The 54,036-nt window shown below is 42.5% G+C and overlaps 1 protein-coding gene across 3 annotated transcripts; it reads left to right on the top strand.

The window, feature by feature from the left end:
- The first annotated feature begins 13,727 nt into the window (after positions 1–13,727).
- On the top strand, positions 13,728–52,931 carry DSP (desmoplakin). Of its 3 annotated transcripts, none has more exons than XM_066545326.1 (24): positions 13,728–13,933; positions 22,834–22,936; positions 24,621–24,769; positions 25,117–25,291; positions 27,920–28,048; positions 29,196–29,246; positions 30,304–30,465; positions 31,460–31,564; positions 32,746–32,841; positions 33,071–33,196; positions 33,957–34,109; positions 35,146–35,300; positions 35,699–35,825; positions 36,362–36,566; positions 37,076–37,293; positions 38,035–38,201; positions 38,557–38,695; positions 40,692–40,885; positions 41,747–41,909; positions 42,516–42,599; positions 43,501–43,608; positions 44,247–44,345; positions 45,170–45,667; positions 49,047–52,931. In XM_066545326.1, the coding sequence occupies exons 1-24, from the start codon at positions 13,728–13,730 to the stop codon at positions 52,239–52,241; spliced, it is 6,807 nt and encodes a 2,268-aa protein (XP_066401423.1). In that variant the 3' UTR covers positions 52,242–52,931. The 3 variants fall into 3 exon arrangements, with proteins under 3 accessions (XP_066401423.1, XP_066401413.1, XP_066401407.1); XM_066545316.1 differs by having other exon boundaries at positions 45,170–46,135; XM_066545310.1 differs by having other exon boundaries at positions 45,170–47,461.
- Positions 52,932–54,036: the final 1,105 nt, after the last annotated feature.

The raw sequence follows: 54,036 nt of genomic DNA, 5'->3' as shown, positions 1-54,036 counted from the left end.
GCTGGATGAATTTCCCCGCTCTCTTGTGCTGGAGGAAAAAGCTGCATTTTTGCAGGCTGTGGGAGCCAGGGATCCTGGGTCTCTGTAAACCTGCTGGCTTTCAAGCAGCAATAAAGTCCACTTTAAGCCCTGTGCCTACCATGCCTGCATTGTTCCTGAATCTCCACGTTGCCTTACAAGGTTTTGCTGCCAAGGCTCACTCTGTACCACAATTTTACTGAAGTAAATCCTTAATTCAGGGCCAAGCTGCCCTCTGCTAAAAAATTATAACATTCATAGAAAACATGTACATTGTATGCAAAAATATGTTGTGTTGCTCTTTTCTGCAAGAAGTGACCAGCCTTCCTCTTGGAGTATTAAAGAAAAAGATAACGTCAGTACATCTGGAGAGGTAAGACCTGCAATTCATACACAGAAATTTTTTCTCGAATCCCTTAAAAAATGACAAAATGTATTCTTTCAACAGAAATCATTGGTATTTGAAACTTGCTGGAAAAAACAAAAATTGTATTTTTGTAAGTCCTTGCTTCACATAATGGATTTTCCTAAGTGCATCTATTGCTGAAGTTAACCTTCCTTCCTGCCACGCTGCCCCCTCACACCTCCTCTCTCCAGGTTTTCCTGTCTCTCTGCACTGAGTTTGGAGCCTCTTGCTTTCCCAAGCGATGCCCTTCCTGACCCCTGTCTCTGTATCTGCTCACACATTCCTCCCTTATCTTGCTCTCAGGCTGCTCCAGATTCCCTCCAGACTATAGCCCATACTCAACCACATGTGTTTACAGAGCCCAGCTTGGTGCCTTCTGACAGAACTGGCTTTCATCCTGACACTGAGTCATATGACCTTCCTCTCTTTTTTCCAAAACCTTCTGTATATGCATGAACGCTTTAAACGGCGGCATCCGAAATGTTTCTCCATCCACCTCCACATTTGTAAGTCTGCATATATGATCAATGTTTATATTAGGTAGCTGTTATGCTATTCTGAGCCTGTTCTAGCTGTATTTTACTTAGACTTTGGTGACCTCCAGGCAAAGGCTCTGCTGTATGAATGCTGGAACATTCTGTTTATAAATCATTAAATACGCCATTGATGCTCAAAAAATAAGAACATTATTCATCTTTGAAAGGACTTTGAAATTAATTTTATGTTTGAAGCAGCTTAAGAAAAATCTGTGGGGTGAGAATTTAATCAATGAAGTCAATGGGAATTCTGCCACAGGGTGTTTTTGAGTACACAATAATTGTTGTCCTTTTGCAGGTTTAGGATATTAGTTTGCTTTGACTTTATTTTTATATAGATAAATATAGTCTACATTAAGCTCCCTTTCTCTCTTAAATGTCACAGATTCAAATGTCTTCTGGCTTTGTAAATTTGTAAAGTTGACTACATTTTGCTTGTTAAAATAATGTGACTTCAGTGAAGCATATTTTTTTTCCCCAAATGGGTCACATGGGGTAACACCTCCTCTTTTAGGGCAATACCCAGCTCCAGCGAGAGAAGATTCTAAAATACACCAAATACATGTTGTTATAACATGCCTGTGCCTAAATACGTGGTGCTGTTACAAACTTCAGCCCTGTAGAAACCTTATTGTTTATCATTGTGAGAGGCTCCACCCCAAATAGCAATTAGAGCGAAGCTGCTGTCATAAATCCGCTGGCATTCCAAGTGAAGCCGGTGTTCTCTGGAAACAAAGGTTATCTCCTCCTTTTGCTGCTGGTCCTTTGAACTTCCTGTGGTCAGGGAATCCTCCTGGTTTCAGCTAGAATAGCAATTATGAAACTATCCCTGCTCTCCTGGATGGTGTTCATGTCTAATTAACTTTAACAGGAGTCACAATTTTAAGAGCGATTTCTCAAAAGCATTATAACTCAAGACAATTAAGGCTTGAGAGAGAGCGCGCGAGACAGGGAAGGGAGGAAAACAGAGGCACTCCTTGGGGCAGGGCACTTCATGCGTATTAAAGAGATGTGACTCATTCCTGCCTCTAGTCCCAGCACAAGTAATACCTTCTGAATAAGTTCTGCGTGCTAGATAAAAACTTGTTTGCTGGTGCAAAAATCGTATCACGCGTGTCAGAACAAGCACCCCAATGGGCTATTCCCATCAAAAACAAGGGCACACAGCAGTGGATTTTTCAGTGCGTTGGTGTAAATTTTGCAGTGTTTTCAGCTGTGGAAACTCATCGAAGTCTGCAGAAAAAAGGGATTAAGGGGAAGGAAATGCAGACCAATGAATGAATGAATTAATTAATGATTGCAGTCGATCTTCTGGAGCAGGATGCTTTTGTTTTTATTCTTGTTATGCATGACATATGTGGTAGTGTATATAGAATATACCCATCAGTCAATTTGATAGGCAAAACCTGATTTTCTTGAGGACATGTAAAGCTAGAAGGGAGATGATAGCAATGTAGAACATGAAAATCCTTGGAAAGCCCTAGGTCTGACTTTTTGTGTGTTTATTTAAAAGTAGCTCTGCATGCAATACTGTATATATAATAGGTATTATCTTAAGCCAGAGCACCCCACAGACCTCTCATAGACATGGCAGGACAACATCTCCATGCATGAAGGATCCAGCCTTCAGCAAACATACAGGAAATCAGGTTTTGTGACAGAAATCTGAAATGCTTGTTTGAAATCTGAAATGGTTTTAAGGAAAACTCCTGCTGCTACTACAGGGGTGATTCCTCTCATTACTAGTAGCATGAGGATTCTAGAGGAAACAGGGTGTTTTTTTAATCACAAAATTGGCTCCAGAGCAAGTTTAACTGAACAGAGCCAGCGCCAGCATACACAAAATCCTAACTGATGTTACTGGGGATCTGTTGCTAAACCCACAGTGGACTATTTCACTGAAGGACTGTATCCACAGTTTGCCCTGGAGCAGCCTTCCAGTAGCCTTGCAGAAAGCTGCTCATCTGCTCCAGATGAAGCAAAAGAGCAAAATGAGTGTGTCAGTATGACAAGAGACTATGAGTGAGCCTACACCACCTGTGGTCTGCTAGGGAAACAGACCCTGACCGCGTTGGGAAGAAAAGTCTGACCTGGGCAGTGGAGCATCTTGTGTCCTTGGAGCTGGGATCTGTGAATTTTGTGCCCTCTGGGAGGGAGAAAATTGATTTTCTCAGTGTAGAAGCCTGGGGGCAAACCAGCATATAAGTGGTATGGACAATCAGAGGCCCAGGAGTGAAGGAGGGAGTAAACCGCAATGACAGTGTGGATGTGTCCTAAGGACGATGTCTAATGGTTTTACAATATATTGTTCTAAGCAATGAACATTAATCTTCAACTGCAAATCAGCTTGTTTGCCATTTACTCATAAGAATTTTGCATTGTTTTCTGCTTGTTACATTTCTAATGTTAGCGTAGCTGTTATGTTGTCTCATCTCATTAGTTTTTTGGCTCATTTGGCATCTCTCAAAGATGCCAAAATACAGGGGAGATTTTTGGAAAGTATTTCTTCACTATTGTTACTGGCAAAATTATGACCAGCTTTAATGTTTTAGCATGCTTGAATGTGAATATCACTAACACTTGGACACATCTATGTCCTTTATTCTACCATTATAACAACAATGCTGACAACTCCATCTTCTCCTAATTGCTATCATCCAGCAACAAGAAATAAATTTAAAAAAACATGCCCTAGGAAAAGCCTTGTCTTTGTCCACCCAAAAGGCAGAAGTATCAGGGTCTCTACTGAATTTGTCAGAATTTGTGTGTATGCTACTGAATAATAAAGAAGGTGATTTATGTCTTTTGGAACGAGGACATTCCAGGGTAGGTGTGGTGGGATCATGCTGCTAGTAAACCTTTTTGAGGGACAGTGGTAAATGCAAAAGCTTTGTTATGTGAATGAGAAGGTGTTGATTGGGAATAGTCAACATGGATTTACCAAGGCTGGATCATCAGATCACACAGGCTTTGCAGGACCTCTAGAGGTCTCTCATCCCACCCCTCCACAAAGCAATTCCAGTTAGAGCAGGTTGCTCAGGGTCTTGCCCAGCTGGATTTCAAGTATCTCCAGGGTGGAGACTCCCCAGCCTCCCTGGGCACCTGCTCCAGTGTTTACCCTCATGGTAAACTTATTTTCCCTAATACTGACTGGGAATTTCCCCTGCTTGACAAAACTGATTGCTCTGTGTGATAAGGGAAGAAGAGTGGCTGTTATCTGCTCTGAGTTTAACTTAGTTAGGCATGATTTCCTAGAGCACCTTTCTATCTAGGCTGGAACATTCTGGTCTGAACAGGTGGATTAGTAGGTGGGTGAAAAACTGCCTTACTTTTTGAGCTTAAAGGGTTCATATTCTACCTGGAGGCTTTTATAAGCAGAATTCCTCTGGGATCCATTCAGGCAATTTAATATCTTTGTCAGTGATGTGAAAGTGGAGACAGTGTGCACCCTCATCAAGCCTGCAGCTGCCACCAAACTCACCAGAGGAGAGTGACTGACACGTGCCAGGGCAGAGCTGCCAGAGCAGCTGGAGGAAGGGACCAACAGGGCTAAACCCCATGACATTTGACAGGGACAAATGTGAGGTCCTGCAACTGGGGTGAAGCAGCTCCTTGCAGCAGCACAGGACACTGCGGAGCTCTGCAGGCAAAACTCCACTGCCAGATATGTCCAATACACCATGAGAACCCCTTCCTCCTCCTGCCCAGCACCTCTGCATAGGAGCTCTCCTTGGGCACAGTGTCTCTCTCATTTCCTGTGTGCCACTTCCCGTGTGCCCTTTGCCCAGCTCACAGAAAAGATGGAGCAAGCCCCAAGTGCTCCCACCTCTCCCAGAAGAGCCAGGTTGTGCTTCCTCTTGTTCTTGTCTGCATCAACAAGGTGCATTAGCTACAAAAGCACAAGAAAGCGCAGTGCTCTACACAGCAGTCCAGTTCATAATCATTATTTTATTGTTTTCTTGCAGACAAGACTTTTTTCAAGGATGTGGCTAGAGTCTGTCTTGGAGGTGAGGCCATTCCAGTCATGCAACAAGCAGGACTGGACTTGTTCTTAATTTAAACTCATACTACATTTAGCACAGTGGCATGGGCAAGTGAAATTTCTGCTTATATTGAAGGAAATAATGTATACAGTGTGTTACATATGTACATACATACAACTTTCATATTTAGTGGTTTTACAGTGTCTGTTCACAGGTGTTTTAAACCCTACTTGAGCACACTTAGGTCACTCAAAGCTATGCACAAGGCATAGGAGGCGTTTGTACAGTGAACTGATCTGGATTCCTACAATGCCATTTGGAGGTAATTTTCTAGGAATCCATGCAGAAAAAATAAAACTGTTGACCCTTCAGTGCCAGCACGGGAGCTCAGAGCTATGCTAAGAAAGTTAACACAAAGTAATAATTTTTCTTCCTTGCTTCCCATCAAAGTCATTTTGTATGTAGAGAGTTGACTCTGGCTGGATGCCAGGCACCCACCAAAGCCGTTCTATCACTCCCCTCCACAAGTGGACAGGGGAGAGAAAACAGAATAAAGGGTTCGTGAGTTGACATAAGGACCAGGAGAGAGATGACTCATCAAATACAATCACAGGCAAAACAGACTCAATTTGGGGATATTAATTTAATTTATTACCAATAAAATCAAAGTAGATGATGAGAAGTAAAATAAATCTTTAAAACACATTCCCAGCATCTCTCCCTCCTTCCCATTTCTGCCTCCTCTGCTGTGGTGGCACAGGGAGACACAGAATGTGGGTTATGGTCAGGCCATCACAGGATGTTCCTGCTGCTGCTCAGAGCTTGGGGTCCCTCCTACAGGAAACAGTTCTCCATTAACTTCTCCAGTGTGACTCCATCCCATGGTAACAGTTCTCCACAAAGTGTTCCAACTTGGGTCACCTTTCCACAGGGTGCAGTCCTTCAGGCACAGCCTGCTCCAGCAAGGGTCCCTTACAGGGTCACAAGTCCTGCCAGGAGACCTGCTCTGGTGTGGGCTCCTCTTTCCACTGGCCTACAGGTGGAAAGAGGAATCTGCTCCAGTGGGCTTCCCACAGATTCACAGACATCCACCTGCTCTGGCGTGGGTCTCCTCCATGGGCTGCAGGAATACTGCTGCCTCCCTATGGTCTTCACCCCAGGCTCCAGAGGAATTTCAGCTCCTGGAACACCTCCTCCTGCTCCTTCTCCACTGACCTTGGTGTCTTTCAGGCTGTTCCTCTCACATATTCTAACTCTGCTCTTCTCTGGCTGCAAATTATTTCTGCAATAACCTTTTTTTCCTTCTTAAATATGTTATCACAGAAGTGGTACTATCACTCCTGATTAACTCAGCCTTGGCCAGTTATGGGTCTGTCCTGGAGCTGTCTGGCATTGGTTCTGGGGAAACTTCTGGCAGCTTCTCACAGGAGCCACCCCTACAGCCCCTCTGTTACCTCAGACCATGCAAACTCAACATTCATGCCAGCCTTGCTGGTTGTCATGCTGCTAACCATGCAAAAAATTAGCATTTTTATGGAAACAGCTGATGTTTCATAAAGGGAGCTAAATCACCCTTGCAGAAAAATGGATCTAAACAGAAAAAGAAGAAATAAAACAATAACTTTATTTCCTACATATCTTACTCAGACCTACTTACATAGAGAAGATATCGTAGATACCCACACATCCAAATCAGACGGAGAGCTGGGAAGAAAACATTGATGCAAAGTAGCTTCTTTAGCATCTCATCATATTAGGACTTTAATTCTCTGGTCTCTTTATCAGACTTTTATAATTACACAGAGCAGAGAATGAGAAGGCAGGAAACTAAATGCAATTGATTCTGCTATTTGAACTACAAGGCTTGTGTAGGTGTTTGGGGGCAAGAAGCAAAGCATTCAGGAGCTCCTGAATGCTGAGCAGCAGAACTACAGCAATAAGTGAGGAGGAGGAGAAGGAGGCGAATATTGCAAGTCTGAGAAAAACTTAGGCAGCACTGGAATTTGGTCTAGACTGGAGAACACTTCCACATTTACATTGCCACATCTTGAAAGCTGTGGAAATCACAGATGTTTCATGATCCCCAGTGGCTGCCTTGCAGTATTCTGGTCCCTCTGATGAGAACTGCTCAAGGTTTAAATGAGTTCTAGTAATGGTTGTGCTGTTATAATGGAGGAAAATACAGCTTGAATAAAAGAGCTCCCATTTCTGATCAACATGACTCAGCTGGAGGGAGGAGAGAGGTTGACTTCAACTTCTCACTTCTGAATTTATCATTAGAGAGTTAAGGGGGGTGTGTGAGAGAGAAGGCTGCCTCTTTTTCCTTTCTTTTCTCATTGTACTGCAAACTTGATAGTAACAAAATCCCCTGTTGAATGATGAGAATAACAAGGACTCTTAGGAAACTTTCTGAAGTCAATTTCAGAAGTTATTTATTTGAAAAGGCTTTTTTGCACCCATCAATTCTTAAAGCTGCCTTTGCCAAATAGCACAAGGTCCCTTTGGTGTGGTGAGCTCTTGCTGGCTGGGTGTACAAGCATGCACAGCTGGAGCACACAACACTCTGATAACATCTGGAATTTGTACAGAAGGTATCTTGGTAAGGAGGTTTCCAATTCTACCAGAACATAAATTGCCCTCTGTAGCCTCAGGGCTTTGGAGAACAAAATATTCCTTTAAGGATGACACCTCCACTCCTCAGCTGTGAGAAGCAGAGCTTCTGGCACAGTAAAGAAATGAATCTTTACTTTCCCTGGTTGTTATCAAAGTAGTTGTGGTATGACCCACAAATTCAACATGAAATGACAGGTCTGCTTGCAAAAACTAGTGCAAAGTGAGTTAATTTGAATTCCTTTACATATATTAGATCCAATTCTCCATTATCCTCCACAGTCTTGTATATATCATAAAAGTTCAGCATAGAGGAGATGTGCATGAAAATCTTTTTATAAACTTCTACCCTTCCCTTCTCCATTAAGTTGGTAAAGATGCTTGGAACATTTATAACTGCTCTGATCTGGCATTCTCTCTTACAAAGTATTTTAAATTATGGTGGTAACATTTTAATAAGGCTATCAGTGCCTCAGGACAGTGCCATAAACCCAGTTATTTGAGATGTTGGGATGACAAACATCTGTTACGATGTGCAACCTTGCTGATGGAAGATTTGCTCTAATGAGGGGGAACCCTGGGTGTCTACAAGGCAACTGTAGAGGCTCCCATTTGATCCTTCACTTTCATTTCAAAGAATGCACAAGCAGAAGAAAGGGATGGGTGTCAAGAAAATCATGGTGCTCCTTATCCCCTTGGGCTTGGAGACACCTGAGTGTTAATTAGAGCAGCCCCAGAGTGAAGCAAGTGTAAAGATCCCTTGAGAGCTTGAGAAATGTCCTACTTCTCACCTTGTGCTGTGTGGTTGAACAAATCTGTAGTATCTAACACCAATTATCAAACTGTATGAATAATGAGGGGCAGATGCACCTTGCCAAAAGTTCATATTTTATTAAAATAATTCATAAATGAATGCATTTTGCATGCAAGGGGTGTGGCTTGATCCAGGATTTTTATCCAACTACTAAAGAATAATTAGTCAGAAATAGGCTTGTACTGCTCTCAGCACTTTTAAGTATCTTGAGATATGTTAACTTTTCAAGCTCTAGCAAACATCACCAGGTGTTGGTGAAAGAAACAGAATGGTGAAGTGAGACTTTAAAGGAACCATAATCATGTAACATAAAATATTTTGCCTTGTACAGTCTCTGTTTGAATGCTCTACTTGCAGCAACATGAAATGAGGAGCTGTGTATAAATACTGCCTGCATGCTCTGTGGGTCACGGTAGGACCATGCTGGCAAAACAATGTCCCATGCTGGTCTCCTCCACCTGAAGCTGAAGAGGGAGGCATCCTGAAACTTTTTGTCTGAGTAGTCAGTCAGGTTTGACAGGGCTGACACATCCCTTACCACACCCTCCACTTTTGCATGGTATAGAAGGAATTGTGCAGTCCTAAGCTTCATTCCTCTTGATGAATTCAAAGGCATTTTTTTTAACCCTGCCAGAGACTGAGGTGGTAATATTCCAGAGATTGTTTGAAAGGAGCACAGTGGCTGTTGAGGAACCTGGAAATGACAGCTCTTGGCAGGCAGTCCTGGACTGGACTGGACACAGGCTCACAGCGAGCACCTTGTATCAATCATACCCTGCCCTCCAAAAACTCTCCAAACATTCACTGGGGCATATCTACATTTTAAAGTGCATTTTGCTGCAGGGCCCGGTAAATCTGCCCATAATTAGACACCATCTGAGTGCATTTAAGATATATCTTCCCCATGACAGGGATACAGCTGAATAAGTTGTCTGAGCCCTCTCAGTTTGTTATAAATGACATTTTGGACCATGCCTGCTGTTGCTCAGAGGCCTTCCTAGTGGCGCCAGCCTCTCTTCATGTGCATAGAACAGCTCAGACTGTGGAGTGTTAACTGTGAGTTTTCTGGGGAGAATTCTGCCTGAGCAAAGGGAGGAAGTGGAAATGCCCAGGACTGACTCTCACATCATCACAAACATGGACTTAGTGGATGCTGCCACTCAGCCCAAGCTGCCTCTTCCTGGGCAGCCCCTGCACAGCAGGGGTGGTGCATATTGAGCGCCTGACAAAGGCACATCACCAGATTAGTGGCTTGCACGTGCAAACTTGTCCTTACGGCCCAAAACTGTAGGAGTTAGGAACACAAGCGTCACATACTGGTTTACCTGGATGATTTAATGTGTTTGGAAGGCCAGAGCTGGTTTTTTTGCAAGCTACCATAATAGAAATCAGTTACCAAGTCAAATTCAGATTTGTACTTTGAATGTCAGATGTCACTGGTTATCAATGTGTTTCAGCTACTTTAAATTTATTTGGTTTCTGTCCAGGCAAGAAGGGCATTAAAGAGAGGATGCCATTAAATAAGCTCAGAAGAAGCCACGTGAAATAGGAGGGGCTGGCAACTACTGCCAACAGCAATGAATTAACAAGCCATTGAGGGGAATTTCAGTGTGCCCCTGGGAATTCAGTTCTTAAGATAAAATACAAAGGTTTCCCTGGTATAGACAGGGACCAATGCAGCATGTTAAGTTCAGTTCAGGTAGTGTCCTGAGTAAAGACCCATTATCAGCAGCCTAAGCCTAAAATAGGGCTTTTGGGTCTGCCATTTGGAGTTGGAAAGGAGCTTTTTATTAAAACTAAAGAGATAGGACTAGAACTAATATTATGTATAAAGGAGACTCCCTCTGTTTACTGAAGCAGTCATCAGCTGCTGACATTTTGCCTCTTTGGGACTGCTGTCTCCTGATATCCTCACGGTGTCTGCAATTCTAAGGGAGGCACATTAGGAAACAGGGCTGCAGCATGGACTCTAGCTCTAGCTTGGGTTCAGGTGCCTGTGGGGAATATTGTACCTCCTTTAGACTAACTTGCTAAAAGAGGGGCTCCTAAGATCTGCACAATTTTAACAGATCCTTACCTTAGGAGACAGAACTCTGCTAAAGGAGATGAAATATAAACTCCAAATTACTGCATTTTATCCACTCCTGCATGTAGTTTTCCTTGGAGGGAAAATCATACAGTCATGGTTTGGTTTGAGTGGGAAGGGACTCTAAAGGTCAGCTACTTCCAATCCCACTGCCATGGGGAGGGACACCATGAGGGAGGGAAAACATGAGACTGCAGTTTGCAGTTTAATGGCCATTTGCACTCAAAAACTCTCTGATACCAAAGAAAGTCAAGGAACTTAGGATGTGGCCTTAGGTATGTCAGGACTGGGCCTTTCCAGGAGTAGTGCAGCAAGATTTGAGTGGGATCATCCAACTATTACACTGATATTTTCATGCATTTAGATGAATTCCAAGCAATATCTATGTGACTTGATCCTGCCTCAAGATAACTGAGTCCATCTAGGGTAAGCACCCAAGAAACATTGACTACTGCAGCAAATTTAATTATTTGTATTTATTTATTTCATTTCTCTCTCTATTAAAACATCTAAGATAGGACAACTGTGCTGCTCACAGTATCATCTCAGTCTTATCCTCTCGTTCTCATTTCAGTGGGGCTAATTGTGCAAGTAGGACCACCAGAACCCAGTCATTATTTATGTATTTAAGGATTTTTGTGCGTGTCCAGGTAGCAGTGACTCATCCAGGCCTCTGGGTGTATCACACACACGCTGTCTCCATCACAGATAATGGCGTGTCTCACTGAGTTGGCAACCAGTCCAAGCTGAAGGGTGGGGCTGATTGGAGGTGGTGCTAAAACTCAGCAAGAACCTCAAATCAGTGTAATACTTTTGCATCTCTAAATGTGCATAAATATAAATGGACAGCTTTCAAAGGGACTTGCTGGGAAAAAAAAAAAAGCTTCATGTTTGTATGTCTGAATACAAATGCCTGGCTTGATACACCACCATGCAAAAATTTGACTTTTATGTGTATTGGTAGTACTAATTCAGAGATCTGTATTTACGTTTCAAAAAGTTTGGACTGGAGTGTCAAAGCACAAAGTTCAAGTTACCCTCATTTGGCATTTCCTGCCTATTTTACATCTGTTTTCTACTTTTTTCCTTCCTTCTTTACAGCATTAAGCCTGTATATTTGTTTTTCTTACTCATCCTTGTTTTGTATTCTGCTCCCTTACAGCTTTGAAATGTAATGTCAAACCATCCAATCGTGCAGATGTAATCTGTATTCAAAACAGCATCCCAAATCCACATATATATAGCCAAATATATATGTATGTCTGTATACATATATATATATATATATTCACTCATATGCAATGATTCACGTTACATATAATACAGCATATATATTACAATATAAAAGTCCCTGCATGACTTCACATATAATAAGCCACCTTGCATTCTGCCCCTTCGTAGCGCTCTTTACAGCTCTGGGCGGTGCCACCAGGATGCTCCTCAGGACCAAGCAACCCCACGTTTGCTTAGAGGAGCTCTTATGGCTCCTCTACACCACACTTTGCCCATCACCTCCAGCAGCAGGGGGGGTTCTCATGTGCCCTGTGCCATGGTGCTCCCACAGAGCTCCAGCAGTTTCAGTGGCACTCGGGAAAACTGCACAAGTTCAGTTTTCTCTTGAATAGTTTCGGAAATCTTGTCCTTTGATATGTTTATCTAGTTCTTACTCACTGTCCCATGACCTATCACTTGGGTTTAAAATACTAGGAAAATGAGGAGTGCAGAAAAGACAGAAACAGGTTCAAGAATTTATGCATGGTGTGGGCTGCTGGTAATCTCACACAAATTTAAAAACCTTCCAGCAGGTGTGTTGTCACAGAGCATCAGGTGGCTGACATGGCTGGCTCATGTACTGCACACGGGATGAAAGCCCCAGGAGTATTTCAGAAAAGCCTGGCACGGTTATTCACGAGTGACTGCTGCTTCTTAAAAACTGACCATCTTCGTTTTCCAACACCATGGACAAGTGGCCAGGCCAGCTGAGGCAGTGCCACTGAAACTGGCTAAGAATTGGTGCTCAGTTGACACTTGAGACTAATCCGATGGTCACTGGCTGGCAACAAAGGACCCTCTGGGCATCTGACAGTAAATGCCTTTGCCAACATCCTGTACAGGCATGGATGTGTTAAAATGACTTTGTCTCTTAACATACGGCCTATTTGAAAGTTAAACACAACTTTCACAGCACCAGAAGGCAGGAATCAAGAAAATCTGAGGAGAAAAGACAAGTTTAAAGTCCTGTTTCTGCATATCTTCTTTCTCAGGCACAAATGCAGTCAGAGCATGGCACCAGTCCAACATTTCATGCACCAGGGCACAAATTTCAGCCCATTTTCAGAAATGCACTGGGCTTGGAGCACCCAAAGCCCTCCTGAATGTGGCACCCTGTGTATTTTGGAATTGATGAAACACACACATCATTTTCCCGACGTGTATCAACACCCTGTGATGCGCAGGGCAGAGGGCAGCTGCCAGTGGAACAGACCCATCCTCGACGGAATGGTGCCGATTTACCCAGTGCTGCCTTGCTCAGGCGCCGGGTTCTTTCCGGAGAGGCACGGAGGTGTTTGGCGTCGAGGGCACCGTGGCCCGGTCCATCCTCCCCGCCGCGCTCCCAGCGCTCGGACGAGCCGCTCCGTGCTCCGCGGCTTCGGAGCGCTTGCCCGCAGACACGGGCATCACAGGGCAGACACCGGTCGGGAGGGAGTTTCCAGTGGACTCCAACCTCCGCTGGCGACTCCTGAGGGCAGCACACGCACCGGGAAAGGTGCTGCAAACACCGGTGCGACGGTGACAGAGGCCGTGCCGTGCCCGGGCGGCCACCGGGGAGCGACAGCGCGGCGGGGCGGGAGCCGGGGCCGCGGAGGAACCCGGGGCGGCCGCCGAGGAGGCGCGGAGCACGCAGGCGAGGCGCGGCTCCACGCCCAGGAGCGCCGCTTAAAACCACCACGGAAAGGTGTGGCCTCGCCTTTCCTCTGCCGGCGGGGAGGGGACGGGACGGGACCTCTGCTCTTGCCGCCGCCGCCGCCGCCACCGCCACCAGCAGCCCTCGCCGCCCGCCCGGCTCCGCTCCGCGCTCCTGCCCTGCCTCACCTGCGGGCCGCCCCACCGCCGGCTCCCGGCCCTTCCCCGGCCCCCGGCGCACTGCGAGGGAGCGGCGGCACGGCGGCGGGCGCTGCCGGCCGTGAATGCTTTTCCTGCCGTCGGCTCCGGCTCGGTGTCCCCGTCGCTTTGCCGCTCGCCCCGCGCGGCCCCGGGCGGCTCCCCCGCTGCCATGAGCATCAACGGCGGGTCCCACCCGCGCATCAACACCCTGGGCCGCATGGCCAGGGCAGAGTCGGGCACCGACCTGCGCTACGAGATGAGCTCCCATGTCGGGGGCGGCGGCGGCGGCGGCGGCGGCACCCACACGCACACCTCCCACAAGACCTACTACTACCAGAAGACCTACGGGGGGGACTACGCCTCCGATGGATACGGGTAGGTGCGGGTCCAGCCGGCCCCCGGCCCCGCTCCCTCGGGGCCGCCTTGGACAGCTGCCGTGAGCCCGCTCGCGGTGGGATTCCCTAGATGTGCGAGCTTGCAAGTTTCCTTTTGCTGTTCCTCCCTGAGGCGTCTTAACTTCTCTAAAAGGCTTTTAAATGCAAGCGAAGAACTTACTTGTAAAAAACCACTTTTAGTGGTGACTCTCCTCGAAGAGAGGAGCAGGACTAAAAGCGATGTCTCCCGTTTGCGCTGAGGGCTGTAAATGGGTCGGTGCTGGCTCTATTGACCCAACAGTTCTGTGCTGATAAACCTCTGCTTTGCTCAGTGACGCAAAACAAGCTGAACTGAAGTGAATTGCTTTATACCCCATACACCCAGGCTCTGCCTTCCCCAACTAGTTGCATAACTAGGGCTATAAAACCATTTTAAGTAGTGGGAAATGTCCTCTTGTTAATTTTTGAGTTTGTTTCTAGCTTGTGTGAGGCCTGGGAGTTTAAGTCATGGTCTTTTATAGAGTCATCCCTAACATTTGGTGTCAGGAGGGCAGAGATACATGAGAAGTAACATCCTCACCTCTTACCATTTTAACCTTCTGCTTGCCCTGGTGCTGTGAGCACAGTCAAGATCTTGTAGGCAGGGTGCCAGCTGTGAATCCTGGCTTGGGGAATGCCTCTTCTCATGGATGCAGCAATCTGAGCACATCAAGTCTGACAAGGACTTTCTGCAGAGTGCAGTTATCATGAAGATTTCTCCATTTGTCTCCTTGTCTGGGAGTTCACAGGACTGAAAAGCAGGCAGCAGTTAGAGTCACTGGAGGAAGCAGTGCTGATGTATGGTACAGCATCATCACAGCTGGTGATGACTGGTCTCTGTGTGTGGAATGGCTGTATTAAGTCTGCTGATCTCATTATGGATGCCAGTGACTTAGGAATTGATGCAGAAGCCCTGTCATGTATGTTGTATTAGAATTTAAGCCCTAATTTTTTTGGATAGTATATAATTAAATTGCAGAAGGGTGGGAATTAAACATGCATAGTAAATAAACAGCAGATGAGAAAAGGCAGGCTTTTTAAAATCAACCAGATCTATAAGTGGCCATAGAGAATTAGGGTTATTCTAGAAAGCACAGAGTGTTCTGCTACATAAGTCAAACCAGTTGCTAGAGGACCATGGAATGAATGAAATACTTGCATTCAATGGATTTTTTGTTTATTACTTTGCCCAGTTCTTAGTTTTAGTTCTTTGTTTGACTTTCGGTTTGTTGTGTGCATAGGTAAGTTAGTTACAACGAGTTGCAGCTAGAACGCATCCACTTACCAATACAGTAGTATGATAATATCTATTTATTGCTATAGAATAAGAAAAATTCAGTACTGTAGCATTGGTGAGTGCACACACTAGGACTCCAAAATGCCATTGCTGCATTGCCTGTGCGAGGATTTGTTTTGCTGGTCATGCTTCATTGCAAATACCTTTACAAGATTTACCTTTACTTACCTTTACCTATTAACAAGAGACAGCCATGAAAAATGAATGGCAGCGCATGTTACATCCCAGCAGTTCTCTTTTCCCTCACTTTTCACTGGTGCAACTCTATTTGGATTCAGCAGGTTGATTTCCATATCACTCCCAACTTTCACTAGAGGAGAAGTGCTTTCCTTTAATTTAGCATTCTTTGGCTACAGTTACATATTTTAAGCCAGTCTGTAGTTAGGCTCTTCTTTCTGTAGCATTCAGTGGTGGTGTAGCAAGGGTGGAAAGGACAGACCTTATTGAGAGGTTAACAACCTTGTATCAGCATTCTTTCATTTGCTTTTTATAACATAATATTCATATATTCATATCTCCTTTCTGGGAAGGTATGTCTGGCAAGGGGGTTGCAATGAAAGTTCCTGTTCGCTTTATTGTGAGATTTCTGAGTGGAACTAAAACCAGTTATTATTGAGATGACAAAAAAAAAAAAAGCATTTATGTATTGTTTTATGTGCAAAAATCTGACCATCCCAAATACTTTAAATATTTTTTGCAACAGAGTATGTGTGTTTGCCACCTTACTGAGTTGCATAGGTTTATTTTTAAGCAGTGCTGATACACGTTCAAATGTGTCTCAAAACAAGTGGTTTATTGTCAGTTAATGAAAAAAGCAGTTTTGCCAGATTTTGTATGTGTTTATGTGCAGAAAATCCACTGAATGCTCTGCATATTGTGCTATTGGGACCAGGGCCATCATTTATGGAACTGGTTTTATTAACTACATTTAGCCTGACATATTCAGTGTCAAAGTTTAGTGGCATCTACTGAACTCAGAAAATGAAGGCTTCTTTTTTCCATGGGGAAGATTACTCTACCCTAATTTTTAAATGCAGCAGGATTCAAGTTAGGGTCTAGTCTTGTAAGTTTTGGGGCGTATTCTGCCAAACAAGTCTGTGCTGAGCATTACATTACTCACAGAGCAATATGGGACGCTCCCTAGCCTTAGGGCTCAGCAAGGTGATTTTACAACATTCCCTGTTTCTTCTGGCTTGGGAACTCAGGATGAGCTTGGCCCGGAGTACAGATACTCAGCTTGACAGTGACTCACACGCTGCTAAACTGCCAATTCATCAGTCAAATATTTATCAATGTCTTTGCTATGGAGATAGAAAATCTGATAAACCATGAGAGAAAAGAAAAAAATGCAAAGTTGTGCAGTTTTCTTTGTCATTGCTGGGATTAGGGGAAAAAATAGCCTAGGATTCAAGGTCACTGAGTGACATGAAAATAAATTAATTTACACAGTTCTACTTAAGGATTAATGTAACTTCTGTGCTTAGAAAAAGAGTTCGGCAATTACCTGCCCTGCCCTGGCGTTACTTTGAGGAGCCAAGAAACAAAGTAAACGTGGAGAAAACCGAGTCAAAGCCACACTTTTGCCTTTCCCATAAGTCTCGCAAGGATCTGTAGAGTCCTGGCTAAGCTGAGTGGTGGTAGATCTGGCGTGGTAACTTCCCCTCCGAGCTGCTCATACGGCGCGGGAGGGAGGGAGGGAGGAATGTGTCTGAATATTGCTGTGGAATACCTGCCCTGCCGGCGGAGCCTGCGCCGCGCTCTGGCTGGCAGGGAAATGCTGCCACGCCGTGAGAAGAGACTCAGGCTGAGCCTTTCCAGGTCTCTGTTCCGTAGGGACGTGCAGGTGTGAGAGCCTCTCGTCAGGAGAAGGGGGTTTGCTGCCTTTGGAGCGGCTGCTCTGCAGCAGAGGTGTACTTCCATGGTCCGGGCTGGAGCCGGCGTTTGGCACCTCCCTCTCCCAGAGGCGGAGGTGGGAGAGGCAGCGTGTGAGCAGCCTGCTCCATTGGGCAGGTACGGCCCTTGGGAACCGTTCTGTCGCTCCTGGTGATTCATACCGCTGGGAAAAAGCAGGAGGACTTTCTGTGAACAGGTGTGGCACGATCCCTTGTGAAACCCTGCATGCTGTGAAGGCACTAAGCCTCGGGGGTCCTAACAATTCAATAATTCACTAGTGACTACTAGATTTTTGCACATTTTAAATGGTATTTAGAGCCTGATTGTGCCAGATGCAGAGGTCTTTTGAGGTTTCCACTCATCATGGAAGCCCTAGTCTATGTGCATACTTGGCAGATGAGACTAGTTTGGTGAGGCTGTGGTGTGCCAAAACTGGTTCTAGTTAGAGCAGAGACATATGGGGAGAACTCTTGATGATTTGACAGTTTGTATTCACCTCCTTTGAGGCAGGAGGGGGAAAGCTGGACTGTGGCATTTCAACTCCTGGTTATTTTCTTATGGATGTCGTGATTCACCACCTTTATGCCGTTGCATTTTCCAGCATGCACACACCCAGCTGGCAGGTGGTGGCGGATGGGCGGTGGTATGCGCAGGCTCTGTGCTGGGAATGCAGATTCCAGGTCAGGTTTTTCTTCTGACTTGCCTACCCTGGGCATACCAGGTAATCCCTTTATGAATCTTTTGCTTGTTCAAACAGGTTTGTGTGGAGGGGGATGGGAAGTGTGAAGAAAAAGAAGCGCTATTTTTTTGCTCTTCTTGAATTATGGGAATCATTCAGTATTCTGGATGTGCTAGAAGACTTTCTCTTGAGGCTTCCTCCGTTTTTTGGATGAATAAAAAAAATAAAAAGCTTTGAATTTTTGAAAGGCTGGAAGTTTTGTGGAGGGCTTGGAAAATTTAACAAAGAGTATTCTAATTAATTTTAAATAGTGTCTTTGGGACAAGAGTAGTCTCTTTGTACAACCTCCCAAAGCTTAGCAAGTTGTGAAGCTGTGGGAAGGCTCCTCAGAATTGCTGGATGTGTTTCTGTGTCTCCTTTGCCATGCCTCTCTGGGCACTGATCACACTCTGCATAGCCCAGCAGCCTCTGGATATGCAGTAGCCAAGGCAGACACTGGAGCAGCCCCCACGGTGGAGGTGTTTGTGCTGGGGTGTGCAGGTCTTGCAGCAGCAGGAGGCAAGTGAGAAAGCAGAAGGTAGCTGGCTTCCTTGCCCCTTGGGTTCTGCAGCAATATCAGCTCCCACAGAGGGCTGTGAGGGTGCAATCAGAGTGTTTAGAGAAGGTATTTGGGGTATTCAAAACACATCCTTTAGGATAATTTTTTGACTGCTTGAATAAATTGGTGTCAGCAGTACCCAGCCCTGCTGTGTTCTGGGGAGGTGGGCACTGCTAACACGGCTGTCTCTGTGCTCATAACTCATCATATGGCCTTGAACATGTTTCTCAGTCCCTTTTAAAGGAAAAGCAGGAGTAGTTCTTTCTTGTTTCAGTAGAGCTGGGGGTCTTGTAAGGATCACGGGTACTGCTCATCAGTTAAACACAATTCCTAGTTCAGACACTGGGGATTCAACAGTAATGGGTGGATTTAGCTCAGTTGGGATATATTCCAGAAGGGAGGTTGCCTGAACTGCTATCCTGCCCAAATCCCAGTGGCAGCAGGGGTTGGGCTGTCCTCTAATTTCTCAGGGAGAGCAGGAGGGTAGAACAGCAAGGGAGCAATGTGTTCTGCCTTGACATGCACTGAAAAGGGTGGATCCTGTACAGAATGATGACAGGGAGATGCTATGCCTTTCCTAGGGCTCTCCTGACAGTGGAGAGCAACAGGCCATTTCAACATCCCAAGTAAAAGCAATTCATCTGTGTTTTGAAGTGTTTTCATAATTTTAAAACAAAGGCACTATCCCCTTTTCTTTTCCTTTGTTCCTTTAATAGTTAATGACTATTAAAATTATTTTAATGAAGAACTCTGCTTAATAGGACCTTTTTGAAATTCATGAATTGCCTTCCAAATAAGTGCCATGGTCTAAAATGAGTTGTAGGGACAAATACGTAGCTAAGGTCAGAAGCAGTCCAGTCTGTTTCCCTCAGCACTGTTCTGCAGGGTTTACAAAACCAAAGAGCACAGCAAATAGTCAGGCTATTGCAAATGTATATATTTATTAGTGATAGACCCTGCACTCTTTTGTTATGAGTCCTTCTAAAAGACCAGCTTCCAGTTCTTGCCAGTTCTGCTGGAATGGTTGATAACATATGCTGCATTTGCAGGGGTGCAGTAAAATAAATGAAAAATCTGCCCATATTTTCACTGCATGGTGTGCCCACAGTGTTGGATACAACAGGATCCTATTCATAGGTGCAAGGTTTAGATGCTGCCAGAGTTAAATCAAATTGTCATAGCAGCAGTAGGTGTTAAAATGGCCAAACATTACTCTAAACTCGTTCAGTTTCATGTAAACAAAATCAGACAAAACAAGAGAGACATTGACAAAATCCTATGTAATGTAACCCACTTAATCTGTGGGTTTCTGAGGATTGTTGGTATCCTACATTTTTCTAAGGGACATAAATATATTTTTATGTAACATGTAGGTTACATGTTTTTACTTAAAAAATCCAGCTTTGTTCTTGCCTGTCCAGCATGTTCTGGGCTTGCCTCAGTTTCTTTGGTCCAGTATTTTCTGTGTTGGGTATGGTTTTACTTTGGCTGTCTGTTTCCTACTGCCTCAAGGTTGGTTGTATTATTACTCTGAACTGGAGCTTCTGCTTTGATCTGTTCATCCCCATTAAAGGCCTGTTGGTTTCATTAAGAGGTAGATTACACTGAAGGACTTTGAAACTGCTAATGGAGTACCTTCCAGTCACAAGGGTGAAAAGTATTGAAGATGTGTCCCTGTGAGACTGTGCTAGTGCTATCTGATGTATCAACATCAGTATATGTCTGTTAAGGTGTTGTCTCACCAAGTATTTTTATTTTTAAAGTTCAGAGATTGATTTATGCCCTTGGGCATGTTTGTACAGCTAAATCCCCTTCAGATTTGAAATTCTTGATTTCTGTTGGTTTGGTGGAGCTATGGCATCAAACATCAGCTTCTATGCTTCTGATTACCCCATGTAGCTCTGGTCTTCTGACAGATTTAAAAGCAAGTGCCTCTAACAGGCCATGACCTTTTTATCGTTATCATGGGATTTACCTCTGTTTTTTCACTGGCAAAACTGGTTAGATTTTTAACAACAAGAAAGCATTAATAAAATAGTGTGCTCTTTTCTGTTTTCAATTTGTATGGCTCCAGCTTCTGCCATTATTTTGGTTATATCTTTATCTGCTGGATTGGAGAGCCTTAAATATGTACTGCTTTCTTCTTGTGAAGGTCCCTATGAACTGTAAACAAGTAACTTGTTGTTACTCTATTTGAAGACCTAGATAGGGTGTACTTAAGCCTCTCATTTCAAGGCTTCTGCTCCTGCCTTTGTAACAGTTTTGTGCATTTATATTTAGCTATCTTCAGGTTTTCAATTTTTTTAATTATTTGGGCAATAATTACGGATGTGGCATTCAAACATCATTAGAATGAACACAAAATGTATTTCTACTTCTTTGTATTTTAATTTAATAGTTTGATTTATTTGAAAATAGCTTTTCTTCACAATTTCTTACCATGTTAACTATAATAGCTATTGTTTAGACCTCTTGTCATGGTGGAGTAATGTCTTTGAGTTCAGTGAAGTTATCCTGAAGCCAGTGGAGATAAACTGACTGATTACAGTATAAATCTGGTCACCTTCTATACTTTATTTGGCTTTAATGGATATCCAGCATTTGTAGCTGCCAGAACATGATGGAAAAAGTGATTCAAGAAAAAAGCTCTTCCAGTGTTCTAAAAAGAGAAAATTGCTTGGAATGTTCCTCTCTCTTTTTTATTATGTTTCATTCATGAGAATAATTGTGGGTGTAATTAAATGTAAATTTCAGATGCAGATATTTCTATATCTAAACACAGCAGTGATGCCTAAGGAGAAGGAATGATTTAGAAAAGGAAGCTGACACAAAGCCTGGCACAAAATCAGACCCGTATGTTATTTTCCATAATTGTTTTCTTTAAGCAGCTTCCAAGACACACAGGGGTGCATAGCACAGTAGGGCGTAGCGTTTGTGCAGCCAAGGGGTCACAGCACCAACTGGGGGCTGTATGTATTCAGCTTGTTTTATGTCACCCAGTGACTCTGCAGTTTTGTCTCTGCACCTCTGAGGGTCTGTTCTCTGGTGTGGGGGAAGCTGCTGAAAAGTTGCTCCAGCCTTTTCTGTTTCTTCCAGATGAGCTGATAGGAGAATGGCAATGCTGCTGGTGTATCAAAAGCACACGCTGCAGAAGAGCTCTTAAAAATATTACATGTTTCTCACCACTCCAGTGATTTTGCCAAGGACAGTTGTGCTATTTCATTGTCACAATTCCTTTTATGAAGAATTGTCAGAGTCTGTTCAAGTCAGTGGGAAGATTTCCATTGAATCCAGATTGCTTGCTGGCTCCGATTTGGACAGGTTCACACCGGTGCTCTTGTTGGCATTAGTGTTGTAAGGAGTTTGTCTCTTCAGTGATTTGTAATGGAAAGGGTTACCTACTGTGAGCACAGGAGTTAGAAAACTAGGCAAAGCTTGGGAACACCTTAGCTCTTGCTGTCTGTTAGTTAGGTTTGTTTTAGTTTCACTGGCAAGTGTTTGGGTTTAGGAGCTGCCTGGACTTGCTTGGGAGGTCTGATCCCATCACCAAGGAATGATTCCTCACTTGAAGCACCTCACCCCCTTACAACTACAGTGGCTCACTTTGATGGCTGAATCCTAAATGCTGGAAAAGCCACATTCTGGCAGTATGGATGCAGTAGGTTATGTGCAAGACAACAATAAAGACCCTGTTACCTGGCTTGGTTTTTTCCCCCACTAGTGTTTTTTACTTGGAGACTGCAAATTCACACTTTATGTATTTGTAAGAAAGCATGTCCTCTGACTCCAGGCTCTACATCTATTTTTGTAGTAGCTTGTGTGTCTTGCAATTCATTCCTTAGAGACTGCACTAGCTTTGTGCATTTCTGCTGATAAAAGGGCCCTTCTTACGCTTGTGTGGACTTGTGTGCTCCAGTGCTTGCCTAGCTGAGGATCCTCCTTTCCTTGTGTGCCCTGACATTTGATGGCTGGTGTGATAACATGAACAATTACATCACACAAAGGCTATGCTCTAATGTATTGACTTTAACAAAGATTGTGAATAATTCATTCTCACTGTAAAGCTGCCAAAGTTTTGTCTATCAAAGCAGCAAATACCTCTGCTGGAAGAAAAAACTTTCTCCTTTATGGCATGCCAGTTTCCACGTTCTACTCTGTCCTGTGGCAAAGTCAGTGCATGCCTGCTGTTGCAGGACTATAAAGTGGCTCTGCCATCGTGGAATTGTCATTAAAATTTCCCAGTGCAGTTGAAGCGTGTGTGTGTCTGTGAACCTATATGAGGTGGATTATTCCGTGTAACTTCTCTTAAGTGTTCTGAATTTGTGTTTCTTGTATTTCTTTAAAACCTGCAATTGCTCTGTATTTACTTCATCATCTTTTTCTCCCCCACAACAGCCAGAATGGGACCTGTACCATGTCCAGACGCCAGAACACCATCCAGGAGCTTTTGCAAAACTGTTCAGATTGCCTGACGCGAGCTGAGCTCATAGTACAGCCCGTGAGTGCTTCTTGTTCTCCTTATCCAAACTGATTATGAATATTACTTACATATTCTGTGTTGTTATCTGGACTCACAGGCTCTGCTTCTTCATCTCCTTTCTCCCCTGTCAGCTGTTTGTGTGAGGCAACTGAGAGTGGGATGACATACCTCCTTCTTAGGTCTCTTTCTTCCCTCTGTACACCGTTCAGTAAAACCGATTGAAATGCATCTGGTTAATGAAGGGGGTCTTCTTGATTAAAAAAAATTGTTTAAAAATTGTTTGGTTAAACAAACCACCCTCAAACAGGTTCTACTGCATCTTATTTTTCAGTTTTAGATCAGGACCACTGTCAGTGTTCACATCTGTTACTAATGACTACTTACACTCTCTTAGTGTTCTCTCTAGAATATTGTCATCGTTTTCAGGGCCATAAGGAACCTGAGCCACCTTAGGAAATACCTTTGTTACCTTTATTTTATTCTTCCAGTTAATTCCCAAAGAAGTAAATGAAACAAGACTAAAGTTTTCCTGGCTGTTTCAGCTCAAATGCATACACATAATCTCTGCAGGATGCTACTCTGGTACAAACTCCAAGTGCCTGCGGGCGGGTTACTCTCTGATGGTAAATTCATTCCTGGCAAACATGGGGTGTCCTCTGTTCCTACTGACGCAGAGGAGGTGCAGGGTGGTGAGTGCATCCTGCTGCTGAGGCCACTGAGATGTGAAACACTTCAACAGTCCTAGCAGTAGATATGATTTAATGCACACTTTTGGACCCTCTGTGGACAGAAAATTCTTTCAGAAATGAACTCTGTGGTTAGGAGTTCATTTCCTTTTCACAGATACAGGACGTGTGAGCATGTTTATACAAAAATCAATGCCAGAGTAAATACTGCCTTTTGTTCAAGGTTAATATTATTCCAGTGAACTTGAAAGAAAGAGATGTTTACTTCCAGCTTGGTGCCACAACATGCATTGCCTGCTTTGTTTCTTTCTTTTCTTTCTAAGGGACAGAGCAATGAGGTCCATAATATTTTATTTGGAAAATCAGGTCACAGCTGCATTGTGTTTTGCTCAGCATGGCTGTGTCAGTGTGCAGTGAGGTCAACGAGCCACGTCTTCCTGGTTGAAGCACCATGGCCATGCTGATCCAACTGCACTGAGAGGGTGCATGGAGAATTTGCCTAGACTTTGGTGATAAGATGGGATGCAAATGTGATGGGGCATGGAGCTGGACCCAGGCAGATAGTCCTGCTTGTGTTTTTGCAGGAGGAGGAGGTCTTAGAACCTCAGGGAACCTTGTGGAAAATCAGGAGCAATATCTACTATCTCCTACTAGGACAGTGTTTCCTTCGCATCTTCTGAACACAGAAGCACAATGTCTTAAGAAGTTAGCACACCATGTGAAGCCTTGGCTCCATTGAAATAAACATCAAGATGTGTTGCTCTTTATGGAAAGTTTTGTTTGATAGCTACATTTTAATATTTTTCTTCCATATTTTATTTTAATAAGCACTTTCTAGTGACTGTAGATCATCAACCTTCTGCCAGTTAAAACTGGCAGTCAGAGACCTGGCAGTTGAAACTTATCATGCTTCCTAAAAAACCCCCCAGTCCTCACAACACCTTTTTTAAGACAACTAAAGGAAGCTTAGATAATGAATATTTAAATTAATCTCCCATCTGCTTTTTTTTCATTAGGAATTGAAATATGGGGATGGTGTCCCACTTAGAGGGAACAGGGATCTGGAAGACTGTTTTGCACAGGCAAATGACCAAATGGACATCCTGGATGGACTGATCAGAGAGATGAGGCAGATGGGCCAGCCCTGTGACATGTATCAGAAAAGGTATCGTCAGGGAAGGGTTGGGGTGGGGAATGTGACTGAGAAAAGTTTGTGGTACCTCAAGTGTTCACCTTCCTTGGTGTTGCAGGACGTAATAGAAATCAGTAAGGTGGAACTAAATCTCTTTGGTCACACTAACATGGAGAAGGGTCTTGCAGGAATATATTTCTGATAGAAATTGACCCCTTAGTTGTCTCCATGAAATCTTAATCTGTATATTTTTTCCACAGTCTTTGCTTTCAACACTTTGTTTTGAATAGTTGGTGGTCCAGTAGGAGAGACAAATTGCATTGTTTGTGTGTTTTCTGGGTGTTTTGCTCTCAGACACAAAGTGTTTCCTTCCCTTTCAGGCTGCTTCAGCTCCAGGAGCAGATGCGTGCCCTGTACAAAGCCATCAGCGTTCCCCGCGCCAGGAGGGCCAGCTCCAAAGGTGGTGGCTGCTTCTCTTCTCAGAGTGGCTCGGGCTGGGATGAGTACACAAAACGTGTCACAAGTGAATGCTTAAACTGGATGAGGCAGCAGAAGGTAAATCTGTGCAAAACCCAGGGACAATGCTAAAATTTGGTGTTGTTTATGAATGTTGCCTCATATGTAGTAATGTTTTGGGTGCCAGTAGAAAAGTAAAGGTACATGTGAATGCTCGCATGTTATTTCAAGTTCCTTTTTTTACCCTCCCAGTATTATACATATAGTGAATTCTCATTGAAATCCAAACATGGATTGGGGTCTTTTGCAGAGGAAAAGATGTAAAAGTTAGATTTGAAAGCTAAATGAAACACTGGTGTTAACATAACAAAAACATCGACATTTTTGTGTTAGAGATTATTACGCTCAGTATTTCCCTCCTTCCTTCCTTGCACAGATTTCCTTTGATTCATATTTATTTTAACCTTTTACACAGACAGGACCATCTTCACAGATTTAACCATTGTCCAGTGTTTTACAGTTGCTCTCCCCCTCTAGTCTGTCTTTACCTCAGAGAGGTAGGGCTGATTGCCACAGGACTAGGCTCTCAGAAGTCAGTGCTAAAATCCACACAGAAGTGGTGAAGCTACTGTTTGTTGCGTTCTGAGAACAAATTTGCCAATTCACAGCTGTTGCTGATGTAACCTGGAATGGAAAACACACACTGTTTTTTGTGCTGCTGAGGTGAAAGTTGTGTGTTGAAGTGAGAGTTGTGAGTTTGTGGTTGGACAGCCCTTTCTGAGAGACAGGTAGGGAGGATGGAACAAGGTGGCTGAAGTCACATGTGCAGACTCCTTGCAAATTGAAATTGCATTCTTTTTATCTCTCTATATTAGGTTGTTGCTTTGCAATTCTGTCATTATTATCTGCGTATGGCATTTGTCAGGTGGCTCCAATGCAAACCAAATGGGGAGGGTAGAGCTCTGTAGAGTTGCAGTATTTTTAAGTGAGTGCTAGTTACAGTCCAGTCTTTCTGTGTGGCACGTTTTAGAGGAGGAAGGGGAAGTGGAGATGCACTCCTTGATCGTTAATATGTATAAGCATTGTGCCTGGACAGCCACAGCCCACATCATTGCTCTTCACATGCTGTGGGAGAGGAGGCTGATTGTCAGACCTGCCATGGCTTGAGGAGTGATGTTGGACAGACTCTGGGCATGCTTCCAGCGATGAAAGATGGGGAACAGGCTGCACCTCCCAAAGACACCACGTGATGCCCTGCTCAGACACTCCTTGCTAAACACAGGGAGCATAAGCAATTGCTTAATAGCTGTGTTCCCACACTAAACCTCCTGTGAAAGTAAAAGGCTCTCTCTCTCTCTCTTCCCCTTCATCCCTACAGAAAGCTGAGGTGGGGCCAGTAAGCACTTACCTCACTGGGAAAATTTATTTTGAACTTGCCACGATGCTGCTTCTTTCCATCGTGCCTTGCTGTGTCCCATTACTTGCTCACATCGAGACTAGGATAATGTTTCCCCTTGTAATGTGGTGAGATGTGGGAAAAAGTTCTGAGCAGCTGATGTTTTTTGCTGTTTTTCTGGTTTTTGTCTGCATGGTTTGCTGGTAGGAGAATCAGATGGTAGGGAGGGTTAGTCAAATTTCCAGTGCAGAGCTGGGGAAACTGCAGGGAAATCCAGACAGCCTTTGTTCGCATATGGCAGCCAGCCATGACTGCCACTGTTGCTACAGTCTCTTTGGACTGTTTAAATATAACAAGAAGGGTCAAAGTCCTCTAACTTTCAAATGTCTGAATGAAAAATGGTTTTGTTTCTTGGATTGTTTTCAGCACTGCCTTTGAACCCCTATGCTTGAGTTCTGGCTTTATTGTCATCTGTTGACTCATAGAGATTTGACTCCAGGCTGGTAATTACCAAATTCAGTTCCAACCCAAGATTAGGATACCTCTTTCTTTACTGGGCATGTGCATAGACAGGTATTCAGATAGAGCTGCAGTGTGTCTTTGCAGCATAGAAGAGAATTTGGAGTTTGAGGAGCTGAATTTAAAGTTAGGTGGCTTTTAATATTTGGAAAAAAATGAAACAAGGAATGCAGTCAGTTTTTGGGTTAGTAATTAGCAGGTGTATTACTGTTTTTCAAGGCTGTTTCTAGACATTTTCTCCTGTCATCCTACAATAAATGTTGCTAAAATGCAAGAAAAACAAGACATTTTCTAATAATTTCAGTTTATATTCTGTGGAGTTTTTTAGAATGACTGCATTTAACTGAGGTTGTTGAAGTTTACATGAGCAAAATTAAAATGGAAATCTGGTGTACTGGGCTATAGAACTTAATTGGGCATTTCCACATGAATTGCAAGAATAGCATTGTTTGATAAAGTCATGGTTTGTTTTCAGAGTGATAGGAATGTAATTTTACTGTAGAACATAAAATAACAGTTTGGTCCAAAGACAACTGTTATGAAGATGAAAGTACACTACTGAGTGTGCTTCATCTAGTGTAACTTTAAACAACTGAAATATTTTTCCTGTTTTGTTTCTTCTGCTTTGGGAGCCTGTCACACAGTTTAATTGATGGCAATTTAAAGAAACTGTAAAACCCTATCCTGAACTTCTCTTTATTTCAGTTTTACTCTCTACCACATAGTCAGTTGCCTTCAGTTCAATTCCTTTATGCTCCAATTTAGGCAGTAATATTGGAAATGAAAGTACCAATCCTGTTTCTTGTTCCTAGGTTGAAATGGAGCAAGTGAAGTGGGGGTTTGAAGCAGCATCCATTGAACAACAAATTTGTGAGCACAGGAGAACCCACAATGCCATCGGAGACTATCGTTGGCACCTGGACAAAGTCAAAACAGATCTGGTAATTGCTGTCCTCCCGTACACTTTGCTTGGTCTAGGTATATAGCATTGGCTCACTGGTGTTCCACTACAAAAAAAGGAATGTTGGAAAGTTCATCCTCTCTTGAAAAAGCACTGGTGTCATGATAGCAACCACTTCCAATTCTTAATTCCTCGATAGTTCCTCAGAATTTTAAATAAAAATTTAGTAGCTATTTAGCTTTTTGTTGTTGTGCACCAAGGCTGGCAAATAAATATTCCCATATTATTTTTGAGACAGATGACTAAGAGTGATTATTCTCACTTGCTGTCTCAGTATATTAAACAGAAAGTGAAAGAATAAGGTGGGTGTTCAGATGCAGCCTTGAGTCATCAGGTTTTTTCTGTGAAAAATGCCTGAATTCTTGGCTAAAATAAGATTAAAGCTTTTCTTATGTGTTGATATTATTTTTTTCGTTTTTTCCTCTGAGACTTCTGTTGCCCTCTGGATTTTGTGATTGGAATAAAGAAGTGACTGAAAATACTGTGTTAACTTCCTCTCCTATCAGCCCAGCAGTTAGGTATAGGAGAGAGGAGGCTTATTTAATTTCCATTCATCTTTTCTCTTATTTGGCAGGAGAGTGTTCAATCTAAAGAAAAGGTAGTCTGTTCTGTAGCCCTAATCTCTCAACCAAGCTGAAGAGTGGAAAAGATTTTGCTCCATTTCCCCTTCTGTTTCAAACAGGAAAGGTGATAGTCTGCCCTGTGGAATACCAGTTCCAAGGCTGGGCAGGTTCCCAGCCAAAGAAATGGGGATAAAGACCAGAGCTGTCTGCTCACATCGTAATTTATACTAGTTCACAATCTCCAAAGCTTGCTCTAGGACTAGCTGGTGCAGGAGTTTGGTGCAGAAAGAAATCCAGTTTCAAGTGTTGTTTTGGTGTTACAGATTATGTGCAGGCTTGGATGGATATATATACCGAGCATCCATGAGGGTAGTAAGTTTGTCCAAGCCTTGGTTTTGTACTTCCTGAGTCATCCAGCAGAGCAAATCTGCTATTGACAGATGGCTCTTGCAGGCATTTGCATGTTACCACCTGCAATTATTATGATATTGACTCTGTAAATGAAATAGCAGCAAATAGGAAACTTGTAAAAGGCTCACTAAGTGTTTGCTGTCTCTGTTCCAGAGGGAGAAGGCTGCAGTTCATCAGCTGGAGGAAGAATATGAAGGCCTACTGGTAAGCAAGGGATGTGGTCATTTCTGAGACCCTGTTTGCTTTATTAACACCTATGTGATTGTCAAGGCACACTTCAGGTTTTGACAGAGTGATAGATGCACATTTAAATAATTCTATTCAGCAGTAAACTGAAAGTGCTTTGTAGTTTCTGAAAGATTCATTTTGAGTTATGGACTTGAGATTAATGCATTGCCTGCTGTATAATTGACTTGTTCTCACAAGGAAGTTTCTAGTTTGCACCTGGTGGAGGGAGTTGGTCACCAAGCAGGTGAAGAGTAGACCTCTACCTCCTTAATGGGAGTAAATGTAGTGATGAAATTAGGCTGTATATGAAGCTTAAAAAGTTACTCAAAGGTGGGACTGGAACCAACCAAATTCTGTGTAGGGCTGTGCATCTTCCCTGCTGTGGATCTTCATGTAAAACACAGTGAGAATCTTGTGCAAATGGTTTATTTAACACTTGGGATCAGAATCTGATTCCTGGCAACCTGATTTCAAGTAACAGGATGTGTATTATGATCTGAAGACAAAGAATTTTTTCTTGAAGTGTCAACTGTGCAAAAGATGCTGCTATAACATCAAGGATGTACTATGAGCAGCAAATGCAAGCAAAAGGATGTTAAGTGTTCAGGCATTTCTTGTTCTTCCCCCCATGCCTTTTTGCTTGCCTTCCTACATGTCTTCTAACACGTGTGTTAGAAATAATTTTGAGAAGGTGCTGACATCGTGTTCCTATTCTATAAATCCTGACACGGTGTGCGCTATCTATTGCTAACAGGTTTCATGATTCAATAAACCCAGGCACATCTGCTGTCCATTGCCAACAGGTTTTACAGACATGTGGGTTTTATTGTTATTTTACTTAAAAAAACCCCGAAAACAAAAAAACAACCAAACAAACAAAAACCCCAAAAAACCAAAAAAAACCACATCAAAACCCCAAACAAAAAAAAAAAAGGAAAAAGCCATGCTGTGCTCTTAGCTTCCCTTTCTCCACGCAGCTCAGGCATTTATATGTTTATGGCTTCTCATATCTGTAATCTGTACTTCCTTGCAGAAATATTCCTTTGAGAGAATGGATCAGCTTCGCCAATTCCAGAACCTCATCCAGGCCACCAGCAGAGAGATCATGTGGATCAATGACTGTGAGGAAGAGGAGCTCCTCTATGACTGGAGTGACAGGAACACTGATATTGCCAGGAAGCAGGAATCCTTCTCTGTAAGATAGCTCAACCTCCCTATGCTTTCCATCAGCCCTCTCTTGGAATAGTCAGGGAGAAACAGCCTCTCTTGGGAGAGGCTCATCACAGGGTGTTTCTTCACTCTTTTGGAGTGGAGAAGAGTGGAGTGGAGGAACTCTTTTGGAGTGGAGGAACTCTTTTGGAGTTCCTGGGTTTTTTTATCAACAGTTTTCAGTGAAGTACTATGTTATAACCTTTCGAGTCAGGACAGGATATTTTTTGGAGGATTTTGCTCCCATTCAGGGAGTTCTCATTGTTTATTTTGATCTTGGAATGTGTCCTTCTTTGTGCAGTCCACTACAGACCAGTGATCACCTACTGCTTGTGCACACAGCACAGCACAGTCATTGTGCTGGCGTGCCAACCTAAGGGACTTGAATCAAGCAGTTTTAATTCTCCCTGTTGGGACTGTGCAGGGGTCAGAGGTCCATGTATTTGGCCCTGATTATCTGTCACCAGGAAGTAGAGCTGTGCTCTCTTCCTCTGATGGTTCTGCCAGCAGCACACTGCGTGCATGGTCAGATGTAGTTTGCCCTGCCCCTTGTCGTCTGTAGGTGTGTAAGGAAATTGAGCATGTGTATTTGTTTAACCAGTATTGGTGCTGATCACTAAACTGAAAAAAGAATGGAAGTTCACACTATTATGGAAGTGCCTTTTTTTTTAGTTCAGCTGTTCTGGATGTTGCAAGATGCAGTCGTTTTTGCTTCCATCATTCTTAAGAAAGGAAGAACCTAATGTTCTTTGCTCTCTGAAACAGCAAGCCCAGAGACTAGAATTGAGATGATTGCACCTTCTTTGATTCTAATGTCTTCATAATTAACTTCAGTACACCTCATGGAAACACTTTATAGTGTTAGAGGGGATAATTTTATATCATCACAACTATCTGGGAAATTTTAAAAAAATGAAAACACTGTTCTGCCTGTGCAGTATACCTTTGGAGTTAGTTTAATGCTGTGTTTTGGTATTTAGAAACGTATGAGTGAACTGGAGGTTAAAGAAAAAGAACTCAACAAGCTAAAGCAAGAAAGTGACCAGCTAGTTCTCAATCAGCATCCTGCTTCAGACAAAATCGAGGTGAGTTAGACTTTGTGTGATTTCACTTGCTTCTTTAGTTGCTACATGGGAAAAGTTCTCAGTGAAAGTTCACATACAAAGTGCTGCATTTGGGCTCAAGAAGGTTTCGCCTGCCCAAAATCATGCCCATTTTACCCAGCTTTATGGGCTGCTCTAATAAACGTTACTATCTTCCTCTACAAACCTGGCCATTACCAACTGCATGGTGATAGATGCAAGTAAAAATGAAATCTAAGCTTAGGGTGTTATCTGAGTGTGTTGAAATTGCTGTATCTTGATTGTGCTGACTACAGTGCAACAGGATTTATGATAGGAAGCCATGTCATTGCTGTTCTGTTGTCTTAGTAGGCATGTTTTGAAAAATGCCACACCCTTTTTTGAGGGTTTATGTTTAATCCAAGTGCAAATACTTTCTGCAGCTGAAATTCATAGTGCCTTTCTATGGCTTAGCCAAGACACTTTTGCTTTCAAAAGCTTGGTGTACACTTACTTTTTAATTTAAAAGGCTGCAACAATTTGGACATTTTATTAGGAGATGCTGTAGTTGTTGCAGTTTCAAGAGTGCATAAGAACTCTGCAACTGAAGAAGCTAAAAGGAAAAAAAAAATCTTTTCTGCCTTTCAGTATGTTTACTTGGTTAACTGTTATCATATTGTGTAAAATCCTATTTCTCCTGTAGTCAGTTTCTCTCTTAAAGGAAAGATTCTTTTAAGCTCCAGCAGTGAACTGAAAGTTGTGCGTCATTTTTTAAAGAATATACATGGCTGCTTGAGTGTTTTGAATCTAAAAACAACCAGCATAAAATATCATGTTTGGAGGTGTTCCCTGAAAGAATGAGAACATGGCCATTTGCAGCTGAAATACTTTATTTGCACTACTCTTTGTGCATTTCACCCCTTTTTGTTAACACACCTGGGGCTTTATGTTGATCAAACAAATTCAGGTCATGAACAGATTTCTCTTTGTGTCTCACAAGCAGGTATTTAACTCATTTCAGTTAGGTGGATGCCTAGAAGTTGCGAAACCATTTGCATGAATTACATAGTTCTGGTGTCCGTGAATTTGTTTTAGCAGATTTTTCATTTGCATTTGTGTGGAGCACAGATAATTTTGCTTGAGTCTAGGTGTGGGAGAGAGATCAGTGTGGTGGCCTGACTTGTGTGTATTACTGTTTTTCTTAGGCTTACATGGATACATTGCAAACTCAGTGGAGCTGGATTCTTCAGATCACCAAATGTATTGATGTTCATCTGAAGGAGAATGCGGCTTACTTTCAGGTGAGCTGTGATGTGGAGAATTCACACTTTTTTTAAAAAAGCATGAATCCCATCAAAGATATATTTATTGTGCACACATATATTTACTATAGTACACTATTGCACAATGTTGTAAATGCTACCATTGTGCCAGAGGTGAACTGGGATTTCTCATTAAAGGAGTCCATCAATTTTTAGCAGACATTTTTAAGAGCTACACACAGCCAAATTCACAACTTTTCTCCTGTAGTTCTTTGAAGAGGCCCAAGCCACGGAGTGCTACCTGAAAAACTTACAAGACTCTATCAGAAAGAAGTTCATCTGTGATAAGAGCATGTCACTGCAGACTCTGCTGGAGCAGATCAAAGAGCTGGAGGTACTGTCATACTTACCTGACAGGTTATGTTCTGCTTTTCTGGGAAACCAGCTGCCCTCTTTAGATAACAAATGTAAACCCAAGTGCACTGCAATATTTGAATACAGTACTGTATGAACTTGACACCACTATATTTTTAAGTCTGGAATGAGTCCAACAAATCCCCAATTTTCTGACATGCTAACAAATGAAAAAAAAAAAAAGAAATACTTTTATTCTTATGTGGTAGAATAGATTTTGCCTCAAAGGATAAAGACATTTGATAAATGATTCATCATGTCACTCTGTCACTGCAGTCTCTTTGAAAGAAGTCAGCTTTTTTAGCTCTTATCACGAGTTAAGCACTACAGTCCCAAATTGGAGAAAAAATGGTCAGTGGTGTAAAAGGCCAATTGATGAAGTCAGGTTTGAAAGTGTAATTGTTGCCTTTTTTTGTTAGCATTCATTTTGTTAGATTCTTTCAATTTATGCCTGTGTTTCCTAAACACCACTTTAACCAGTTTGAAGATCTGTATGAAAAACCTGTTATGCAAATTTTGCAAACTTTGCATCTTTCCAGAGATGCAAAGATACTTAGATGTTTCTCAGCTCTTTTTAAAACTGCAGTTTTACACTGTAGGCCAAAGACTCATCCCATTGGAGCTAAAGTAAGTTTTGCCTACTGTAAGTTCCAGATGTATCCCTCTCTTAAATAGAACAGCGGGAACTAGATGCCTTTTCTTTTTAGAATAAATTTGTAACATATGATTAATCTTTGCAGAATGAACGAGAGAGAATTCTTGAATACAAGAGGCAAGTGCAGAGTTTGGTGAATAAATCCAGGAAGATTGTGCAGCTGAAGCCACGTAACCCAGACTATCGAAGTAACAAGCCCATTATCCTCAAGGCTCTGTGTGACTACAAACAGGATCTGGTATTGTATTCCTTTTTGGCTGTGAATGAACACTGTGTAAGCTAGAACATTGCAAATTACTTAGTAAGCAGACCATTGAGCTGATAGGTGTAACCCTTTTATATGCTTTTGGTCAGCTTGAATTTCTTTGACAGAAGAAGCTCTGATTTCTTGCCACTATGAATAAACAAGTAGGTTTTTATTAGTTAATAAAGTTAGCCAAAATTACTATTATAAATCTCTTAAATAGCATTAATACTCATATTTGAAATTAGAACATAAAAGTCTTATTGCTGATAAGACTGAAATTGTTGTACGATGCCTCTGTGCATCCACACCTTTCTTTTTGGTGATTGCTCACTTTTCCAGTGCCTCTCTGGATTCTTAGGTGAACAATTCATCTAACAAAAGTGAGGAATATGCAGTTATTCATTATTATTCCCATTTTTTTTTCTGGATAGGCTATGAAATTAATTATGGTTTTTCTTCCTCCTCAGTACTGAGGCTGCTTGGGTTTATTTCTGTTTTTTTTTTTCTTAATAATAAATGTAGATGTGCTTTCTGCTTATGTGCTTCTTCCTGCACCACGGCCACACCTGTGGCTGCCCGGTGTCAGGATTTCTGGCAGTTGGAGCTGGTGAATCTGGCTCTGCCACACTCACTCCCAGTCCCTTTGCAAATATGGATGCAGCACTAAATGTCTTCATGCCTTCAGCTCACTGGCTGAAAGCCACTCATGGTTGTGTAGCTTACCAGGCCATGTGTCCACATTCAGTCTTTGTCAGGGCAAGCCCCAGGTCTGATGATCTGGCAGACTTGTGTTCTCTGGCTCACTCTTGGGCTTTTTTGGGCTTTCTTCACATGGAAACCAGATTCAGGGTGAAGGGGTTGATCTGTACTAATCTTTTGCTCCAATATGAATCTGAGATACACACCCAGACCTGGCAGCTGGGAAGCGCTCCTGCTTCTGTGATCTAGGTGCACCTCCCTTGTCTGTCTCTCCTGGAAGCCCCACCTTAGTTAGCTAATGAGAAACCCTCTTCTGCATCCCTTGCAGAAAACGGTGCGCAAAGGAGATGAGTGCATCCTGAAGGACAACAATGAGCGCAGCAAGTGGCTGGTGACCGGCCCCGGAGGAGTGGACATGCTGGTGCCATCTGTCAGCCTTATCATCCCACCCCCCAATCCATTGGCAGTGGATCTGGCTACCAAGTGAGTTGCTGCCTCAGTTTGGACGCTTGCCTCTGGGGTTAGCGTTCACTCAAAATAGCAACCAGTCACAAAATAAGTTCTGTGGCTTGCTCAGAGTGCACTGCCCCTGCCCCTAAAGGTGGGGGGATTAAGGACTAGACCCTTGACTTGAGGAAACTCACTGCAGTGAAACTTGCTGAGATCTATGTTGGGGCCTAGAAACGTTTAAAAGTTAATGTCTACACGGTTTTTCTCATATGTACTAATGAAAGTCATGTATAATTAATTTCCAAGATTTTTTCAAGTAGAGAAGGAGCCGTAACATGCTCCGCATCTGGTTGTTGTTTCTTGGGATATTTTGTATCTGTGCTACAAGGACAGATGCATTTTGATCATGCGTTTTTTTTTCTTCATGCTAGAATTGAGCAATACTATGAAGCTATTTTAGCTTTGTGGAACCAGCTGTATATCAACATGAAGAGCCTGGTGTCCTGGCATTACTGCATGATTGACATTGAGAAAATCAGAGCCATGACTATTGCCAAGGTAAGACACCAGCTGGCCTTGCCTGCAGACCAGAGACATCCATGACCTGATGTCTGCTGTCCCAAGCAGACGCTTCAGTATCCTGTACAGATGTACGTTCTACAAAACCACCTTCCTTTTCTGGTTCTACAAAACCACAGGCCTTCCTTTTGCTAGGTTGCGCAAAAACTCTCACATATGGGAGTTGTAATTTTATTGAAGGAGAAACAGATAAGCAGGAAGATTAGCTAAGGGAATTTATTACATACTTGCTGTATTAGCTCCCACTGTACAGGGGCATGGATAAACAGAATAAGAGGTAGAATTTCAAACTGCTCTTAAGGTGTGAAATGATGGTAAGAAGGATAGGTTCACTCAGCTGGTACTCTTAGCATCATACTTTTAGAGGTAGCTTAGTGAGGAATTATTCTAAAGTGTGATTACTTTGGTTTTTTTATAGATTTATTAGTTTGTTCCTTAATGATTAACTAGTCGTAAAACTTCCCCAATTGCTTTTTTCCCCTTTTATTTCAAAATTCCCTTCTTCCTTATTTCAGCTGAAAACAATGCGTAAGGAAGACTACCAAAAAATAATAACTGACCTGGAGATCCATTATCAAGAATTCCTCAGAAACAGCCAAGGCTCAGAGATGTTTGGTGATGAAGACAAACGAAAGATCCAGACTCAGTTCACTGATGCTCAGAAGCACTACCAAACCTTGATCATACAACTGCCTAATCAAGCACGACCACCACAAACAGGTTTGTTGTCGTCCTGACTTTAGTAGAGTTTCGATTGCTGGGCTTGCTTTGTTCCAGAGATGGCCAGTTCTGCATTCTTTTATGTGAAAATGTTCTTTTCAATATACGAATAGGAATATGTTCAAGAACTGTTCTGCTGTCTCCCAACATAACAAAATTGGCCATGTACAGGCGAGTGCATGGCTCCTTCCTTTGATGGGAGTCTGGGAATAGTGCTCTAAAATTCATGGAACCTGCTGGGAGAATGAGAGGAATTTAGTCCATCTGATACATTTTCTATTATTAGGAAGCTAAATCTGACTGCTGCATTTTAGGAAGCAAATTTATATTTTTATGAAGGAGAGATTTCATTCTCTGAAACAGCTGCCTAAGGCCCGGATCTTCCACCTGTTCTCAGTTCTACAGGTCAACTCAGTGCTTGGGTCACTTGGGCACTGCCTTGGCTTTGTACATGTTCCTGCTCAGCTCTCTGGCAGTTGATGCTTACCCAGTTCTTTTTACCATTTCAGTGGTCCCAACTGAGTGCTGTCCCGTGGGGTCCTCAAACACCATAATCGTTAATGAGAGAAACCGAGAGTATGAGAAGCAGGAGGCCTGGCTGCTGATGGAGCTTCAGAAACTTCGGCGTCAGATTGAAGCTGCTGAGATTCAGATGGTTCAAAGAGCTCCTCTTGGAGTGGATCAAGGGGCTATGCACGATTTTTCAGCCAGAATAAAGGACTTAGAGGTAACCATGGATGTTTGTCTTTATGCATCTCAAGCTCTGTATGACTCTACACTGCAGTTCTGTTTATGATCAGCATAAGATCACACATCCTGTGCAAATAATCTCAGATGGAGGCTAACCATAATGATTTGGATTAGAATTTACCTTCCAAGTAGAAAAAGTTGACCCTTGAGTTTTAGAAATCAACTTCTGCCAGGCAAGGAATACAGAAAGACTGTAGGTCAGGTCACTGTGAGTTCGTGTTAAGCCTGATCCAAAGTAAAGCACCATTAAAATCCTTTACCAAGGACTTCACGTAACCACCTACCTGTAAAGTGCTGTCTGTGGGATACAGACTGGATACACGAGACTTACTATCCCTCTCCTCGCTCTTTAGATTTGTAGGAAACCATGGAGGGAAGATTGGTACAAAAAGGTAACAGGTTTGGCATATGAGAAATTCCCATGGGGCAATGAGGTTGCAAAGGTCTCAAGAGCAGAAGGACCTTGGCATGTCAGAGCTGAGTTTTGGAGTGTAGATTCTCAAAAAGACATATGACCTATTGTGGACAAAAAGGAAACTGCTCAGTAGTGTTTGCCTTGAAGAAAGCAAGCTCAGCCACTTCTTCAGTCCTCAGTCAAGCTGGTTATGTATAAAGAGCAGGCTGCTTGGATAAGGAGACCAATTCCATGTGAATATAGAATAGAATGAACATTCAGCCAACCAAAAATGCGTAAACCAGTCATTCTCTTTTTCTTTAGGGTGTGCAGAACGACTCTCAAATAATGGCTGAAACCCTCAATAAGCATAAGGACTTGCTGCCTAACTTCAGAGGCTGTGAGAAGTATGTGTACTTGCAATCAGAGATAAATGCCCTCTTTCAAAAACTGGAAAATATTAATGGTGTTTCTGCTGGCTACTTAGACAGGTAAGTAAATTGGGGGTTTTGCAATAAATATTCACTCTCTCCCATAATTCATAGTCCAGAAAAAAGTTGCCTTTTGTAACCACCAGTGTAAAATTACACCTTTTTCTCTGCAAATTGTGTACATGTTGATAGAAACAGACACATGAATTTCTTCTCTTTTCTGGAGCATTTTAAAAAAGAAGGTGAGAAGCATGGGTATCACAGAAATTTCTTGTTTACCTGTTCTCTTTAGCCAATCATCTGCATTAATTAAAAATATCACTGTTCCTTCCTTAGTCCTTATATATAATGGATTAGTCCTTAGTCCTTCCTTAGTCTTCCTTATAATGGATTTGCCTTGTATCATTTATTTTAGCTTGAATGCACTGAGGTGTCTGCTCCAGGTTATTCTGCAAACAGAAGATGTGATCAGAGTTTTTGAAGTCAGGCTGTCTGAAGAGGAGACTGTTCCTTTGGATCTTGATAAAGTGGAGGCTTATCGGGCTTGTCTGAAGGTGAGGGGCCAAAACCCAATGACACACCAAAACAAAATTTGTACCTGCCAGCACTGATCTATTGATCTGGGGGAAACCTTTCCAAAACCACAGGAGACAGAAATGCTGATCCTATTGTATTTTATGTATAGACATAAAATGTTTTGTAAATCAGGCACATTCTTGCTAGCTGGTCCAGGGAGGGGATTTTCCTGCTCTGGGGCTCTGCACTGGTGCAGCCTCCCCTTGAGTTTTGGGTGCCACAAGATAAAAAAGATATAAAGTTATTAGATAGCATCCAAAGGAGGGTTGTGAGATTGGTGAAGGGCTTTGAGGAAGCTGTATGAGGAGTGGCTGAGGTCACTTGGTCAGTTCAGCCTGGAAAAGAAAAGACTGAGGGGAGAGCTCGTTGCAGTTACAGCTCCTTCAAAAGGGGAAGAGGAGGAGCAGACTTTGATCTCTTCTCTGTAGTGACCAGTGGCAGGACCCAAGGGAACAGGAAGGAGCTGTGTCAGGGGAAGTTTAGGTTGGATATGAGGAAAAGGTTCTTCATCCGGAAGTGGGCTGGGCACTGGAACAGGCTCCCCAGGGAAGTGGGCACAGCACCAAGCCTGAGAGAGTTAAAGAAGCGTTTGGACAACACTCTCAGGCATGTAGCGTGACTCTTGGGGTGTCCTGTGCAAGGCCAGGAGTTAGATTCAATGATCCTTGTGGGTCATCTCCAACTCAGGAAACTGTGATTCTATGAAATTATTGGAAGTAACATACAGGTTATTACTTCTTTCACCCCCTGGTTGTTGCTGCCCCCAGAGCAAGGGCAGCTGCTTGGAAGGTTTCTGTAGCTCTCATTTGACATGACAAAAAGGTAACTGGGTTGTGCTCCATTTGCACCACCTACACACTTTTTTCCCTACTAAAGGTAAGAACAGAAAATAATGAAAGAGTTCTCCCAAATGCATTCAGCGCACAAAAGGACCAGCAGATAAAGGCGGATAAAAGACTGGATCTGCAAGACAACTTTGTGCTCAGCAAAGCAGTTATTTCCCTTTTCCCCTTGTACAGGCTGAATACTTTTCACTCAAAGATTTGACATAGACTCTGTAGCAAAACCAGAACACTCAATAACACTCAAATTAACTTGCTACACCTAGAGGACAACAAGGGCAATTAACAAGCCTATATGCAAGAAAGGAGATACTGCCTTCAAATCTACATTCACTAGTGATAAACACAGATAATAGTGTACGGAAATGGGTTACAGAGACCTTCCACGCAGCTGGGAGTTGTTCTTAGCCAGAGTAAATTTGTAAATTTGAGCTACACAAAAAAAAAAAAAAAACCCAACCAAAAAAGCTTGAGCATATCACTGAAGGCTGTAGCCATCCCTGTGACTGGGGGCTGCAAGGAAGACAACTGCCTGTGCTGTATATGCCATTTGGTGATGCCCACGGTATGCCCACACAGCAGATATGTGTACCCAAACAAGTGTGTGTGTGTGTGTGTGTGTGTGTGTGTGTGTGAAGAAACATCTCCATGGAGGATGTTTATAAAATAAAACAACAACAAAAAAATGTGCAGATTTTTAGGTGTTTAAAAACTGGATATGTCACTCCTGAGACTTGATTCCACAGCTGTTGCAAGTGCAGGAATCTTTTATACTTCAGTGAAATTTTCTAGTCAGTTGTTTCTAGGAACAAGCAAGGCTCTTGTTCTGCTCTGGTAACTGCTCTGCAGAGTTCTGAGAAACTGAAATGTTGTCTTCAGAATACAATAGCAGAGGGCTTTGGTTTAGCAAATTATTTAGTCTAACTTTAAATACATTTTTAAGCTGAGCTGTTTATCAAAATAGGTGTTTCACTTTAAATAGTTTAAGTCCAGCTGACATCACTATACATACCTTACTGACTTAAAAACCACATCTTTAGATCCCAACATACCGTGCATGCTGTTAAATTGGTTAAGTATTAGTATCTTCTCAAGAATAAATTAAATGACAATATTTTGGTTTTTTCTCCAGAAAATGAAAGCAGACCTAAATATGAAGAAATCATTACTGAACACCTTGGAAAATGAGCTGCAGAGAACACTTCAGATTCACTCACAGTCTTGCCAGTCATACACCCTGTATGACATGGACATTGGAAAGTACTGTGACAAAGTTACCCAGTTAATAGACCGCTGGCAGAGGGCTGATAAGCAGATAGATAACAGGTTTGTTCATGTTTTCAGAGTGTTTTCCTTATTGCTGTTGCTACCAAGATCATCTTAGCAGTGAATTCTAAAAGACCTGATGTGCACTAATCTTTGCTTCCAAAGGACAAATGGTGACTTCAGGGCAATAAGACTTGAGCTATTGTGAATAGGTTGAACATACTTCAAAAGGAATTGTGTAAGACCAAGCAGAAAAATGTAGTTAGCCATGCAAATGTCTAACCTATATGCTAAAGAGTTGTTCCAATTTTTTTTTTTTAATTCTTGCTAATGTTCTTGGATTAAGTACTTCCAGTCAACATTTTCCCCCTCAAAAAAGCAACCATGCTTATTCCTCAACACCCTATACTTTAGGGTTAAAAAAGTAACACTAAGAATTAAGTAACAAAATTGAACCTTGAATCTGAATCATGAACAGAAGGCATATTCTGATTGTTTGAGGGGGAGAGGTGGAAGTTGAGGTATGGCTTGTTTTATTTTGATTTATTTTGTTTTTATCTGAGGACAAAATGTAGTCCTAACTGGTTGCTGGTTCTTCAGTGAAAATTGAGAACAAGAGTACTGAAGTCAGCAAACTTGATTTTTATCACTGCAAGTTTTATTTATTCCTCACTTTGACAGGAAGGCCGAACCTCTGTGTATGACAGAGTTACTCAAAAGTGAGGTATTAAAACCCCATATTGGGTGACTAATAACCAGTACAATTCTCATTTATTTTAAAATTTTTGTTCAGAATCTCCTTTTCAGAGCTTCCCATAGTTTTATGTAAGTTTATTTGTGTCTTATTTCTGAAAACTGTGCAAAGAGAGAGAAAGAGAATGCACTTTCCATTTTGACAGGTTTTTCCCTTTTTTTCCCTAGGTCATGGGATTTAGAAAGGCAGATCAAACAGCTGAAAACCTACCGAGATCTCTACCAGGCTCTTAGCAAGTGGATCTGTGATGCCAAGCGCCGTCAGGATGCTATTGAGTCCATGAAGCTGTGTGATTCCAACACTATAATGAGATACCTACATGATCAGAAGGTATGCAGCACCTGAATGAGTTGTCTTCAGCTATTTGGATTTAAATTGTTTTGCTATACAGAAAATATCAATATCAACACAGTCTGCAATACAGTGGCCTGTTTTGAATTATAAAGTATGCAAGCTACCAAAAAACACCACATATGTAGAAGGCAAGAGGGAGGAAATATTATTGTCCTCATTACTTTCTGTCAGCACTGCAACAGATTATGAACAAGACTGCGTTTGGCTCCTACACATTCACTGACACTTTTACACATCAGCTTTGAATTAATTCAAGGGACCATAAGATGGTGCAACTTATGGGACAAATTACAGCACAAAAATAAAAAATCAAGTAAATACATCTAAGCTAAAGTCAAGGAACTCTGCCTTCCCAGCTCTGGGGGTTTTTCAGTTGCTGAGTGTTCTCTCTGAGAAAAACCTTCTCATGCCCAAAGAGCTTGCTGTTGTAAAAACTGCCCAGGTACAGGTCATTTCAGGCCTCAGCCTCCAGGGCTGCAGTAGTCTCCTGCTGCAGGTGCTTTCTGATGGAGGCAGCGTGTACAGGAGGAAATACTGGTAAATCTTGCAGGAGTGTTTCATGGCTCACTTTTCTCTTGGCAGAACTTGCACAGTGAAATCTGTGGGAAGCGAGACAAAGTCGAGGAGCTTCTCAAGCATGCAGATCAGTGCTCAGCTGCAATTAAGGTACTTGGATCTCAGCATTTTTGTGGGGTGTGGTTTTTCATGGTCAGGCACATCCCATTGTCTCTGCTCTGCTGACGGGTGAAAAGTCAACTCCCTGATGTGTGTGTACAGAAATTGCTGGGGTGAAGTACGAGTACAAAACACAATGAAAGCAATTTGTGTACTTGCCACCTGAAGACTATGGGATCATGCAGTAGATACCAGTGAGAGCTTCTCTTCAGGTGAATCAAAGCCTCCTTCTAGCCAGACCAAACCTTCCAGTTCACATGTTAAAAAACATAAAGAAGTCAAGAACAGATTGGTGCTTTACAAATTTGGTCTGATTAGGATCTGATCTAGGAGGCAAGACAAATGCAGATTAGCAGGAGGAATGGTGTGCAATAGCCATGAAAATCAATAACATACAGAGGGAATGGTTTTGTGGTTCTTGCATTTTATGTCATCCTTATATCTGTGCTTTCTCCAGCTCAATCTTACTCTCTGTGACAAAGGTTTTGCTATATATGTGACATGGCATATGTGATACAAAAGAGATTGTTATTTCTGATGATGTTTTCGTGGATAATAGTACTTAGACCAGTTACTCCCGTGAATCTTTTTCAGTTCCGTGTAGCCCTCAACTTACAGAAACACTTGTCTTCTTGTTTTTGTAAAATGTTTTTCCTCTTTTTCCCTTCTCTTTCTCCTCCATGCATCTCCACAGGGGTACTTGAACTGATGAGCTTCTGTTTATGACAGAGGATCATATCTACATGGTCAGAAATATAAACAAGGGGGAATGTAGCTTTTCATTAAGGAAACAAAAGCAAAAATCCCCCAAAACTTGCATTTTCTGAAATAGTTTCACAGATAATTCTTTGGCAGTTTCTAAACGGGTCTTGCTTATTGTCTTGTTTTTCAGGATTATGAACTACAGGTTGCTTCCTATAGTTCGGGATTAGAAACATTGCTCAACATACCTATCAAGAAGAGTGTGGTTCAGTCTCCGGCAGTCCTAATCCTACAAGAGGTACCTTTCTTTCCTCCCTTTTAATCTTCTGAATGCATTTGTTTGTCTGTGTGAGCCCCTGTGAGTCATACCCAGCTGTGTTCTAACACTTAGCACTGTCACTGGTAATGTGCGCTAAGCACGTAAGCAAAAAGAATTAGTGCAGAATAGTCATTGTGCTGTAAAATCAGACCTGGGCTTGTTCAGACATTAGATTAGCCCTCAGGAATTTATCTCATTCCTATGCACTGTCCACTGCATACATACTGTGAGAAAGGTAGATTCTTGCCCCAAGTGGTTTAGTCACTTTCAGCCAGGGAATTAACTGCTATTAAAAATTTATCTTGGATTACTTGTGACTGTCAGACAGGAAGAGCGGGATGAACCAGGGGATGAAGGCTTGAATTTAATATCACATCAGCAGTGGGGGGCAAAAAATCCTGGAAAAACCAAAAAAGATGTGGATTTTTTGTAAGGAAGAATTCACACTTTTGGAGTCCTCAGAATGTCATGTGAATTTGTGAGGACGAGAATCTGCTTTTTACTTTGTCGAGTGATGTGTTTGCTCAAGTAGATTGGAATCCTTTAAATGGTCTGGACATAAGTATTTTCATGTCTAACTCTAGTACAAACTGCTAACAATTCTGTTTCTTTTCAAGGCTAATGAGGCTCAGTCCCGCTATATAGAGCTTCTTACAAGATCAGGAGATTATTACAGATTCTTGAGTGAAATGTTAAAGAGCATGGAGGATCTGAAGGTATTCTAAGTCTTTTATTTTCTCTAGCTTTCATTTTTACCACAGATTAGAAAGCTATCACTGATCAGAGGCAGAAATACAGTATAAAACAGCTCACAAAACTGTATCCAGAACTCAGAGGTGTCCTACAAAGGAGTCATACCAGCAGAGTCATGCATCTTTTGTGAAAGAGTACAGTGTTTTACGAGGGGACCTCCAAGGTGATGTGTGAAGTGAGGTAGAGAACTGGTCTCCTTGGTAAAGAAGGAGGTGCTCATCAAGGCACATGAGCAATCCTTCTCTGCCCATCCCAGCCTTGACTTCAATGACAGCACAGATACCTCAGTGCTGAAAACTTGCTCCTCATGGTTGAGGGCACCTCATTTTAGACCATATTCTAAAGTGTTTTGAAAGAAGCAACTTCTGATTTGATACTTCAGTGAAACAGAGATGCCCATTAAAGAAGTTGCATATATGGAATGTGATTTTCACCTGTTTGAAAAGGGGGAAGGTTCTAAAGGTGACTGTTCCATACTTTCCTGGTGAACTTCTGCTAGACCACATTTTACTATCAGTAAAATCACCTCCCTCCCCCTATCAAGTATCTTTGCCCCTCTGAAAGTCATTATATGCTGATTTCTGAGTAAGGTTTCTGTATAAAGATTCCAGAATCTGTCCTGATGACATTAAATAAAAAAAGGGGGTTTAGATGTCATTGAGGCAGCAAAAAAATTAATTTTTAAGTTGTCAGTGTTACAATATTTTATTGCATGTGATGATTTTGAAACAGTTATCAAAATATTTATAGGAGTTTTTCAGTTTGTTTTTCTGCTATCATGTTGCAGATGAAAAACACCAAAATTGAACTCCTGGAAGAGGAACTCAGACTTGCTAGGGATTCAAATTCAGAGACAAGCAACAAACATAAATTCCTGGAGCAAAATCTGCAGAAGTACCAGATGGACATTTCTCAGCTCAAGGCAAAGCTGATGAGTTTGGAGGAAATGAAAAGACAAGCTGAAATGGATGGAAATTCTGCTAAGCAAAACCTAGACAAATGCTATGCCCAAATAAAGGATCTAAATGACAGAATAACCAGGTTGACTTATGAGACTGAAGATGAGAAAAGGAAAAGGAAGTTGCTGGAGGATAGATATGAGCAGCAGAAGAATGACTATGACCAACTGCAAAAAACAAGGCAAAATGAGAAAGACAGCCTTGGTTGGCAGAAGTTAGAGTCTGAGAAGGTCATCAAGGAGAAGGAGTACGAGATAGAAAGATTAAGGGTTCTTCTTCAGGACGAAGGCACACGGAAGAGGGAGTATGAAAATGAGCTGGCTAAGGTAAGAAACCAGTTTAGCGAGGAGATGAGTAATTTAAAGAACAAGTATGAAACAGAAATTAATATTAAGAAGACAACAATCCAGCAGATAGCTGCACAAAAAGATGATGATGCAAAAGGCCTCAGAGCCCAGGTTGACAGACTGACAAGAGAGAACAGAGACCTTAAGGATGAGATCGTGAGGCTGAACGATGCCATTCTGCAAACAACAGACCAGCGGCGGAGGGCAGAGGAAGATGCTCTCCAGCAGAAGGCTTGCAGTTCTGAGGTGTCACAGCAGAAGCACCAGTTAGAGCTGGAGCTGAAACAGATCATTCAGCTTCGTGGGGAAGACAACTCAAGATACAAGCAGGCTCTTGAGGAGGCTGCCTCAACTATTCAGGATAAAACTAAGGAGCTGGAAAGGCTAAAGCTTCAGCTTCAGGAAGAGGCTAAAAGCCGATGGGAACTTGAAAATGAATTGGCTAAGGTAAGAAACAGTTATGATGAGGAAATTATTAGTTTAAAGAACAAATATGAAACTGAGATTAATATCACAAAGAACACAATTCACCAGGTCACCATGCAAAAGGAAGAGGAGACAAATAATTATAGAACACAGCTTGATAATGCCATGAGAGAAAATAGGAATTTGTGTGAGGAAATTAGGAGACTGAAGAATACGATAAGTCAGACAACAGATAATCTACGGAAAATAGAAGAGAATGCTCAGCAGCAGAAGGCAGCTGGCTCAGAGCTTTCTCAGAAGAAACAGCAGCTGGAGATTGAACTGAAACAAGTTATTCAGAGACACTCTGATGAAAGCATGAGGTACAAACAGTCACTTGATGATGCTTCTAAAACCATTAAGGAAAGAAACAAAGAGATTGAAAGGCTGAGAAAGTTGTTGGATGTAGAAACAAGTCAGAGGAAAGAAGTGGAGGATGAGAACAATCAGTTGAAAAGAGTCCAGTTCGACCTGCAGAAAGCAAACACGAGTGCGACTGAGACAATTAACAAGCTGAGGATCCAAGAGCAGGAGCTGGCCAGACTGAAAATTGACTATGAAAGAGTTTCACAAGAGAAAAAAGGCAGGGATCAAGAAAGTGCAAAGTTCCAGAGCACTGTAAAAGACTTGCAGATCCAGAAACATAAGCTGGAGGAGGAGCTTTGCAGACAGAACAAAAATTTAATGGAGGAAACATCCAGGAGGAAAAAACTGGAGGAGGAAATAGAAGGCATGAGGAGATCTCTGAGAGACCAATCCGTTAAAATAACTAATCTCACACAGCAGATAGAGGAAGTATCTATTGTAAAGAAGAGGAATGAAGATGACCTTAGACACCAAAGAGAAGTATTAGATGGTCATGTGAGAGAGAAGCAAAGATACATGGAGGAGTTAAGAAAATACACATCTGATATTGAGACTCTACGTCGTCAGTTGGTCCAAGAACAGGAGCAATTAAAACAGGCTCACCTACGATATGAGCACTTACAGAAAACCTCTGAGGAAAAAAGCAAAGCCTTGAATGAGTGCAAAATAGAGATCGAAAGGCTTCAGTCTCTCACCGAGAACCTTACCAAGGAACACTTGTTACTGGAAGAGGAGCTGCGAAATGTTAGATTGGAGTATGATGACCTCAGAATGGTCAGAAATGAAGTTGATGAGAAAAATACCACCATTGCTGAACTAAAGAATCAGCTTCAGATGAGCAGCAAGCAAACCCTGGAACTTCAGGGGTTGCTTAATGATTTACAGAAAGAAAGGGAAAAATTGAGACAGGAAATTGAAAAATTCCAAAAGCAAGCTCTAGAGGTATTCACACATATTTTGATCCCAGCTTTACTGTTTCTCAAATATATAGTTAATTGCAGTGTTAATTTGAACAAATTAATTCACTCTTTGCTGTTTGAAGTCACTGTACTTGTGACTAACATTCCCTTTATGACCCTTCCTCTTGGTTAAGTTTTAAAGAAAAATGGCAGGATTTGGCCATTTCCTTAACCTCTTTACTCCCTGGGAACTGTTCTAGGGAGCCATAAGCTCTCATCACCTAGGAGAGCTTTGTTCTCAGACCTCACCTCAGAAGAAATCTGTGTTCTGCGCCAGTGTCCAGCAAAATATCCTAGGGAAAAATGGGAGCATGTGGAGTACCACTGTGCTTTACCAGTTTCCTGCTGCCTGTGTGCTTCACAGGCTGTTTCAGCCAGGATGGGTTAGAGCCGTTCTTTGAGGCTGACCTGAGTGCTGTCACAAACTAAACTGGCTAAAAACCCCAGAACCAACAAGCTGTCAAGGTGCTGATTAGCTGGGTAAGATGTTGACTCCAAGTGAGGATTAAGAGTCATGTTGTCAGCTGTGCTTAAGGTACTAAAAGCCTATCTTTCTTGGACTGCTTTGGGGACTTATGTTCCTAAGTCACTTGGGGACTTATGTTCCTAAGTGCATTTGCAAATTTTACTATTGGCCCTTACTTCTTAAACTTTAGATGACAACATAAACAACTTAAAGAAAACATTTTAAAATATTTTGTTATTCTGCCTGTTTTTTTGTAAATAGAGCTACTCTTTAAATATATAGAAGTGAGCACTTGTGAAAATTTATTTTTTCCTAGACTTGTCTTTATATTTCTTCCCTCAGATCCTTTATTCAGTTTTTCTTTCCTTTATTCTAAAAATCCTAATACTGATATTAAAAAAATACTAACATTTAGGATTATATAACACCCATGAAAAAAAAATATATATACATATATATATATATGTACACATATATATGCATGTATTACAAGTAGATAAACTTGTATTCAGTTTAATATGCATGCAAACACGCATGCTTGTGGGTGTTTGTGCATATGAACACATACATGAAGACACTGCATGAATTAAAATGGAAGGCAATGCAGGTAAAATTGTTTGGAGTGACATGTGAAACTAACAGGAAAGCAAAAATTGAGTCATATGTTTCCTTTTATCCATGTATGACCAGTCCTTAGCTGATGCAAATTCCCCTGGATTAGTAGGACTGCCAGGACATCTGCTGAGCATCAGGCTAGTTATGAGTCTCAAATGCTCTGTGTATTTGTCAGTGTACTGTAAGAAGTATCAAAAAGTTACAGAGAACTAAATCAGCTGAAGGTTGAGGCTGTGGGTAACAGAATGAAATCTCTTGAGTGTCTGGCAGTACTGAAGATACCATAAGTGAAGGGATAATGTACCTTCTCTGGTTTATGTGTGTCTGTAATCTTGGGTAAGGCACTGCTGTGACTGGAATGTTTTCCACTTGGGGTTTGCTGCAGGTTAAATGACAGGCTGGAGAGCATTGTAGGCAGAGGGCATAACTCTGACTAGCACAAACTCTAACCATCCTTTCTTGCTTTATTTCTCCTCCACAATTGTAGGCATCCAGTAGGATTCAAGAATCCAAAAATCAGTGTAGTCAGATTATGCAAGAAAGAGAAACCCTGCTGATTAAAATGAGTGCTTTGGAGCAAGACAAAGCCAGACTGCAGAGATTAGAAGAGGAGCTGAACCGTTTGAAAGTTACCCTGGAGTCAGAATCACGTTTGAAGCAACGCCTGGAAAGTGAGAAGCAACAAATTCTGAATGATCTCAATCAGTGGAAGAGCCAGCACTCCCGAACAGAGGAATCCATAAGAAAGATTCAGTGTGAGAGGGAGAAGAGCGAGAGGGAGAAGAACAGCCTGAGGAGTGAGATTGAAAGGCTGCAGATGGAAATCAAACGAATTGAGGAGAGATACCGGTGCAGACTGGAAGAGACCGCTGTCAAAAACCAGTCGGAGTTGGAGTCGGAGCGTCTCAGGCTGCAAAGAGAGATTGAGAAGCTCAAACAGCGCCCATATGGGGCTCACAGATCTACACAGACTGAGGAAGACTTCTGTATCGATGCCTCCAAGCTGGTGTTCAGTGGGCTGCGGAAGAAGATCACAGCCATGCAGCTGTACGAGTGCCAGCTGATAGACAAACTCACACTGGATAAACTGCTGAAGGGGCAGAGGTCGGTGGAAGAGGTCGCGGCTGACATTGAACCCTACCTCAAAGGGGCAGGTGCTATTGCAGGGGTGTCCCTTTCGCCCAGACAGAAGTATTCTTTTGTTGAGGCCAAACGGAACCAGCTGCTAACAGCAGAAAATGCAGTCCTGCTCCTAGAAGCCCAGGCAGCAACAGGAGGTGTGATAGACCCACACCGAAATGAGATATTAACAGTGGACAGTGCTATCGCCAGGGATCTGATTGACTTCGATGACAGAGAGCAGATCTATACAGCAGAAAAGGCTATTACAGGATTTAAGGATCCTTTCTCAGGCAAAACTGTGCCGGTATCTGAAGCCATCAAGAAAAACTTGGTTGACAGAGAAACTGGAATTCGTCTGCTTGAAGCCCAGCTGGCTGTAGGAGGGATAGTTGATCCTGTCAACAGTGTTTTCCTACCCAAAGAGATAGCTTTATCTCGTGGGTTGATTGACAAAGAACTGTACAGGATGCTAAACAACTGCCAAGGCAGTACAAAGAACTTCATTGATCCCACCACCAAAAAGGCAGTCACTTACATGCAGCTGAAGGAAAAATGCAGGATTGAACCACACACTGGTCTGCTGCTCCTCCCAGTGCAGAAGAGGAGTATGTCATTCCAAGGGATCCGGCAGCCTGTCTCAGCAGATGCACTGCTTGAGGCTGGAATCATTAAGGAATCAACAAGGAATGACTTGGAAAGAGGTGCAATTACAGTGGAAGAAGTGAGTGAGAGAATTATTGATTTCCTTCAAGGCTCTAGCTGTATTGCTGGTATCTACAATGAGGCTACTAAAGAGAAACTTGGCATTTACCAGGCTATGAAAATAGGTTTGGTTAGGCCGGGAACAGCCCTTGAACTCCTAGAAGCCCAGGCAGCCACAGGGTTCATAGTGGATCCTGTCAGCAACGTGAGGCTGCCTGTTGAGGAAGCCTACAAAAGAGGCCTTGTTGGAATTGAATTTAAAGAGAAACTTCTCTCTGCTGAAAGAGCTGTCACTGGGTACAAAGACCCAGAAACAGGAAACATAATTTCTCTGTTCCAAGCAATGAACAAAGAGCTCATAGAGAGAGGCCATGGCATTCGTCTGCTGGAGGCGCAGATCGCTACTGGAGGGATCATCGACCCCAAAGAGAGCTACCGCTTGCCAGTAGAGACGGCCTACAAGCGTGGCTACTTCAATGAGGAGCTCAACCAGATCCTCAGTGATCCAAGTGATGACACCAAAGGGTTCTTTGATCCCAACACTGAGGAAAACTTGACCTACCTACAGCTGAAAGAAAGGTGCATAAAGGATGATGCAACAGGGCTCTGTCTTCTGCCCCTGAGAGAGAAGAAAAAGGTGGTGCACACCTCACAGAAGAACACCCTTAGGAAGCGCAGAGTGGTCATTGTGGATCCAGAAACAAACCGGGAGATGTCCGTTCAGGAGGCGTACAGCAAAGGCCTCATAGATTATGACACCTACACAGAACTAGCTGAACAGGAGTGTGAGTGGGAAGAAATAACTATCACAGGATCAGATGGCAGCAGTAGAGTCGTCCTTGTGGACAGAAAAACAGGTAGCCAGTATGACATCCAAGATGCCATTGATAAAGGCCTGGTGGAGAGGAAGTTTTTTGACCAGTACCGTTCTGGCAGCTTGAGCCTGACCCAGTTTGCAGACATGATTTCCTGCCGTAATGGCACTGATGAGGTGTTCCGGCACGAGTCAGTGACTCGGTCTCCCACTGTGCTGAGTGTCAGGAGCTCTTCTTCAGTGATCAGGAGCGGTTCTTTCTCAGAGACCCCAGATGAGTGCAGTCCTATTGCAGCCATTTTTGACACGGAAAACTTGGAGAAAATCTCCATTTCAGAAGCTATACAGCGGGGCATCGTGGATAGCATCACTGGGCAGCGGTTACTTGAAGCCCAGGCCTGCACCGGCGGCATAATCTGCCCTACCACTGGCCAGAGGCTTTCGCTCCAGGAAGCCACTAGCCAAGGCATCATCGATCAGGATATGGCCACACGTCTGAAACCAGCCCAGAAGGCCTTCATAGGGTTCGAAGGCATAAAGGGTGGACGCAAGAGGATGTCAGCAGCTGAAGCAGTGAAGGAGAAGTGGCTGCCTTATGAGGCTGGGCAGCGGTTCCTTGAATTCCAGTACCTCACTGGAGGTCTCGTGGACCCGGAAGTGCGTGGAAGAATAACTACTGAAGAAGCCATTAGGAATGGATTGATTGACGGCCGCGCTTCCCAGAAATTACAAGACACCAACAGCTATCCCAAAATTCTGACCTGCCCCAAGACCAAGCTGAAAATATCCTACAAAGATGCAATGAACCGGTCAATGGTGGAAGACATCACCGGGCTTAAACTGTTGGAAGCAGCCTCTGTTTCCTCCAAAGGCATATCCAGTCCTTACAATGTCTCCTCGGCACCTGGCTCTCGCTCTGGCTCTCGCTCTGGCTCGCGTTCAGGCTCACGCAGTGGGTCTAGAAGAGGAAGCTTTGATGCCTCAGCAAGCTCTTCTTATTCTTACTCATACTCAGCCTTCAGCAGTGGGTCTATTGGGCGCTAATAATAAGTGAGGGAATGTGTCTGCATTTTATTATCATTTAGATTATCCTATATTCCATTTACTAAAAGAAAAAAAAAACCAACAAAGTAACTCAAACCAAAGCCTTGAAGTCTTTTCTGGGTTACACTTTTCTTCTGAAAAAGCTGTAAAATGTTTGGATGCAAACTTCTAGAATATAGATTAGGGAATGCAAAATTACTATTTGTGAATTTTGAGTTTCGGTTCCCATTTCCTCTTAGTCTTAGGATTTTAATAGGTCTCTGTATATTTTAAATACTGTGTCATGTGCCTTCTCACATTATCCGTTACTATCAACCCATAAGATGATAACTGAGGTTTGAAAGTCTTGCAGTAGTTAACTTTTTATCCACATAGACCCTTTTCAATTTGCTATTATGAAAAAAAAGATATTAACAATATGGGCAGAAAATGCCCTTAGTACTGGTTTAGAATCTATGCTGTAAACATGAAACTGTCTTTCAGATGCTCTACTTCTTTATGTTTGGCTACTGATTTTCTGAAGTACAACTTGGTGGAGTAAAGGGCTATTATTAGGCTGGGCTTTTGTTTTACTGTTAACCCATATACAATTTTCTACTGTTTTGCTTTATTTCCCTGTAACAAAGAAAAAAGAATCTAACTGTACCATGTCAGCTATTCTGGACAATAAACTTCTGAAGTTTTAAAATGTTTGGTGTGTACTTAATAATTTTATCTGTGGACATTCATGGAAGTGCAAGTTAGAGAAAGAACCATTTTTAAAAGAAGCAGATAGTAGCTTTGTTGTAAAAAGTGCACAGGCAAGTTGCATTTCATGACGCTGAGCCATCACTTTTATGAATGAGGACTTCTGATTTTGATTTTTCAGTAAGAAAATTAAGGTAGCAGCAATAATGGAAGCTATGCCCCAGAAGCAGAATGCCTGTTTGCACACTTGTTTATAGACCTGATGATGATAATAGGAAGCATATTTTTTCTGCTTGTGATCCAGCTCATTGTCTCTGCATCTACAAGGGACTGAGTCAGATTCTCCCTTACACATCCATGCAAGTTTGGACAGTGAGCAGAACAAAAAACTGGCTGGCTTAGCTGGCCAACTGTGGCATAGGAATATCTTTCAAAACCTGAACAATTGCCTCTTGATATCCTTTTGCCTCTTCTGTTGGCTCCTGAAAGCCTAGCTTGAGAGAACCGCGGTAGTGTATCAGTGCTTGCGTGATACCTTGCTGTCATCAGTTTTATGCAGGCTGCTGGCATCCTGCTGACTCCTTTTATCTGAGCTGAGGAGCCAGAGCAGAACTAAATGACCACAGTATTAGGGGACACAGGAGTGATTTGAAGCCACTTCAACCAGCGCAGAAAATTACTTGTATACATGGGGACTGTCCTGTCCTCTCCCCTGTGATGCACAGTGCAGATACAATGATTGATCAGTTACAAGAACTTAGTATGGTTTTATACAACTGCTTCAGTAACATGCTATGCTTTTATACAGTGCTTTAGTGACAAAACTGTTAGTATCATTTTCCAGTAGCTGAAATAATTTCTTCCCTTAAGTTCTTCCCATGCTTCCTTTTAGCCATGAACCATGTAGGAATCCTGCTGCTCTATGAATTTTAGTTCCTGGATAGAAAGAAGATGATGGGCATAAATGTTAGTCACTGTTAATTATGCTGCCTAATTTTTTTGTAGAATGTTTCTTTTGTGCAGTAAGGAACAGCACGTGTTCTGATCCTGCTGTCTCTGGATGAAATTTACCCTCTAGTCTGAGAAGCATTTCCAGTGTTTCCTGAAG

This window comes from Molothrus aeneus, chromosome 1, assembly GCF_037042795.1.
Source record: "Molothrus aeneus isolate 106 chromosome 1, BPBGC_Maene_1.0, whole genome shotgun sequence".
NCBI lineage: Eukaryota > Metazoa > Chordata > Aves > Passeriformes > Icteridae > Molothrus > Molothrus aeneus.
The sequence above is the reverse complement of the archived record's forward strand: the minus strand, read 5'-3'. Positions and strand labels throughout refer to the sequence as shown.

Excerpts from the sequence above, each read along its gene's own strand:
- DSP (XM_066545310.1), top strand. The coding sequence starts at position 13,728 with ATGAGCATCAACGGCGGGTCCCACCCGCGCATCAACACCCTGGGCCGC. Across the intron at positions 30,466-31,459 it reads GGAAGCAGGAATCCTTCTCT|AAACGTATGAGTGAACTGGA; the intron begins GTAAGATAGCTC and ends TTTGGTATTTAG. Across the intron at positions 35,826-36,361 it reads GAGCCATGACTATTGCCAAG|CTGAAAACAATGCGTAAGGA; the intron begins GTAAGACACCAG and ends TCCTTATTTCAG.